At 39.5% G+C, this 72,089-nt stretch overlaps 1 long non-coding RNA gene across 1 annotated transcript; it reads right to left on the bottom strand.

Moving 5' to 3' along the window:
* Positions 1–12,187: 12,187 nt before the first annotated feature.
* LOC122549588 lies at positions 12,188–29,744 on the bottom strand. The gene is made up of 3 exons (XR_006311595.1): positions 29,603–29,744; positions 13,294–13,386; positions 12,188–13,197 (listed from the first exon to the last, which is right to left on the bottom strand). It is a non-coding gene; the product is annotated as an uncharacterized LOC122549588 (long non-coding RNA).
* Positions 29,745–72,089: the final 42,345 nt, after the last annotated feature.

The raw sequence follows: 72,089 nt of genomic DNA, 5'->3' as shown, positions 1-72,089 counted from the left end.
AAACATCTCAATCCATGATTGAATGGCAGAGCATATCTGATGGGCTGAGTAGCTTGAATCTGCTCCTATATCTAATGATCTTATTCACTTGTGCTTTATAGTCCTGTGACATTACTACTACACCAGCTTCTCAACTGTCCTCCATGCTGTAGTCCTGTTTCCCAAACACGCCCTTCTGGTGCCTCTCAAATGTACCATCATTTACCATAAAACACTTGAACGGACAGGAAAAACATGTTCTTGAGGCCATTCCATATTCAAAGCCAGGTTCAGTCGATAAAACCTCAATGTCTAACCCAGCATATCACCCTGCTCTTCTCTCCTTTACCACAGCAAATGGTTGATTCATAATTGGCCTCTGAAATGGCTTAACATGTCACTTACTTGTATATAACTGAAGTTCAAGGAAAGAAATGAAACTGGACAGAACATCAGGCATTAACCCAGACACCAAAAACTAAAGCAGTAAACTTTGCTCCATTAACAATATAAATTCTTCCTTACCAACATCAGGCCCTTGTGCCAAAATTGGGAGAACTGTCTCAGAGACTGCAACACAGGATTACTTGCATGCCAAGGAGCAGAAGCAGCACACAATAGACAAGACAAAGTGATCCCGCAACCAATGTCTCAGATCTGAGTTCTGCAGTCCTGCCACCTTCAACCACAACCAACAGAGGGAGGAGGCACCACAAATATCCCCGTCCCCAACAATGGGGGAGCCCAGCTCACAGTGCAAAAGACAACCTTAAACCAGAAGTAAGAATGATGATCCATCTCAGTCTTGTTCTGAGGTCTCCAGATCACAGATGCCTGTCTTCAACCAGTTCAGTTCACTCTACGTTATATCCAGAAATGGCTGAATGTGCAAGGGTAGGGGAAAAGCAGGAGAATGGTACCACATCATAATGCTCATTTGGAGAGTTGGTGCAGACACTATACTGAAAGGCACTGTAATTCTTATGTGACTCTGTCTAGCACCATTCAAGACTCCTCAGATACTGTACATATGCAATAAGACCTCAAATGTCTCCAAGTTGAGCTGATAAGTGAAATTAACCAGAGTGAATCTAGTCATCTTCCTTGATTTTCAATGCTATTACCATGACTCAATCCTTCACCACCAACATTCTGGGGTTTATCATGGATCAGAAATTGAACTGCACCAGCCATGTAAACACTGTAGTGATAAGACATGATCAGAGACTAGGAATTCTGTGGTGGTGGGTTACTCGCTTCCACCTGCAGGTTCTCCTCCAACACACATACCAAGCTGAATAGGAACTATGTTGACAATCCTCTCCGGTTGCCCGTTCAAAATCCTGGAACTCCCTTCTTTACAGCATTGAGGGTGTTCCTACACCAGATGGACAACAGGAGCTCAAGAAGGCAGCACACCCACAATTTCAGAAGCAGAATTAGGGATGGGCAGTAAATGTCCACCCATGTCAAAGCATCTGAATTTATAAAGCAAAAAAAAAGTAAGATTTCTCTTCCTTCCTAGAGGTATCCAATTTAAAAGAACAATTCAATAGCTGGACTCAACAGGAAAGCAGTGGGATCACAGTACTGAATGATTCATATTATTTTAACTATGTAGACCCTGCTTCCTCCTCATTTCAGTCTTGTGGTAACTGTTAAAATCAGGGACAGAATTTTTATTCCCCCACTTTTGGAAGGAAACTTCAAAATACATTTTGCAAAATGGTTCATGTTCAAACTCAATCCATTTTGAAATTATCAGCATCTTTTGTCTCAAGCTTATTTTTACTTTTATCAAAATTAATTGAATTTCCAGGATAATGATCAATATCATTGTCTTTTATCAAGATCTAAACATTCATCATAATCACCCATTAATTTTACTAGGCAATAACTATTCCATTTTTTTGTCCAATGTATTCCAGTTGCGACAGGTCAGGAACCAATCATTAAATATTCCAGCCAGCTTTCCATTGCAGGGTTAAACAACTAGCAAACAATCTCTTCACAAGAGCCCAGGAGACCCTGACTGAACCATCTGCTGTGATTCTGCAAAACACATGTCACAGCCTTCAGCTGCTTATCTTCAAAAAGGATAGACATGAAGAAAAGACCTCTTCTCTCAGCATTCAAACTTGTTAGCCTTTGGGGTGTTAATTGCCATTTTCAAGGGGCATAGGAGGAAGGATCTGCAACTTGCTTTCCTGAAGGTGTTGATGAATCCTGCCTGTCATGATATGTAAAGAAATTCTGATGGAATAGTTATTGCCTATTAAGTTTACTGGGTGATTATGATGAATGTTTAGCTCTTAATAAAATGCAATGACATTGATCATTATCCCGGAAATCTAGGGGACCATTTGAGCACTTTAGCTTCTGGTGGCACTTCAACATAATAAATGTCACTACTGTTGACCTGTAATCTATAACATAGGATTATCTGGGGCTGAGCACAATCCCCATGTAACATAATGATATGATCTTAGGGTGGAATAAGAGATTTTAGGTACAGTCCTTTAAACATCATAGAATTTTAGCCGCTTGTGCTGAAATGGGCATTATGGTAGTGTTCCTACCCTGGACCAGGACACTCGAGTTCTGTTCCAGGTGCATATAAATACATCGCTGAACAGATTGATTTGAAAAATACATATAAGTCAGAACCATTTTACAAATCTGAGGTTACATTCCTCATATTCACCACTGGTGTGTTCCATGTTAGTGTGTTCAGCTGTCTGATTCTAAAGCACTGTACTTTGTTCCTTAAACCCCTCCACCTCTCTTCTTTTAAGAAGCTCCTTAAAACCCACCACTTTCCTCACTTACTATCTCCTTAATGTGGAGATCCCGGTGTTGGACTGGGGTGGAAATAAACCTGTTGGACTATAACCCGGTGTTCTGTGATTTTTTTTTTACTATCTCCTTATGACCAGTTGAAGTCATATTTTGTTTGGAAATCACTTCTTGAAGTATCTTGAGAGTTTTTTTTTCCAGTGATGCAAGTTTTAGATGAATGCAAGTTGCTGCTGGTCAGATACATAGTTCATCTGAGACTTTCCGTTTTAAAAGCATGTCTTAACATGAAGGAGGCAGACAGCAAGAAGCAAAGCAATCCCAGATCAGGAGAAACAAAAGGGAGGAAGGCCACTTGCTGCCTTATGGGACTAAGTTTTTAAAGAATAAATAATCATCAAATAATCAATGGAAGTTGGCACACTCCATTTCCAGGCTAGGACCCCCCACAGCAAAAAGGAATTTAATAAATGCATTCTGAACTAATCTACACCTGTCCTTTACAAAGGGAACTATTTAAGTTCCATGTGAAAAAGTTGGCCCTGGACCATATCTCTTCCACTCAGCAATCACATTTCAAAGGCTCTCCTGGTACATTAGGACAGAGGTACATTCCTAGGAATACATGGACCCATCATTTCTATGCTGTGCTGTGAAACTGGCCTGGATTCATTGAATATGATGAGACACATGGCTATTCAAGGTAGAGCGTACAGGCTGCATCATTCAGATCAGTACTGTATCTCCCAGAAGTGAAAGTTTTGAATAACCACATAAATTATGTTTCTAAAACTTGTGACTGCACTTAAGTGTCACTTTTTACAATATTCTCTTTCCAAGGCCTAAGCACCATCTCCTCCTCCTCAATCCAATCACTATTATTTCATCTTCCTCTTAGGTATCTGCACTCCTCTATCTCTGGCCTCTGAGCATCTCCTATTTTAATCAGACTAACACTGGGGACCATATATTTAGTTGCCAAGGCTTGAAGCTCTGGAATATTATCCTGGAATTCTCCACCTCTTCATCATGCTTAATTCCTTACAATGATCCCTTAAACCTATTTCTTTGGCCAAGCTTTTGATCATCTGACCTGCCATTTCCTAATCTGGTTCAGTGTTAAACTCTGAGTTATGATGAGCCTGAAGCACTGTGGGATGTTTTGTTATGCTAAAGAAATCATCTATGTCAAAGTTATTGTTGTTTTCACAAATGTTCTGGTTTCCTTTCTGTGGCCTTTTCCTGGGTAAGGATCCTTGGAAGAGTCAGGATTCCCCAAAGAAAAGCCTAGTCTTCGTATCTGTACCCATATAGGAAAGACTGGAAATTCTTCTTTCAATTGCCTGGATAGCCCAGGGGTAAACGAGGACAATGGAACTGTAAAACTTGCAAAATTTCCCTTATGTTTGCTCTTTCATTGACAACCTTTGGCAACCCATTCCAATTGAATACATTCCACAGCAGTGTAAACTTGACATAGTCAATATTCAAGCCTCATTGTGTTTGTCCTGGCTGATGTAACATAAAGAAGACTGACTAGAATCTTACAATAATGTATCAGAGGAGGCCATTCAACATATTGTTCTTGTGATAGAGTTACCACAATTAATCCTAGCCCTTACTCTGCCCCTGAGTCCTGCAAATATTTCCCCAGCAAGTGTTTTTCCAGTTTCCTTATGAAAGTTACAATTGAATCTGCTTCCACCACTCTTTCAGGCAAAGCATCGAACTCACTGCATTCTGAAACAAATCTTCTCATATCCTCCTTAAGTTCTTTTCTCATTCAGCTTAATTTTGCTTTGTTGGGTTATCAAACAATTGTCTAATATAAACACTCTCTCTTAATTTATCAAAATTTCAGAATTCTCAGTTGTTTATCAAATCTCCACTTTACTCTCTGTGCTCTGAAAAGAGATTCGTTATGAAAAGAATACAAAACTTAGATTTTTGTACAATGTTGTTCACAACCACCAGACATCTCAAAGCTTAATGAAGTACTTTTTGAAGTGTAGTCACTGTTGGAGTGTAGGAAGTGTTGCAACTAATTTGTTCTCATCAAGTTCCTACAAACAAGATTTATTAAATGCTGCCAATATGGATACCAATTGTTCACATTGATTTCATTAAGAAATAGTACAGCAAAATATTAGTATTTGTTAAAATGCAGTAATTGAAGTTATTGTTTTGATCACTACATTATAGCTATTGATATTACTGGTCAATAGGTTTGATTTTATTGGCCACAGAGAATGACACATTTTAACGTGGTGATTTATTGTATTCTTTGTGGTTTTTATTGATAAATGCATTTGTGGACAGTCCTTCTTCAGATTAATCGCATGGAGCTGCTGAGTTTTAAATAATACATTTCATCACACCAGTGAAAGAGAATGGAATTGGACTGAGAACAGAGAGGTGGGGGAGGGGTAGTGAGGAAGCTACCTTATGATAAAAAGTTAATTGGTAATCTGCTTTTGTATAAGGCCAACCATTCTCATCATGTCACTTCACACATAAGATGTCAATTCTGGAAGACAGTTAATTAATTTTATACAGTGAAATTGGCTGCTGGATCCATTGAATATGATGAGACAGAGGGCCGTCCAAGGTGGAGCATGCAAGCTGTATCATTCAGATCAGTGCTGTATCTCCCAGAAGTGAAAGCTTCGAATAATCACATACATGCAGTCACAAATTTTAGAAACATAATTCAGGTATTATTATTTACAATAATCTATTTACAAGACCTTAGCACCATCTCCCCCAACTCAATCCAATTACTATAATTTCCTCTTCCTCGAAGGTATCTGCACGCCTCTACCTCTGGCCTCTGAGCATCTCCTATTTTAATCAGACTAACATTGGGGACCATATCTTCAGTTGCCAAGGCTTGAAGCTCTGGAATACACTCCCTACAATTCTGCACCTGGCTTACTTGCATAAAATTATCCCTTAAAACCTATTTCTTTGACCAAGCTTTTGATCATCTGACCTGCCATTTCCTAATCTGGTTCAGTGTCAAACTCTGAATTATGATGAGCCTGAAGCACCTTGGGATGTTTGTTATGCTAAAGATATAATCTATGTAGAAGTTATTGTTGTTTTCACAAATGTTCTGGTTTCCTTTCTGTGGCCTTTTCCTGGGTAGGGATCCCTGGATGAGTCTGGATTCCCCAAACAAATGACCAATCTGTATCCCAGTCGGAAGGAATGAATGTTCCTCTTTCGTTTGCCTGAATGACCGTAGAAAAGAGAGGGGAATGGAACTGTCAGGCCTAGCAAAATTTCCTTTATATTTGCTCTTTCAGTGACAGCCTTTAGCAACCCATTCCATCCCTGTACCATGTAAATGTTACTGCAGAAGTAACATCAAGTTTCCTGTGAGGTTTTTCCAACCTCCACAGTCTTATAATTCCTCCTTGGGATTAATAGATGAAAGATGACAATGGATAAAGTGAAAGAAAGAACTTTCATTTGCTCACGTGTTTCTAACCATTGGATGTCTCACAATACTTCACAGCCAGAAACACTACAGCAAACTAATCTCTTGCAACTCCCACAGCCAGCAATGATCAGATAACCTGGTATTGCGAGCTGGGTAGAGCAATAAATATTGATTGTGTCTCTTGGCATGCTTTAATTTATAAAATATTAAAATTCTCATCCTTTTATATATACATTTTGCCTTGTCCATCTCAATCTTCATAACTTCCTATGATCCTAATGCTTCAAGATCTCTTCAATGTTCAAATTGTTGCTTTGTGTTCATCCCTCATTTTCATCATTCCACTATTGGCAGCTGTACCTTTGACAGCCTAGGCCCTAAACCTCTGAAATCTCTTTCCCACGTGTCTCTATATCTCCACTTCTATCTCTGACTTTAAGCCCTTACCTCTTGGACCACCTGCCCTAAAATCCTCTTATGTGGCTTTACTGTCAGATTCTGGTCGATAATATTCTATGAATCACCTTGAGATGTTTTTATAATGTTAAAGATGGTGTACAAATGAAAATTGTATTCCAACCAGCTAATATGCATGTTAGAAACCTCTGGACAGTAAGAAAAATCTAGTTTGCATGATAAGCAGTGTGAATACTGACAAAGGCTTCAAATTTGCATTTGTGGAAGATTAGATTAGATTACATTACATTACATTACAGTGTGGAAACAGGCCCTTCAGCCCAACAAGTCCACACCGACCCGCCGAAGCGCAACCCAACCATACCCCTACATTTACCCCTTACCTAACACTACGGGCAATTTAGCATGGCCAATTCACCTGACCTGCACATCTTTGGACCGTGAGAGGAAACCAGAGCACCCGGAGGAAACCCATGCAGACACGGGGAGAACGTGCAAACTCCACACAGTCAGTCGCCTGAGGCGGGAATTGAACCCGGGTCTCCGCTGTGAGGTTTCTTTAAATCTGTATTCAAGAATTATAACTATTAGAGGTAGACAACCTTTGGCTCAGTTGGTAAGCTGCCCAGTGTGAAAACAGTCCAGAAAAGATCTGTTTGATCCTTGAGTCTGTGCAGAGTTGTGTTGGAGCTGAGGCACAGGTGTTATAATTGGCTTTACTGCATTTGAGATATTAAAAAGCAGAAATAAGTCAAAGGACCTGCTCCTGAACCCTGTCCAGGACTCCTGCTGGAAGTACATGTGTAGTGATGTTGAACAAGAACAAGATTTAGACCATTCTGTGACTCAATTGTTGAATAGCCTTTTGGCAATCCCCAACAGAACTTCGTTCCCCTGTGCCACACAAGCCCATTCTCCAAATAACCACCAATTGGACTGAATTGCAGATAGCTGGATAATATATGAGACTCATTTGAAATGAGACTGAATCCATTAAACGATTTTGCAGTAGTCTTTATATTTTAGGTAAATATACATTTTATATTAAATTTTACAGCAGACATTTTTGCTATGGCTTCAAGAGCTGAGTTACAATGGGACCATTCTTTGCAAAGTTTCTACCATGAGGGAGGTACCACTAAATTGCCTTCATCCTAAAGAAATGCCATATTCAAAGCTGGATTTCCTCAGGATGCAGAATCCTGTGGTTCAAAATGCTTGCCAGAGGACTTGACTTGTAAAAATTGAATTTGCTTTTCTAAAAGTGTACACTAGCCTCCTGAAACTCTGAAGGAATGGTGACAGCCAGTCGGAATTTTAAGCAGATGGAAACTATTACAGCCAGAGTTTTAATAAACGGGAGCTTCAAAGAATGCTTTTAAAACATTTATTAGACTGATCCTGCAAAATCAAAACATATTTGTATTCTTAACAGAAAGGGTAGTGTTATAGGCTTGTGGAACAGCATTAGCATTTTAACAGTAGCTAACTAGAAGACAGTGACTAGAAATCAGTGTAATTGTTAAAGAAAGTGACCTGAGGCAGAGCAACATTCTTGGAGAAGTCAACACATCTCTATGCTCACGTTCTAAAGCACAATTTGCTGCTTGAATACTCACCACTTTGCATAAAGCAAGTCCTGGAGCAAACCAAACTGGTGGTATGAGTGATAACAGATCACGTGTCTTAATGATGGTATTTGCATTTCCATAATTGTGTAATTTCTGATTGAATGATGCAAGTTTAGAATGTCACTCTGTTTCATATTAAAAGGAGTATCACTGCCGATGTGAAATTGCTGGCAACACTTTTTTGCTTCTCTATAATTGAGTTGTAAGCTTTCTTCATATCATATATCCCCAAACCATTATAGTATCCAAGGTGTCACCTTGCAGCTTGAACCTGATATAGTGGTGACAACCCAATGACGAAAATAATGCAGGCCTTATTTAAACTTTTTCCATCCCTGAAGCAGCAATAATTCTCCTGTTAAACAGCTGCATAATTAATGGTCTTTGGTCTATTGTGAGTCTGTTATCCAAAAGCAAATGTCACGATTTGGCACAAATAAGTATTGCTTCAGATTTGGTAAATGGCATAATTGAGCCAATCGTTAATCAGTTCCATTCACTTTACAGATATTACAGCTTCTAACCATTAACAATTATGTTTGAAACCGCCAATTAGATTACTCAAATAATTTCTTTGCACTGTTATTAGCTGCTATTTTTGTATCTGGGAAAGAAACTTTACAGGAAGAAGTCATATCGTGAAAATTCCTTCACAGGAAGTGACATCACAAGTGGTCATCAAGGAGGAAATGAGACTGACATAAGCTCAAAAAATGTTGACAGACAAAATATTTGTGTTGTTCAAAATAAAATCCCTGAACATACCTATAAAATTAGATATGTAATCTTAGGATACTTACAAGAACTCCTTTCCACATAGATATAGGTGGCTCAGTGGTTAGCACTGTTGCCTCATCGTGCCAGGAAGCTAGGTTTGATTCTAACCTTGGACAACTATCTGTGTGGAGTTTGCACATTCTCCCCATGACTGCATGGGTTTCCTCCCACATTCCAATGATATAAAGGCTAAGCGGATTGGCCATGGAAAAATGCAGGGTTACAGTTATAGGGAGAGGGGTGGATCTGTGTGGGATGCTGTTCAGAAGGTCATGTGGACTCAATAGACCAAATGGCCTGTTTCCATACTGTAGGGATTCTATGATTAACAGTAAACCCCACTAAACTGCATGTGGTATTTGAGTTCTGCTTCATTCCCTCAACTGAACTCTTCACATGGGCATTGGGAGGGAGTACATAATTGGGGCTGTACAGTTCACTTTCCTTCTGCAGTGTCAGAAAGACCAGAATATTCCATGTCAGCGCAAATCATACAAGAACTCAAATAGAAATGTACCTATTATTCTCTGTGCGAAGTTCTTCACTTCCAGTCATGGTTGTTTTCACTCTTCCCAAAATGGTGGCAGTCTTTGAATTATCACAGCACATTATAAACAAATTTCAGCAGTTGAGACATTTGAACAGTAGAACCAAAAGACGAAAATCAAAACACAATAATTAAACCCTACAGAGGATATTGGAACAAAAATTGTGATTGTGAATGAGATTTTGAAGAACTCAAGCAGAATTACTTGCATCATAATCAAGTTCTGTAAATGGCAAGATGTAAACTTTGGCTTTGTTGTTGACTGCTTTATCTATAAGTGCAGGGATATTGAGTTCAACTCCCATTCCATCTATCTTGAGTGTAAACAGCAAGGCTAACCCTCCAACACTGAGGACATGTTGTACTGCCCAAGATGCTCTATTTCAAATGAGACATAAAACTGATGCACCTTAAAGGGATGTAAAAGATTCCCACATGCTTTGAAGAAGAACAGGAGTGTCAACTCCTGTGACCTGGTTAATATAGTGTTACAAAGCCAGTTTTAAAAACGGAGAACTGCAGATGCTGGAAATCAGAAACAAAAACTGAAATTGCTGGAAAGGCTCAGCAGGTCCAGCAGCATTTGTTCATCTGCATTAACATTTCGGGTTCAGAATCCAAAGTGCGAACTCCGATTTCTCTCCACAGATGCAGCCAGAACTGCTGAGCCTTTCCAGCAATTTATGTTTTTGTTTATTTTAATCCATTCATGGGATGAGGGTGTCGCTGGCTAGGCCAGCATTTATTGCCCATCCCCAAGGGTAGTTAAGAGTCAACCACATTGCGATGGGTCTGGAATCACATGTAGTCCAGACCAGGTAAGGATGGCACTTTTCTTCCCTAAAGGACATTGTTGTTGTTTATAAAGCCAGCTTACCTGGTTGTTATCATTTCGCTCTTTGTGAGAGCTCACGGTGTTGAAATTGGCTGCTGCATTGTGACTATACTTTTAGAAAATACATTATTGGCTAAAAAGTGTCATGAAAGGTGTCAAATAATTTTTTAAAAAATTTTTTCATTGTAACTCCTGTTACTGTGCAGCTGTATCAGTCTGATTTGTAAACTGTACAGTAGAGAATATTTCTCTTTTAGTATATGGTATTAATGATGAACAACAAAAGGATTCATTGTAGCACCATTATATCTAAAACCTATATGGAGCTCTCAGCATAATTGAAGGCTCTTAACAGGAACACTTCAATGTTAAGCAGCATGTTCCATTAATCTTTTGGAATGCTAATATCATAGAAATCATAGAATCCCGACAGTGTGGAAACGGGCCAATTGGTTCAACAAGTCCACACCAACCCTCCAAAGAGGACGCCACCCAGACCCAATCCCCTACCACTTTACATTTACCCCTGACTAATGCACCTAACGTACACAACCCTGAACACTATAGGCAATTTAACAATTGCCAATTCACTTAACCTGCACACCTTTGGTTTGAGGGAGGAAACCGAAGCACCTGGAGGAAACCCATGCAGACACGGGGAGAATGTACAAACTCTACACAGAAATTGCCTGAGGCTGGAATTGACCCCCGGTCCCTGGCGCTGTGAGGCAGTGTTAACCACTGGACCACAGGGGTAGAACATGTCAAGAACACCCTGTTAAAATTCCATTTCCATGACTAAGTTTGCTGTTTTGGGGAGTTTCTAAACATCTCTATAATCAATTTGCTAACAATCTAACAGGTACCATTGTTCTGTCCTTGTATTGTGTGGTTCTTGCATATCCCCATAACTGGAAAAGAGTAAACCATTTATTTTTTGCCACAGCATCTGTTACAGGAATGCTGCTGATCTGTGTGCAGTGTTAAGTATTAATTTTTTTTTTAATATTCACAATTTTGAAAGTAGAATGGAGTAGAATGGTTTTAGCATGGCCGGCAGATGAAATGTACAAATTAGGCGTCTTGAATTATTCTACTAAAGTAGCTGCTTGGGAGATTGTCTTCATGTTATCTAATTATATTATTAACTGATTCATTGATTGATATTAACACATTGATACTTTGGTCCATATAATGGCTATGAATATTTCAATTTCATTTCTGTTTTGATAGAAATTTAGAGGAAAAAGCCACCAGTCAAAAACAAATGCGCAAAACAGACACAAAAAATCAACATGCAAAAGGTGAAATTCTATGTTGATGGCCCCAGTGTGTATAAGAAAGAAAAGGAGATCGATAAGGCACTGAAGATGGTAACAGCTGTAAGCAGCCCTTGTACTAGGGCTGTAATCCTGATGAATAATGTTGCTGTCATAACAGCAGGGATAATTTAATGCTGACACTTAGCAGCATGATGAATAGCTTGTCAGACATCGGCAGTGACAGAGTCAAGGGAAACTGCCCATGACAAGTTCTGAAATATTAATCTTCTACTAGACTGTGACTGTGCTAAGGGGATAGGGAAAGAATACTAGGTAAACCAGTTTTTTTAAGAGGTAAAAACTACATTTCCTTTTAAAAACAGAACAAAGAAAGTGCATTGCATGAAATTACAATGGATGAATGCACAACAAAAGTTTTCAATTCTCATGGCCTAAGTGATGCATTTTATTTCCTAAGTACATGATTTTGAGGGGAACTTTGCACATTTTAGATAAGGATTGCTTATCAGGGACAGTCATAAACCCAAACCCAGTTGGTAAATAATGTTCAGAAAGCACCTTATGTGCTTTAGGAATGAGGATGCAATTGAGTCTAAAATTCATTCAAACTTCTAGGGTTTAATATGACCAAACATTGCTGTTGATACATTAGTGTTGATCTCTTGAATTAAAATCTAGGTAAGTTTTACCTTTTCGTATCTATAAAAAAAAACAGAATACCACAGGATCTTTTTCACTCCAGAATTATAAATAACTTGATTAAGCCTTCATCTCACCATCCAAGGACAATTGAGAGACAATGTGTTTTATTTATTTGACATGGAAGTTTTCAGTCATCTATTTAGAATCTTTGGTCATCTCATGCACGAAGACTTCAGTTTGCATTTGGGGAGCAGTCACTGTGGTGAGACCTTTCACCATTCTGAACTATATAATCAGACAGATGGCAGGAATCTGGATACTGGCAATACTGGAAAGGGAGCTGATCCTCAGGAGATTAGTAAAAGTCATTCTTAAAGCGTTAACTTTAGAACTAGAATACAACATTCAGGAGTGATATCAAGAAATTATTCTTTACAAAGAGGGTGTGGATATCTGAGGCATTTCACCTGCTGTCATTTTCCCCCCAAAAAGACAATTATTGAGGCTAGGAGGTTACTTATAATTCCTAAACTAAAATTTTGCTCAGCAAGGCCATTAAGAGCTATAGAACCGATGGATGGAGTTAAGACACAGATCAGCCATGATCTAACTGATTGACAGAGCTCAAGGGAATGAAAGGTCTCCATCTGCTCCTATGTTCCTATCCTGAAGAGGTTGAATAATACAAGCCCCTTTCAAACTGAACACTTCGTGTAACATTGAGATCTATAGATAAAACAAAATTGCAATGAATTCATCCGCTAGATAATTATCCACTTCTGTTATCAGTAGCTTGGTAATAAGTCACTTTCTTCTTTGACTAATTTCATACATTTCCTGTTAGACTAAAACATAGTCACAATTTCAGTTTCATCTTTTCTCAGCAAAATGTAGCAGCAGATTCAATGTAAAATAAGAATGTTTAGTAAAGCAATAATCACCTCCGATTGACTCTCCATTCCAAGATGACTTGAATTTGCATTCAGAATCTTGAATTGATTTTTTTCTCTCCTATTTGACATTTAGATTCCTACCTAAATGTTCAGAAATGGGAAAACTGTGTAATTATATACTTTGGAATTATGTCTCCTGTTGACAAAATTATCCTGGTTAATTATAGATCCTGTCCATCAGGATTATGCAGTTAGCAAAAAAAAAATAATAGGTTACATAAACTCAGACAATGACATACCTGTGCTTGCATTACACTGTTGGTGCTTGACATCAAACAATTTTATTAACCCTATAAATCCAGGCTCATTGGAAATGTTTTATTTTTCTTTCCTCCTGTTTGCTTTTGCACTATATATTTGACCTGATATTTCTTCTTAGGTTGAAGACGGTCAATATTTGATTCAACTTTCATAACACAATCGGGGAACAGACTGTGCTGACTTTTCTCTTCCAGTGGGAATATATCTGATTTTGCCCTGCTGTTTCTTTAAAGTGTCAGCATTCGAGGAAGTATCGCCACATTCTTGCATCCCACCAATTTCTGATGCCCAATTCCATCTTGCTCAACTGGAAATACTGAAATATTTCTTAAATAGATACTATTATCGAATGGTGGAAGCCTTTGGTTGCACATTTCATTGATCAACACGTAAGATTCGAAGAGTATCAACTCTTGCTCATCCATGATGTTTTTAAAGAATCCTTCCTCTTGTATTCAGACAAAGGATTAAAGAATTATTGCATTAAGCATCATGATTTACATGATGGAAAGCCAAAATCAGATAACTATCTCTTTGCCATTGATCCAAAAGTACTTATTCAGGAATCTGGATAGGGCTTTATACGAACACAAGGAAAATCTGATTAATGAAAACCAATGTTAAATCAACATGTCAAATATTAACATTGAAAGAACAATAATATGAATAAAATATTGCATCATAAGATTTAAGTATAATAGTAAATTGCATAAATTGAATTCAAAATAAACCATTTCACATATTTTAGTAAACTCATAGGATGTTTTGCTCAGGATGTGGCCTAATTGCCAAGGCAACCGTTGTCAAATTCTTTCCCATATTCACCCATTTAGTCTCCTTGCCTAGAACAATAAGAACAGAGGAACAAGAGGAGACTACTGAGTTTCTCCAACATGTTTTACCATTCAATAAGACCATGTGGCCTCTTTATATCCAATTTGCTCCGTATCCCTTATCACTTGCAGTTAACAAAGATTTTGCAGTCTGAGTCTTAAGATTAACAACTGATCATGCACTGAATATCATTTTGGAACAGATTCCAAACTTCTACATCTGCACAAAGAAGTATTTTCTGATTCTGATCTTAAAGGACCTGGCTCTGATTCTTAGATTATTTCTACTGTCTTATGCTCCCTAATAAGGGGAAAGGTTTTTCTTAGTTGACACTATTTGTTTCCCTCACTAACTTGAAAGCTTTGATCAAATCATCCCATAATTTTCTAAATTCCAGGGAATATAACCTTTGTTACCTTAATCTTTTCTCGCCTTGTAACAAAAGTACTTCTTACAATGTTCTGATGCCCTTGTCATCAGAGGGAATGTTGATGGAGATGAGTATGTGGAATGAGCTGTCTGCAAAGGTAGGAAATGTGGAAACATTTAAGATAGAATTACGCTGCCATCTAGAAGGAACATGTCCAACTGAGGGGTTTTAGTTTTTGAGACTGGTAGGCATCTTTTCAAGTTTTGTACTCTCCTATACTATTTCAGATTTTTCGGTGTAAATCTAACTTTTTCTGAACTAGAATGCTATGTTCATCATTTTTGAGTCTGACAAAAGTAGATATAATGCATATTTATTTTTAAAGGCTGAGAGTTTGGTGCTGGAAAAACACAGCAGGTCAGGCAGCATTGAAGAAGCAAGAGAATCGACATTTCGGGCATAAGCCTTTCATCTTTCCTGATATAAGAAACATCGATTCTTTTGGTCCTCAAATGCTGCCTGACTTGCTGTGTTTTTCCAGCACCACACTCTTGACTCTCATCTCCAGCATCTGCCCTTCTCACTTTCTCCATATTTATTTTTAAGTAAGCAATATGTTTCAGACTGACTTTATAAATGTGAGTTGTCTAATAAGGCGTAACAGTTGAAGCGAACTATGGGTAAGCTTAAATCAACTTAAATTAATGGAGCATGAGGCTGTTTTGGAGTATAATTTAGACCATTTCATATTTAACATAATCCTGCATTGAAGGCCAAAAATCCTCTTTTCTACAAATATGACTGATGCTGTGACAAGGCTTTCCTTTCAATGTGATGAGTGCCTGAATGGAGCCAATGTAATAAAGGTCGTTATCGGTTATTAGGTTGATGTATGGACTAAGGGATGGGACCATCATCCACTGTGTGTACTATGAAAGCTTTTGATTTTAATGTCTTGAGTTGAGAATGCCTGGTCTTTGACATATTCAGTGGCATAGGAGTTAGAAAGGGTATTGTTGGAAGGTTGAATAGATAGGAGTGAAGTAGCTGATTGATGTGATGTATTATGCCTGAAATGTCAATTCTCCAGCTCCTCGGATGCTGCCTAACCGGTTGTGCTTTTCCAGCATCGCACTCTTTGACTCTGATCTCCAGCATCTGCTGTCCTCACTTTCTCCCTGCATTGGGTAGGACACACCTTTATATCTTGATGATGCTTGAATGCTCTTCCACTTATATTACTAAATTTAATTAGTTTTGTTTTTGTTTGGAGTGTGACCCAATTTATGATCAACACAAAATGCAATCATGCACACCTTTCTCACTTACTTTAGATTCAGGAAAACTGGCATGGAGGAAGAGGAAATTCATGGAATGGCAAATTAAAGTGATTTTTAAAAGTTCAAAAAATACAGAGATAGTCGTGCATGTGCACATATTTGGCCTGTGCTTATCAGAGTACTGTTTAATAGATTGAATAAAAAGGTGATGGAGAGGACTTTATGAGTGTAATCCAATATCAAGTTCAAATGACAGACATAAAGCTCTCAGCTTGGCTTTTATAGTTATGGCATCTTCTCAATCTCCTCAATATGATCATATACTCATTTAACTCCTTTCATGCATGCATTACCATACATGTGGTCTTTTTATATTTCTTATTTATAAGTGTCAATGCATCATAGTTTATGTATCTCATTATCTTTGATTAATATGTATAATATTGATGGACAGGAAACATAATTCATTTTCCCATCAGGGAAACTTGCTTCCAAAATATATTGCCACTGTGTTGAAGACTCGTACTGCAATCAGCTTAAGCCTGCAAACTTCAAAGAGAATTTCAATTCAGGATTCAAAGTGCCCGTCAAAGTGTCTCATAACTAGCTTCACCTGGCTCACATTCAGATATACATAATATTTTGGTAACATCTTCTAGCTGCCCTGTGTAAAGCCACGACACTACATTTGCCTGTTTAGTACTCAAGAAAACTAACCTTGCATACATTCCTATCTGGCAAAGGGATCCATAGCAGAAAATTAGTCCAGTCTCTAGTACTGGGCCTAAGATCTATTTCAGTTGGGCACGCTGGACCATTAAATGGAACTCTAATCAATTTGGTACAAGGTGCACTTTAGCCACAGATGAGGCCAATTTGTCAGCTGATTAACTGGTGATGCCCATCAAAATCCTAGCGATGCTCTCATTTCCATTTAACTCATTTGCACAGATAACAATCTGATATGGCATATGCACCCAGAAATGTACCTATGGCAATTGTTTAAAGCTTCAAATCACCTGGTGTATAGACATCCAGATGTGTGGATTATGTATTTAACATAAATACATATACTTTACATTGCTTTGTGATAGTGGTGTATCAGCAGTGACACAGCTGCTTGTGGGTCAACTGTAGTTCCAGGGATTTAAGCGCATAAATCTTGGCTGACAGGGGAAGTGTGAAACTGTTGGAGGTGCTATCTTTCAGATTGGTAAAAGCAAAGTCTCTATAGTACTAAAGGACTATAGAGCTGCTCTCTTATTAGAGAGAGATGACTGGTGGTGGTTTAACATGAGGGTCACCACACCTCAGGTGAAGGGCGAAATTGAGAAGAAGAGACTTTCGTGGTAACCTCAGCCGATGAGGGGATGGAATCCACATGTTGCCATCATTCTACATTGCAAACCAGCTGTATATCCAACTGAGCTAACCAGACATTAAATCAAGAATGTTCCCTTGGACAGATGTAAATAATTCCAAGACATTATTTTAAACATGAGCAGGGGAATTATCATCAGTGTCTTGGACAACATTTAACCCTCAATCAACATCATCAATTAAAAAGAACAGATTGTCTGATGATTACCACATTACTGCTTTGCACATACTGTTTCCATATTGACTGCTACACTTATACTATAATAGTAACTACCCTTCAAAAGGTGTAGTTGAAGTGATGTCATTGGGACATCCAGAGATTGAGAAAGGTTCTTTTTAAATGCTACCTTTCATTTATACATCATTTATTTGGAAGAAATTAATGTGTACACCTAGTTACACTGCTATTTAATACACTTTCGCATTAGCAAAAAATTTTTTACTTTTCACTAAATTTACATGGTATAAACAAATTATCACAGAAGGGGCAAGGTAACTTGCATCAAGAATTGGTACGACATTTGATAATCAACACAGAGAATTCAACTATTGGGATTGTAGAAGAATGAACGTTCAGCTTTGCATCTTCTGCCAAGTTATACTGGCATTTCTCAATGCTGGCATGAGATGGTATAATTTGTGGCTCATTAATCATCGTATTAATCAAACCAAATATATTGCATCCAACCTAACCTCCCTCATGCAGCATATTGGGATTGCAATATACAGCAGTCCAACATGAACATAACTATGTGCTAATTAATTATTTTGGCAAAATACAATTGTACCAGAAGGTTTGGATACCCCTCGACCTGCGAATTCTGAAGGGGAGATGGAAATCATCTTCCTGATGACTGACAGTAGTTGTCAATTCAGTTAGGTCTGGCACAACTTCAATTCAGTGTTCAGCAGACATGTGACCTGAATGCCGAAACTGCCTTTTAATTTGACCCTGTTTGGCTTTCTAGTTCAGGAAGTATTGTGTCGAGTTTAAGGATTGGGAAATGCAGATTAGCAAACTTTTATCTGTGGGGACCTTCTTATGCAGAGGTAAATGTTTGCAGATAGGAACCAATGTAGAATGCAGAAATGTGTTGATGGTCAGTGTGTATCACTCAATCAACAAAAAAAAGAGATTCACTGGCCATTTAACTCATTGCGTTTTGTGGAACCTTACTATGTGCAATTGGTGTTTTCTTACCCAGTGGTGAATACACTTCAGAAGTAATTAATTGGTTGTGAAGTACTTTTGGACATCTTGAGGGCGTGAGAAATGTAGTATAAAGGCTATGTTTTTTTCTTGCTTTCATGTGTTAAACAGAAATGATTGATTCTATCCCTGGTGTGAAGGCTGAATTTGTTTGTTTTTTCCCTAGTGCCATAATCCCTCACCTTGACAAATACAAACATGTGAAAGCACAGCATACTATTAATTTATTTGTCATGAACACCAAATAAAATTGCACTTTGTTGGTTTTTACACAAAAAAAGTCTGGTTGGTGCCATGGAAGTTTCATATGAACAAAGAGCAGGAGCTGGCCATTCAGCCTCTCAAGTCTGTTTCATTATCTCATGAGATCATGACTGATTGGATTGTAACCCTCCAGCCAAAATTACTACTCGCCCCCAATAGCTTTTCACCCCTTGTTTACCAAAAATTCATCAGACTTTGCTTTAAAAATATTCAGAGTGTCTGCTTCCACCACCTTTTCAGGAAGAGAATTCCAAAGACTCTTAACTCTCTGTGAGAAAATAATGTTAAAAATCACACAACAACCAGGGCACACAACCACCTGATGAAAGAGCGACACCGTGAAAGCTAGTGCTTCCAATTAAACCTATTGGACTATAACCAGGTGCTGTGTGATTTTTAACTTTGTCCACCCCAGTTCAACACCAGCACCTTCAAGTCATGAGAAAACAATGTTAGTCTTCTCTGTGTTTAAATTAGTGACTCTTTTACTTTGTTAGGTAACCCTAGTTCTAGATTCTCTCATAAGAAGTAATATCCTGTCTACATCTATCCTGGCAAGACCCCATAAAAGGTTTTTCAATTCATGATAGCCTTGTGGTAGAGTCTTTTTCTTTCTACAAGGAACTGTATTGGTGCAGAATATTATCTAATTCTCATCTTAGCTCTTGTGGTCAACAAAGAAGTCAATAAATTTGGTTTCGGAGGTCTGTTATTAATTTCCCCCTTGTCAGAAACATCCATATCAGACTAGCAACTGGATACACTGGTGTTCTGTTTTTAGTCTTCGCTTAAAGCTTCCCACTGCCAACTTTGCAAATATTTGAGTATTTGGGCCTTATGTGGCCCAAAACATACAGAATACCTAATTTTGCACCCTTGGAATACATATCGGTAGCAATGAAACACTGAGAGCTCAAACAAATAGACCTACATAAATTAATTGTATTAATTTCCAATGCATACAATATAGCCATTGTCAGTTGCAGCTGGAAGGTGGGGTAACCTGATTCTACTGTCAGATGTCCAGGTTGTTAATCCACACTGAAAATTAAACAGCCATAAGAACTCAAAGTATGTGAAATATAATGAACAAACTGCCAGATTAAGCAAAGAAAACAAACATTTACATTGTACCTTTCACAACTTTAGAAAGTCTGAAAACACTTTACGGCCATTGGTGTGCTTTTTGAATTGTTGTCACTATTGTGTTGTATGGAAGATAAAGAGCCAACAATGAAAGGTCAGCACCAGGAAAACATGAATAAGTTATAAAGAATATCTTAAAGAAGGAATGAGAGATGGAAAGACTTACCATCCCCAGAGAGATTTCCAAAGTTTAGGTGTCTAAAACTGTGGCCACTAATAGTAGAGTGATTAAAATTGAGAGTGCACTAGGAGCCAGAATTAGATCCATACAAATATATTCAAGGGTTCTGGCTCTAGACAGTATAACAGAGGTAGGGAGCAATGAGGCCATGGAGCACTTGAAAATCAGGATAAAAATGTTAAAATCGAAATATCATTTGACTAGGAAGAAATATATGCCAGCAAGCAATGTGGTGATGGATGAACAGTACTTGGCATATGCAAGAACAACGGTGGCAGAGTTTTAATTTGACATACATTTTCAGAGCACAGAAGAAAGGAGGCCAGCCTTGCATTGGAATAGTCAAGTCTAGCGATAGGAAAGCCAAAAATGAAAGTTTCTAGGAAAATCTTAGATTGAATAGTGTAATATCCAACAGCCAAAGGAAGAGCACTGTTACAGAACATGCATGAACGTTCCTGCCATGTTTGGCAAATCTAGTCCAGTGAGATTAAAAATTGGTAGCGAAAGCTGTGGCAGTTCCACACAGGGACATGATCTTCTAACGTCGAGTATTGAAGGTTCTGCTAGTGTGAAGTGAAATTCATGACAACAATTTTAATCTTTTACAAAATTATGTAGCTGAAGGGGAATGAACTCTATCTTCATCATACCTCTACCTCTACCACATACAAGGGTAACAGATACATAAGAACAATTCTATTTGAAAGTACCCCTCCAAGTCACACATCATCCTGATTTGGAAATATAATTCTGTACTGTAGCTCACTCAAAATCCTGGAATTCTCTTCCAAACAGCACTGTAGGTGTACCTGCACCACATATATTGCGGTTGTTGAAGAAGGTAGTTTATCACCACTTTCTCAAAGACAACGAGGCATGCACAATTAATGCTTGCTTCCTTAGTGACTCTCATTTCCCATGAACAGAAGAAAAGTATATTATGTTGAACCTGAATTGGATAATGCCTTCTTTTAATAAAAACAATGTTTTAAGTGTATGAATTCATGCCACTCTGGAGGTTCACTGAGCTACTAAACTTTAAATTGACATTTGCTATGACTTATCATACTTTACACATATGGTTGTTTGAATAAATATTTGTATTTTCTCTTGTCAAGCTCTATCATGCCTCAAAGGGAATTGACCTGCATATTTCTTTCCCTCTATTTGCCTGTCAGTAAATAATAGGCCAGGTCTTGTTAAGTGAGGCTGCCACTACTCTCAAAGCTGAGGGGCACAATTGTGTATTAATACATTGCATTTATTGATAGCAAGGCTCAATATTTAACTAGACAGATAATGCAAACACACAATCACTTTAATGCAGCATCTGCTAAATATAATAAGGTTCCATAATGCATTTTTAACTTTCCTTAATTGCCTCAGTCATTTCATTATTATAAATATTAGGCATTTGAAACAAGGAACAGTAATTTTTTACACTCGGCGACAGTCTTCCAGCATGGGTGCAGGCATGCTAATCTAATTATAAAAGTGGTGAAGCATAACGGCTGCATTTTCTCATACTTAGCATTCACAAGTCAAGTCCCAACAGATGTGCTGTGAAATTAATTTCCTCTGGTGTAACCAGAAACTCTCTGTTATGCAATTTCCATTTCACAGATGATAACCTATTATCACTTTATTCAAGGAAAATGTGTTAATAGCCACAAGGAAGATTGAATTATTCATAAATGCTCATTTCTATTCCACACCTTACCCCACTCTTTTCATGCATTGGGAGAGGGCTAATGTAAACATGACCAGATCCTTGTAAATTAGCTTGTAGAGGAGGCAGTTAGCATACTGCCTGGGGACTGATCCTGGATTGTGCTAATGGCTGATAGCTGTAAAATACATACACACACACACACACACACAGTCACGTGCGCGCGCGCGCACACACACACACCTCATCTATCTGTCCAATACACATGAATATGTACGCCTTTACTTGTATCACAACCCACGACCTATCACACACAAATGCAGCAGGTCAATATGAGCCGGCAATGTGATCTAACTAAAGTGCAATTAAGAATTATAGATGTTTATACAAGTTTTTTTGTCAAAGACTAACATGAACTACATGAGCAGCTGATGACAGTTATATGATGTGTGGGAATTTGGGACCAATTTTGCCCCACTTGAAACTTAAGAGTTTGTGTTCCATGACTGACACAAGGAACGGTGCCACAAAAAAAAAGTCAGGAACTGATAATTTATTACATATTGTACATGCTAAACTATAATACATTCACAATTATTTTAATAAGTCCTGGTGGTTTACTAAGTACCATTATAAAAAGAGCATGATAAATGTGGGTTTACATGGTGCTTTTTCTATACATGGTTAAATCTAAATTAATAAGTGCAGATATATACAACGGAAAAGTGTGAGGCCACAACAAGCAGATAATGGAAACATTACTGGAGCCACAAGCTCTGGAAAACTAATGACCAACAAATGGAAAAATTTCACCTTACGTATTGACTCAAAAAAGCATGGACAAATGGTCCAATGATTTGAGACCTTGCACCTTCCACATTTAGTTCTACTCTTATCCAGATGAATTGTAAATAAAACATGCCACATTCTGTATAGTTACCTTAATTATAAAATAGAATAGATGATGTGGGGGCCAAACAATATCTGAACACAGGAATATTCCATTTGGTCCAGAAATCCCACCTAAAATATCAAATCCATTCATGTCCCAGAATTTCATTATGCAGGTTTAAACTGGTTGTTCTCAATTTGTTGTAGAACTATATGATGTAACATGGTAACTCCTACCGCCAACTGGAAGGGAGTCACAAATAGGTATTTGTGCGCACTGCCACGAACACTGCCTGTGCAACTGCTCCTGCCTTTGTTTTCTGCAGTTTGAATCTTATTTAAAATATTCAGTTACGCTATATCAGGCTTAAACTATGCACCTAATATGAACATCACTGATTTTAAATCCTTGTTGTGGGTCCTACTGATCAACCTAGAGAGACAATGAAATGGAAATTAAAGTCCCCTGCAGCCCCACTTAGGCCAGATCCAGTGTTGCTTTCTGGTCAATATGATAGTTCTTGTTGTCTCTTAAATGACTCCAATGTAGTCCAGGTATATTTTACCAATGACTTTCTACATACAGACTAACACTACTTACAGTCATTGATCTACACCAGCTCAGAATCTCTCCCCCATAACATCTCTCTCCAGCATTCTTGCCTTGTCATGTGATGTTATGTCAGCGTTACATCATCTCCTCTTAAACTCATGGAGTTTAACCATTAATCCAAAGATCTAAAAATGGCTAACTTGAATTGTGTCAGTGTGCGTCAAGCCAACCTGTTTGTTTTAATGCTGATATCTTACGTTCTGACACAAAGAGTGGAAACTTAGAGGAGTCTGAGCTATATGGACTATGGTAAGATGTTCCACAGAATTAGCTGACAAGCACAGAGAGGCTCATCTTGACATCAAGAGCAACTTGCATCATTTATGATGCTTTTCCAAACTGATGTGGACGGGTCTGGCTATGCTTACATCCCGGGAATGACTAAAAGAAAGATTCTCGCTTGACAGAGGCGATTTCCCAGCTGATGGTGATTATTGATTATTAAACACCTTGTTAACGAACACAATTCACTTCCTTGGTGTTCAGCCTCCCTTCTTACCAAGCGGAACGTTGGGAAACCTCGACAAGGAACCCAGAATGCGCCCCAGGCAGATCCAGCTTAAAGCTCGGTCAGAGCGAGCAGCATGTTGGAAACTGGGCACTAACATCTGACGGCATGTGCCATCAGCACCGATCACATGCACGACATGTCAATGGACATTGGCATCCCAGCATGTGCTAGCATCTAAAAGCATTCATAGTCCAGCTAAGATCCATTTGCAGTTTGTTTCTGCATAGGCAACTATTATTATAATACTGAAGCAAGAACACTGTGCACTCAGGAATATGCACCCAGCTCATGGGATGGACTGGGCTGCACCTCCATCCTCTTCCCTTGCTATCACAGTGCCCACTCACTCTGAGCGTACCTGGATGCTCACAGCATCCCTGCCTTACATTGCCTTGCCTTGCTTTTTTGCACTTTGGCCTCTCAGGTAGAGAGGTACCTCGGTAACTGGTATTTTACTGCTGTCCTGACATGCAGTTTATGCAGGTGCTAAGACCAGAAGTTTGTTCTAGTTGTCAGCAAGCCTCTATCAAGTTGAGGCAGATTCTAATTTTTTTATAACTAATAATTAAAAATGTTCAAAGGAATTGGAAACAATATGTCATATTTTTAAAATGCCTTGTTTCTTTTTCTCCTGCTTGCAACAGTGTCCAGGATACTATGCTTCAATTCTGAGACACACTCCTGGAAGGTTGGCAAACATTCCAAACTTACATCCTCTGCCACCGAAAAGGACAGGGCCACACATACATGTGGATACCAACACCATCCAGATTTGGAAATATATTACCATTCCTTCATTCCCACTGGGCCAAAATCCTGGAACTCCCTCCTTAAAAAACACTAAGTGTACTTATTCATGTAGCTTATGAAGGTGGTTAATCATAATTTCACCATACAAGTGACTAAGCTCGATTTTACAAAGCGCTGTGGTCTCCACTCATGCTGAGCTAAAAAAAAAAAGCTATGTTCCTGACAGCATCCCAATGGCTGCCTCTAAATGGTCTGAATGAAGTGCAATGGATACCCTCAAGCATGGTGTGGGCCTCCTCCACACAGAGGGAATGGGACGAGGCCCTACAGTGGCCATTAATTGGCTATGTAATGGCTCCAATAGCCTGAGTGGGGTGGGTTTAAGGCTATTCCTGATGAAGGGCTTTTGCCCGAAGTGTCAATTTTCCTGATCCTCGGATGTTGCCTGACCTGCTGTGCTTTTCCAGCACCACACTCTTTGACTCTGATCTCCAGCATCTGCAGTCCTCACTTTCGCCTGCTTAAGGTTACTTCTTCTTGCTCCTTGTAAAATGTTTTCAGGTTGGAGTGGGCCCACACCCACTCAACACCTGTCTTCAAATCCACCCATATGGGAGCATTAAGTCCATTCCATTGCCTGTGGCTTAAATAAACAATGGGCCAATTTTTGTAGATCATTAATAATTGTTACAATCTAAAAGGTCACAATACAACAAATCACCCAAGAATACTTTGGCAGTACCTTCAAAACTTGGAATATTTATGAAGTAGAAGGACAAAGGGAGTAGGGGGCTTGGTAAGAGACGCACCAGCAGGTTCTTCTCTAAATCACACATCATCCTGACTTGAAAGTGTACCATTCCTTTTTTGTTGCTGGATGTATTTGTGACACACACAGCAGCAGTTCAAAAAGGTAGTTAAACCTCACTTTCTCAAAGGTGATGAGGAATGGCTATAAATGCTGACCTTTCCAGCAATGATCCCATTCCTTGACTGGAAGAGAGAAAAACATAGTTTCCTTTTTTGCAAAGAAAAACTCAAAATAATTCATTTTCCAGAGCATATGTTACACAGAGGCTTTGCAAAGGCTTTTCACTTCTTCTATAATTTTGGTTGTAAAATGTAACATGCTGTCTTGTGCAAGGTGGAATTCAAGCCAGGAGATCTTACTTGCTGACTGGAGAACCAGTCAGAGGCCCATATCAGCCCGTTTGGTTAGACCCGCCATATTAACAAAATAGATTATAAGAGTTGAGGTGAGAATGATTGACCTTGACCTGTTTGACTGTGTGTGGCAGCAAGGAGCACTAGTAATATTTGGAATCAATGAGGATTGTGGAAAACTCTCTGCTGGTTGGAGTCATACTTAGGACATAAGAAGATAGCTATAGTTGTTGGAGGTCAGTCATCTCAGTTCTAGGACATCTTTGTTGGAGTTCCTCAGGGCAGTGTCCTCATCCCAAACATCTTCAGCAATTTCGTTCATGACCTTCCTCCCATCACAACATCAGAAGTGAAAATTTATACTGATGATTGCACAATGTTAAATACCATTCGTGACTCCTCAGATACGTGTCCAAATGTAGTAAGTCCTGGAGAACATCCAGATTTGGGCTGACAAGTGGCAAGTAACATTCATGCCTTACAGTGCCACACAATGACCATCTACAACAAGACAGAATCAAACCATTGCCCATTGATATTCAATGGCATAACCCTCACTGAATCCTCTATTATCAATATCCTGGGGGTTACAATTAACCAAAAGTTGAACTAGACTAGTTTTCTGTATAAATACAGTGACTACGAAAGCAGGTCAGAGGTTAGCATTCTGTAGCAGGCAAATTATCCCTGACTCTCCAAAGCCCATCCACCATTTACAAGGCAGAAGTCAAGAGTGTGATGGAATGCTCCCCACTTGGCTGTAGCTTGGGTGTAGCTCCAACAACCCTCAAGAAGCTTGACACCATCCAGGACAAAGCAGCCTGGATTGTCCACATCTACAAACAATCACTCCCTCCAACAACGATGGTCAGTAACAACAATGGATACCATCTACAGGATGCACCACAGAAATTCTTCGAGGCGCTTTAGAAAGCTTCTTTCAAACCCGTGACCACTACCATCAAAAGGACAAGGGCAACAGATACATAGGGAAACCATCACCTGCAAGTTACCCTCTAAGCCATCTACCATTCTGGCTTGGAAATATCACTGTTTCTTTAGTGTTGCTGGGTCAAAATCCTGGAACTCTGTCCCTATGGCATTGTGGTTCTAGATACACCAAATGGGATGTAGTGGTTCAAGATGAGGTTTGTAAGTGAGCTGTTGAGATAAATAAGTGCCCCTTTAAGAACCTCCACTGGCATCAGGGCAGCATGTCCATCCTAATTCCCTTCAAGCCTTTGATAAAGTTCCACAAGGCAGGCTGTTGGAGAAAATGCAGAGGCATGGGATTGAGGGTGATTTAGCAGTTTGGATTAGAAATTGGCTTTCTGAAAGAAGGCAGCAAGTGGTGGTTGATGGAAAATATTCAGCCTGGAGACCGGTTACTAGTGATGTGCCACAAGGATCTGTTTTGGGACCATTGCTGTTTGTCATGTTTATAAATGACTTAAATGCAGGCATAGGTGGATGGATTAGTAAATTTGCAGATGACACTAAAATCGCTGGAGTAGTGGAAGTCGGTAGAGTAGTGGACAGTTTGGAAGAATGTTACAGGTAGTAGGGGACTTGGATAAACTGCAGAATTATGCTGAGAGGTGGCAAATGGAGTTCAATGCAGCTAAATGTGAGGTGATGCACTTTGGGAATAAAAACAAGAAGGCAGAGTACTTGATAGTGGATTTGCAGATGGATCTTGGAGTCCATGTACATAGATCCTTGAAAGTTGTCACCCAGGTTGATAGTACTGTTAAGAAGGCATATGGTGTGTTAGGTTTCATTGGTAGAGGGATTGAGTTCCGGAGCTGTAATATCATGCTGCAAATATACAAAACGCTAGTGCAGCCACACTTGGAATATTGTGTACAGTTCTGGTCGCCATATTTAGTGAAGGATGTGGAAGCATTGGAAAAGATGCAGAGGAGATTTACTAGGATGTTGCTGGTCTGGAGGGAATGTCTTAAGAGGAAAGGCTGAGATACTTGGGTCTGTTCTCATTGGAAAGAAGAAGGCTAAGAGGGGATTTGATAGAGACATACAAGATGATCATAGGGCAGGCAGTGAAAGTCTTTTTCCTAGGTTGATAATGTTAGCATAACGACAAACTGAGGGGTGATAGATTTAAGACAGATGTCAGAGGCAGGTTCTTTACTCAGAGAGTGGTAAGGGCATGGAATGCCCTACCTGCCATTGTAGTTAAGTCAGCCACATTAGGGAGATTTAAACAATCCTTGGATAAGCACATGGATGATGAATGGATAGTGTAGGGGACGAGCTGAGAATAGTTCACAAATCGGCGCAACATCGAGGGCCAAAGGGCCTGTTCTGCACTGTATTGTTCTATGTTCTATGTTGTAAGACAGTCTGTTAAACTTTGCTTACTTTATACCTTACTTCTCTTCAACACAATCTGTGTCTACTCCAGTAGCTGAGGCCTCTTATACCATTTAAGGCATTTGGTTTTGCAAAGCCTGTGAAAAGGATTCTCTTTCAGAAGAGATTTAGTTATGGCAAGTCATTTGTTATCACTCAGAAACTGACATCTTCACCATGTCCTTGATCCATTGACACCCATATTGATCTGCTCGGGAATGCTAAGTATCAGAATGTATAGGATTTGCCATGGGACTTCTTGCAGAGTGAAATTGACTAACACATGGTGCATTGTGTACTGTGTGCAGCAGTGAGATTTGAAATTAAAAGTATGGAGAAGAAATAGATAAGCAGCAGAAACATTCATTGTGATTGCATTTGACTTGCTTGATCTGTTTCTGATTGTGCCCAACAGGATACAGCTATGATGAATTGGCCTGCAGTAGCACCTCGCTTCAGATACAAAGTCGATATTCTTCCAATGACAAAGGTGTCATGGTATTTGGGCAGATGATCTAACTTAGCATCTGAACTTGGGAAACTGTTTATTTACTGACTGATTGGTGCTGTGCTGCACAATTGGATATCTATTACATTGCACACAGTATTTATTTGCTGTCTGCAATCAGGAATTAATGTCCTCTGAACACTGTTAGAATATTGCTTTTATAAATGCTTTGATTTTGTTTCATATAAAAAAAATTGTTACCCTGTTGTCATCTGTGTGCATTTGCTCAAGCAGCAAATAAGGACTCAGTACATCTGTCTCTTTAGCAGTTTGCATTCTATCTGTGCTGAGATCTGTACACATTTAATGTCGATATCATGAAACTTTGATAAAGTAAGCATAGAGAAAATGCTCCCACCTTTGAGGTGGTAGTGGGGTGAGAAACCAAAACTAAGGCTCACAATTATAGGAGTGCCATTATAAATTGCAGTGGGGAATTCAGCATTAATATCTTCACCCAGAGAGTAGTGAGCATGTGGAGTCTGCTACCACAAGGCAATACCACTTAAGGAGGTCTAAGATATACTCATGTGGCAGAAAGAGTATGTTGGTAGGGTGAGAAGAAGAGGAATGGGAGAAGGGTCGAACTGAGCATAAACATCAGTATAGACCAGTTGGTCCAACTGATCAGTTCCCGTGCTGTAAATTCTAAGTAGTTCTATATGAACACTAGCAGGAATGGGCTCAAATTTTTAAATGCATTAGCTGTTAAATTAAAACTAATAAAAGTGTAATCATTGACTAGCTTTGGTGTTCAGCTGTAAGAAGAAAGAAGTTCTAATTAGCTTAAACATGAGGCCTCATTCTGCATTGGCACTTAATAGTTTGCTGTTTGTCTAATGATTGCCTATTGTTTATTCAAAGTTTTTCTCTCACCCTCCAGCTTTACCTTGATGCATTGTCTCTTGTCAGTGTATGTTTCCACAGCTGTTTGTATTGGACATCCATCTTGTGTGAGTGTTGACCCTGGTATTTCTCCTCTCTGATTGAGAAGGGTGTGGCTTCAGCTCCGTCAAGAGGCCTGAGTGCAAAATCTAAATTAATATAGAAAGTAGGAGCAGGAGTCAGCCATTTGGCACTTCGAGCCTGCTTCACCATTCAAATTTTTCAGAGCTGATTCTCTATCTCAAAGTCATATTCCCACTTTTGCACCATATCACTTGATGCCTTTAATCTGTAAAAATGTATTGATGTCTTTCTTGAACATATTCAGTGACCCTGCCTCCACAGCCTTCTGTGATAGCGATTTCCACAGGCTGCTCTACCTCTGAGTGAAGAAACGTTTCCTCATTCCTGTCTTAACTGGCCTGCTCCATTTCCTGATATTGTAACTCCTGGTTCAAGGCACCCCCAACCAGCATCTAGACTGGCAAGCCTTGTTAGAATTTTATTTGTTTCAATCAGATCCCCTCTCATTATCCTAAACTCTAGTGAATACAGGCCTGTCAAATCAATCTCTTCTCATAGGACAATTCCAACCATCTCCAGTATCAGCCCATTGAACACCTGCTGCACTCCTTCTACAGTAAGTATATTCCCTCTTAGGTAAGGAGACAAAAACTGCACACAATAGTCTAGATGCGGGCTCACCAAGGCTCTGTCTAACTGTAGATTCCTGAAGAAGGGCTTATGCCCGAAACGTCGATTCTCCTGTTTCTCAGATGGTGCCAGGCCTGCTGCACTTTTCCAGCACCAGACTTTTCAACTCTGGTCTCCAGCATCTGCAGTCCTCACTTTCTCCTCTCTCTCTCTAACTGTAGTAAATCATGCATATGTGTGGACTCAAATTGTTCTACAGTGAAGGCCAATATACCATTTGCTTTTCTACCTGCTTGCTATTTCTGCCTATTTACTTTCATTGACTTATATACACAAATACCCAAATGTGGTCACCTACATTTCCCAATATGTTATTTAAATAATACCCTGCCTTTCTGTTTTGTTTTACACTAAGCTGTACAACTTCATGTTTATCCATCTAAAATACAACTCTTGCAATCATCTTTCATATTGCTGGCTAGCTTACATTCATAATTCATAATTCATCTCCTTCCCCCTATTGCTTTTTTAGTTATCATCTGCAGATTTTTAAAAACTTCCCAATCCTCTGGCATTGTATGCCTTTTCTTTTGTTTTTATGCTATCCCGAACTTCCATTGTCAGTGTTGGTTGCCTCATCCACCCCTGAGTTGCCTCATCCACCCCTCAATTACCCCCAGAAGCTCCTGCCATTGCTGCTCTACCATCATCCCTGCTGGACTCCTCTTCCAATCAACTCTGGCCAGCTTGTCCCTCATATCTTTGCAGCTCCCATTACTTAATTGTAATGCCGTTACATCCGATTCCAGCTTCTCTCTTTCAAGGTGTGGGGTAAATTTTATTGTATTATGCTCACTGCTCCCTAGGGATTCCCTCACCTTAAGGTCCCTGATCCCGTCTGCCTCGTTATGTGTCCTGATGAAGGCTGCTACCTGAAACATCAACTTGCCTGCTATTCAGGTGCTGTCTAACCTGCTGTGCTTTTTCCAGTGTTACGTTTTATGAACTGACTCTCCAGCATCTGCAGTCCTCACTATCCCCTCGCTATACGTCAGCAAATCCAGAAATGCCTGCCCTCCTACTGCGCTATACCTCAAGCTACACAAGATAGACTTCATTTGGATGAGATATTGAACAGAATTTTGCAGATGGCCATAAAACATTGCAAAATACAATATCAAAGAACAGCTAAGAGAGATTAGTGCTACTTGCCTGGTCTTTAACTCAAAATCATTGGGTTTTTTTAAAGTGTTGGCAGACTCAATGGTGTTGTTGTTCTGTTTGAATTCTCACACGTCTTTTCACTCCACTGTTGGTGACTCTATCATCAGCTGCCTCGGTTTTAAGGCTTGGAATTTTCTCTCTAAACATTTGCCTCTCTATAGCTGCCTCCTCCTTTCAGATACCCCTTTAATGTTATCTCTAATCAGATGTTGGTTACTTATCTGAATATCTTCTTGAGTAGCTTGGTGTCAAAGCTTGTCTAGAACTGGTTGTTTGAAGAATCTTGAGCTTTTTTAAACTGCATTAAATTTGCTATATAAGTGTGAGTTGCTGCAGATGTATTTAGTTTTGAGGGAACACTGCCAATTTTGCTGTCACAAGATATATTTTGTAGTCATTAACTAGGCACAGACTGGATTGGAGGAAGGATTTGGTGGTTAGGTTTGCTCAATGAGGCATTAAGATCAGTCTGGAGCACATTACTGGTCTGGTACTGCACCTGCACATTTCGTCAATCATTAATGAGAAATAATTATGCAGACAAGGTGTTAATAAACTGCTTCACAGACCAGATCTATTGTGGACAAAAACGTCTGGATCCAAAATCCCAGTAATCAGTCAGTAGACACAATGGTGCCCATTTTAATAGCACATTTTAATGAAGAAGGAAGGAGAAATTGCATCTTTCACAATCTCAGGCTTTCCTAAAACATTTAAGACAATAAAGGAACTACATGAGTAGTTACTGCTGGAATATGATGACTAATTTGTACAATGCTAGCTCCCACAAACAGCAATGTGCTAATGATGAGTTCGTCTTTCTTTTAAGTCATGAATGAGGAATAATTATTGGCCAAGATATCATAACAAACTGCTGTTAGAACCAACATCAGATGTTCTGGGCAAATCAATATAAATATCACTGGAAAACCATATGCTCTTTGTCATTTGTTGGACGTAGGCATTGCTGGCTGGGCCAGCATTTCTTGCCCATCCATAATTGCCCTTGAGATGGTGGTGGTGAGCTGCCTTCTTGAACTGCTGAAGTCTTTGGGACATCCTGCAATGCTGTTTGTAAATGAGTTCCATGGTTTTGACTCTGTGACAGTGAAGGAACAATGATATAGTTTCAAGTCAGGATGATGTGTGGTTTGGAGGAAAACTTGCAAGTGACCTTTCTATGCATCTGTTGGACCTATCCTTCTGTGTGGCAGAATCCTTTGAAAAGACTTTATGTTTTTATTTTTCTGTATTTTTAATTGTGGGCTGAAATGGGAAAAGGACTGTCTTTCTTCAGACTTGAGGCAGAGGAAAATCAAAAAGCAACACCACAAAAGCAAGAATCTTCCTTCACTAATTTTTAGTGTTTAGTTAAAGTGAGCTATGTTTTGTTTACTTGTTCTACAATATAATGCAATGTACCTTTTCAAATAAAATTACTAGTAAAGAAATCTGTAAATTGCTGATCCTTTTAAAAATTATTTTAGTGCAGAAAAGAATGACAGCTCCTTCCTTTTCAGATCTCTAATGGCTTCTGACCAAACATTCACACCCTCAAGATGTTCAGACACCTGGGAGCCAATCAGGCAGATAACTGTTGGCAGGCAGAAGGCCTTTGTCGCTGATAACTGATCACCAATTATCTACTTGTAGCTGGCTGACGCTCCCTTCGTACACTTACCCTGGCTCCAGCTCTTCTATATTAACTTCCTCTACTAGTTCAACGAACAGCAGTGTAAACAGCACTTACAATGCTTATCATTTAACTTGCTTTTAAAAGAAAGTGCAGTAATTCTTTGCACAGCCTTTAGTTTTTAAAATACTCCTTTTCCAATTTCAGCTCAGGGTCAAAAATACAGAAAATAAAAAGATAGTCATTACAAACGATAATGCAGCTGTGTTGTTTACATAGACAAATTGGTTTTGTTCAGTCAAATCTGGGAAGAACAGTTAGCACACTTGAATGAATTGTTTGATTGGTTATGAAGAGACAGCTTGGTGAGAAATTCTGCTAAAAGTGAATTTGCCAAAGTTGCATATTTAGATTACACTGAGGGACAAGATAAAGCAGACAAGATACTGAAGCAAAAATAAGGGCTATCTTGGATTTCCTGTGCCTAAAGCAAAATATAAATTTCTGCAATATATTGGCGCGAATGGATTCATCAGACATTCTTTCTGAATTTCAGCATTATAGAGGCTCCTTTGACAAGCTTGTTAAAGAATAGTAAGAAATTTGAATGGCTAAGGAGCTCTGATGAGATTAAGAAACAAAATATACCAGGATTTTCTATAAACACAAGAAAGAAGCTGAATATTTGCATACCTATTGTCTGTTGCCAACTGTGTACTGTCTTTACCTGTTACTCCTTCTATTTTGCTACTGTTGTATGGTCTGTCTGCACCCATCCAGCCAGTCATTAGCTATCCACTGCCTTATTTAATTTCTTCTGTGTGCAGTAAACACATTGGGAGTGAAATTGGTCCATATTAGCAGTGATTTGGCATCATGTTTTACACTATGCCTGATTGCCTTTTCTATTGACCTTAATGTTAGCATATAGCCTGAGGTAGGCTTATGGCTTCCCTTAACCACAGGAAGACTGCTTTGACACATTTTAAATGGGAGATTTCATTTTACTATGAAGTGAAGAAAGTTTTTGAGGTTCCTGACCCTATTCCTGATTGCAGCAAGTCCTGCAAATATTTTCCATTTCCACCTCAACACCTCCATTTCTTCATAACAAAATGCTATCCCCTGATCTGTGTACATTCAAATGATTAAATTCATTGTTTTTAAATGTTGTATAAGAAAAATGAACAATGGCCCCAGCGAATATCTAAAATAGTTGTGAGAACCTATTGTTTAACTAAAAAAGGATCAGCAATTTACAGATTTCTTCACTAGCAATTTTCTTTTAAAAGGCACATTGCATTATGTTATAGAACAAGTAAACAGAATGTAGCTCACTTTAACTAATCACTAAAAATTAATGAAGGAAGATTCTTGTTTTTGTGGTGTTGTTGTTTTGTACACAGAATGGTATGCTGAAGTAAGTTATCTTTAAAAGAATTGTGTCATCTGGATATATTTGTAACCAATATGATCATTTGATGCATTTCTTTATTACATCAGGTGTGACTATTCTGAGGGGCAAACGCAATATTATGTAGATTGTTACTTCCAAGTAAAACCAGCTCTTCAGTGGTTTGAGATTAATCAGTGCTATTTGTTGTATTTGTGTTATACTAAATAAGTTTTGAAATCTTTTGTTTCCTTGTTTAAATATAGCACATGTCAGCAAAATATTGCCAGATAAGAATATAATTGTGTTGCAAACACTCTTTAATTTCAATGTCTTTAAGAAGAGAAATTGCCAAAATATTGTTACTAGAAACTACTTAAAAACAAAGATCGATTTAAAAACATGAAATCTGAGTTTAAAACCAGTCAGGAGAGATCAAGTGAAGATTTCCCCATCTTCCAGAATGTATATCAATGGCTGCAAAGCACCTTATGAATATTCTGAGGTTGTGAAAGGCCCCAAATAAGTGTAAATCTTTTTATCTTTTCTTTTAAGAGGAACAAATCTGTCTTCCTTCCATTCTTTATCTTACCAGCCATTGACATGATTTACTGGGTGAGCAAAGAACTGGGAATGCAACAGAATAAAGATTCTTTAACAATTGCAATTGCAAAATTAAAAGATTCTTTAACAATTTTCACTGACTAAATTTTGTTTCAAGTGTTCTTGACCAGAAAAAGATCTCAAACCTGAGCATTCGTGAGTGTTGAATTAAACTGTTTCTCTAAGCCATCTCAAATTCTTGTTCTCAATATTTACACACAGCAGTATCCTACTGGTGGCTGATCAATTTTCCGGTTGCTTTTTATAATTACACAGAGTGACAGCAGGACTGCATGTAATTTTGTACACAGGCAACATAGTGTCTTAATACCAAAAGTCCTTGAACCAATTTGATCACTTTGGGTATGTATATGTTGGAAGTAACCCATAAATAGGACAAGGAAGTAAAAGTCATGAAGTTGTCTAATGTTAATGTTGTTGATGCTATGCCACAGTTTATGAAATTACTCAACTGCAAAGGGAGGATGCTTTTGGAGACTTGGAAAATCACATTGAAGGAGTCATCATAAGAAGTGGGAGTTATGTTGAAGCCAAGACATTTGAACTGTAATTGTATTAATATTTTATGATTGATGCTTACAGAAGTCATTTCTAGTTTACTTCCTTCATGTTGATGTCTAACATTATTAAAGTTTCAATTTGCTCAAGAACTTTATAAATGCCCCGTCTGAGGCCATGTGTCGATTAATACCAATTCTGATGAAAGTTTATTGACCTGACATATTAGGCTGTATTCTACACTAAAAAAGGGCTCCACGGATCTCAGTGTAAAGACTATTTCTGCTAACAGGCTCACTTTTTGGATGATCTCCCTTTAATTAGTATGAAGTAGATCTCCAGGAGGACATCCCACCTTCCAGAGTTGAAGGTCTTTTGCCCGAAACGTCGATTTTTCTGCTCCTTGGATGCTGCCTGACCTGCTGTACTTCTCCAGCACAACACTAATCTTGATTCTAATCTCTAGCATCTGCAATTCCCACTTCCGCCTGCACATTAACAGAGTCAGCAGGAATGCTGGTTTTCTAAAAGAATGATTCATGGGTTATGGCCTTCACTGGCTGGATCAACATTAATTAGCCATCCCCAATTGCCTTGGAAAGGTGGTCGACACTGAACCAATAGCAATATATTTCCAAGTCAGGATGGTGAGTGACTTGAAGGGGAACCTGCTGGTGGTGGTGTTGCCAATGTATCTGCTCCCCTTGTTCTTCAAGATGAAAGTGGTCATGGGTTTGGAAGGTGCTGTATGAGGTTCCTTGGTGAATTTCTGCAGTGCATCTTGGAGATGTTACTGCTTCACTGATGGTTGGTGGTGGCAGGATTGAACGTTTATGGATGTGGCATCAGTCAAGTGGGTTGCTTTGTCCTTGGTGGTGTCAAGCTTCTTGAATATTGTCGGAGCTGTACCCATCCAGGCAAGTGGGGAGTATTCCATCACACTCCTTTTGTGCTTCATAGGCATGTGGACAGGAATTGGGGAGTCAGGAGGTGAGTTACTCACTGCCAAATTCATAGTCACTGACCTGCTCTTGTAGCCACAGTATTTGAATGGCTAGTTCAGTTCAGCTTTTGGTCATTGGTAATCTTTCAGGATGTTGATAGTCAGGATTCAGTGATGGCAGTGCTATTGGCTGTCAAGAGATGATGATTAGATTCTCGTTTGTTTGAGATGTTTATTGCCTGGCACTTGTGATTTGCAATTTTTATTTCCCACTTTTCATTCCAAGCAGAGCTATTGTCTAGGTCTTGCTGCATTTGCACGTGGACTGCTTCAGTCTCTGAGGAGGCATGAATGGTGCTGAACAATCATCAGTGAACATCTTACTTCTGACCTTATGATGGAGGGGAGGTCATCGATGAAGAAGTCGAAGATATTTGGGCCAAGAACACTACCCTGAAGAGCTCCTGCAACTTGGAGCTGAAATGACTGAACTCCAATAGCAACAACTATCTTCCTATGTGCCAGGTATGACTCCAATCAGCGGAGAGTACTTCACCCCCCCGATTTAGTCTAATTTTGTTAGGCCTCTTGATGTCACACTCAGTCGACTGCAGCCTTGATGTCAAGGGTAGTCACTCTCACCATCCCTTTTTTGGAATTCAGCTTCCTTCTCCATGTTTTAACCACGATAATAATGTGTTTAGGGGCTAAGTGGCTCTGGAGTTACCCAAACCATGTTTGCTATTCCATTGGTGCCACGTAAGTGGATTGTAAGAGCCCAAACTGTGGGCAACTGATTTCAATTGGCTCCAGTGGGCCGAATGGGAGACATGCTCCCTTTAACTGGCCATCATTCCACAGGGATAAACCTGTCAGGCTTGCAGTTTGAGTACTGATCTCTCCCTAGCCTGTAAAGCAGAGCTGTTGTGGGATTAGATCCTCAATTCAACATTTGTTTCTCATTTAAGCACTTCAATTTAGCCATTGAGAGGGGATGGCCCATCTGATGCCTCCTCCACCATTTGTACAATTGCAGTGTAACTGGGTGGCCAGGCAGATTGCTAGCCGGTGCCCATTTTTAGAAGTTAACCTGTCACTTGCCCTCCCACCCACAAGTTGGGCTACATCTGATGGGACAAAAGGTCTCCTCTTGTGCTTTAAGATCTTATGAACTAGAACATCAAGTGAGAGAACAGATATTATGGCATAAGGGATGGCATCCTGTCTCTGATCTAGAAGCTCTGGGTCTATGTCTGACCCCAAGACCTGGGAGTCAAGGAAGGTGCATTCATAACATCCTCAGATAGGCTGAATACCAATCTGCAAATCTTTCCAACCCTCCAAAGGCAGGCTGTAAGAATGGGAGAAATTGCTGGTCAACCACATGTTAAAAAGGAAATTGGAGCCATCACTATCTATAGCTTCAGAGTACAGCTTTCATGTCAAAGTGCACACTGCCACAGCAATTCAAATTCTTTGAGTGAACTTTAATGCCCCATCACCACAGAATCAGAGGAAATTAGCAGGTACCTTGTATGCAAGGCCAATTGTACACAAATTGTATTCATTGATATGTTGGGCAAAACAACAACCTGTGACATAATTTTACTGAATGATGCTCCTTTTTGTTGTTTCCTTCTATATGGATGCAATGTTATTCTTTGGTGGGACTCTATGGGGCAGCACTGTTGAAATGGATTTGATTCAGCAACTTAATACTGAGACTCTTGTATTTCTATGAGTGTTAAATATGGTGTTAAGAAAACAAGGTTGATTACCATGATCTAAGAAAAGCATATTTTTAAGATGACTTTCGCTCATTTACGTTTGTTAATCTGTGGAATACACTGGCACTTACTGCAATGAATGTAGATTCAGTTGAAGCTTTAATAAAGGAAGTACAGATTTCTAGTTTAGAAGCATTAAGACTTGTTGGCAATGTAGTAAGAAGATGAAAATTCTCTTTTTGGTTTCTGAATGACCACTTCAATAATCTGGTTGTGAGGTTGAACTGAAAGCCGTTTGTTCATTCATGAATTGCATGTAACCATTTTAGATCATATTGTGAAGTGTTCATTAATTATATCAGACTTTTAGGCTCCGATTCTAAGTGGGTGAGAAAGGATGCTATATAAATGCAAGTTTTTCTTTCTTCAGGAGATTGTATAACTTTACATTTCTTTGAGATTGCTCAGATTTCTGACAGAAACCAAACTAAATTCAAGTTTTACCATTCAACCTTTTAATGTTGTTGGTATTTTTTCTGCTCTGATTCAGTACACAAATATCTGAGCAAGGAGCCCAGCAATCACTTCCCTAGCTTCCAGCAGGGTACTAGGATACACCTGATTGGGTGCTAGGGATTTATCCACCTTTATGCATTTTAAGATATCCAGCACTACCTCCTCTGTAATATGGACATTTTGCACGACTTAGAAAGTGAGGACTGCAGATGCTGGAGATCAGAGTCGAGAGTGTGGTGCTGGAAAAGCACAGAAGGTCAGGCAGCATTCAAGGAACAGGAGAATCAACATTTTGGGCATAAGCCCTTCTTCAGGAAGTTTTCAAGATGTCACCATTTATTTCCCCACATTCTAAATCTTCCATGACCTCCTCCACACTAAACACTGATGCAAAAAACTCATTTAGTATCTCTCCCATCTCCTGCCATTCCATATACTTGCTAATCTTTGAGGGGCCATATTCTCTCGCTCATTACCCTTTTGGCCTTAATAATATTTATAACATCCCTTTGGATTCTCCTTAATCCTATTTGCCAAAGCTATCTCATGACCCCTTTTTGATTTCTCTCTGAAGTATAGACTTTATTGACTTCTAAGGATTCACTTGATATCTGCTGTCTATACCTGACATATGCTTTCTTCTTTCTCTTGACCAAAACCTCAATTTCTCTAGTTATCCAGCATTCCCGACAACTACCAGCCTTGCCTTTCACCCTAATAGGAATGTATTGTCTCTGGAGTCTCGTTATTTCACTTTTGAAGGTTTTCCATTTTCCAGACATCCCTTTACCTGCGAACATTCGCCCCCAATTAGTCTTTGAAAGTTCCTGTCTAATACCATCAACATTAGCCTTCCTCCAATTTAAAACTTTAACTTTCATATCCAGACCCATGTTCCTAACCTAACCCTGAGTTCATCTACCTTCCCTGTTAGGCCTCTTGTATTGAAATAAATGCAATTTAATTTATTAGTCCTATTTCATTCTCTGTTCCTGCCTGCCCTGACTGTTTGACTTGCTCCTTTTCCCAACTGTACCAGTGTTAGACTGATCTCTTTCCTCACTCGCTCCCTGGGTCCCACCCTCAACCTTACTAGTTTAAATCCTCCCCAGCAGCTCTAGAAAATCTCCCTGCCAATATATTAGTCCCCTTCCAATTCAGGTGAAATCCACCCTTCTTATACAGGTAAACCTCTATGCCAAAAGAGATTCCAATGATCCAAAAATGTGAACCTTTCTCCCCTGAATCAGCTCCTCAGCTATGCATTCATTGGCTCTATCTTCCTATACCTACCCTCAGTAGCTCATCGCACCGGGAGTAATCCAGATATTACTACTCTTGAAGACCTCCTTTCTAAACTCGTGCCTAACTCTCTATATTCTCCCTTCAGAATCTCATCCTTTTCCCTTCCTATGAAAGGCATGGATAGGATAAATAAACAAAGTCTTTGCCAAGGGGTGGGGAGTCCAGAACTAGAGGGCATAGGTTTAGGGTGAGAGGGGAAAGATATAAAAGAGACCTAAGGGGCAACTTTTTCACGTAGAGGGTGGTACGTGTATGGAATGATCCACCAGAGGAAGTGGTGGAGGCTGGTACAATTGCAACATTTAAAAGGCATTTGGATGGGTATACGAATAGGAAAGGTTTGGACGGTTATGGGCCAGGTGCTGGCAGGTGTGACTAGATTGGGTTGAGATATCTGGTCATCATGGACGAGTTGGACCGAAGGTCTGTTTCCGTGCTGTACATCTCTATGACTCTATGACTCTAAGTAATAATCTCAGTTACTGTTCTGAATATTGTGAGACTGTAATGATCCCTCTCTCAGGTAAGCAATCTCCTGAGACTTGCTTTAGTTCAAGAAATGAAATTCAGTTCCTGTGAAATAATCTCCATTCATTTAACAGTATTAGAACTCAATGTTGTCTCTAATCCTTGTAGCTGCTCTGAGATTCTGAGCATACCAATCATTAGCTGATGCATTTGCATCTGCTTCCAAAATTTGCCAGAGACAAAACTTGGCAGGTCTTCCAAAAAACATCCGATGAGTGGAATGGAAGAGAAGGAATTTATGGACGAGATGTAATGTGTGAAGTGATTAATTTAGATAGGAAGAACAATGACACGCAATTCAAAATTAAGGCTACAATTCTAATGCGAATGCAGGAGCAAGAGACTGAGGAGGCATGAGTACAAATCTGTGAAAGAGGGAGGAAAACTTGTGAATGAGAATAAAAATGCACATACAGAATCCTAAGTTTCATAAATCAGAACATAGAGTATCAAAGCACAGGAGTGATGACGAACCTGTACAAAACATTAATTTGACTTCAAGTAAATTCTAGTATTCAGTTCCAGGCAACAAAGTTTAAGAAGGATGTTCTGGTACTGGACGGAGTGCACAAAAAAATGTTTCCAGGGATGAGAAGCCTCGGACTGAAAGAACTTGAGCTGCTCTTGGAGAAGATTGAGAAGAGTATTCAAACCATGAATACATAGACAGAGTTGAAGCTTTTTCTGTCTTTTTGTTATTCATCTATCTAATGTGACTATTGATGGCTGGGCCAGCATTTATTGCCCATCCTTAGTTATACTTAAGAAGGGAGTGATGAACTGGCATCTTGGACCCTTGCAATCCACAATGAGTGGGTGACAGAATGGTGGGGAAGGAATGATAAGGGTGAGGGTGGACATTACACCAGCAGTGCTGCTATAAAGGGAATTTAAGGACTTTGAGCCAGTGGAAGTGACAGAATGGCAACATAGTTCCTAGTAAGGATGATGTAAGACTCAAGGGGAAAATACAAGTAGTGATGATCCTCATATCTGCTGCATTATCCTTCTAGATGAGGTCATGACTTGGAAGGTGCAATGACACCACGTTGGTGAGTTGTTGCAGTGTGTTTGGAAGTAGTATACTGAGGTGGACTGAGTAAAAGTTGAATGTCATAGACTGGGTGCCAATGAAGTGGATTGCTTTGTCTTGGATGGCACTGAATTCTTGAACATTGTTGAAGTTGCACCCTTCCAGGCAAGTGGACACTCTTGACTTGTGCCATGGAGATGATGGACAGGCTTTGGGGAGTCAGGAGGTGAGTTGTGCACCTCAGCACTGAAACCTTCTGATCTGTTCTTATAGCCACAGTATTTATATAAATGACCCAACTTAGTTTCCAGTCAAATGTAACTCCCATGATGATGATATTCAAAGGACGATAGTTAGACCATAATACTAAAAGCTGTAGAATCAGAAGTAGTCCATTCATCCCATTGAGTCTGCTCCTCCATTTAATGTGATCATGACTTATCTGATATTCCTCAACTCCACTTTCCTGCCTTTACCCTATAATCCTCGATTCCCTTACTGATTATAAATATACTTTAGACTTAATATAATCAATTATCTAGCCTCTACAGCCTTCTGAAGTAAGCAATTCCATAGATTCTCCATTCTCTGAGAGAAGAAGTACCTCATCAGTGTCTTAACTGGGTGACCTTGTTCAGATTATGCCCTCTGGTCCCAGACTGCCCTACAAGTGGAAACAACCTCTTAGCATCCACCCAGTCAAGCCTCCTGCGAATCCTATGTGTTTCAGCAAGGTCTTCTTTCATTCTTTTAAATTCCAACGAGTATTCAATCTCTACTTATCAGAAACCCCTTGCCTGGGATCAACCTCGTGAATCTTCTCTGGACAGCCTCCACAGAGAATCTTTCCTTAAGAAAGGAAAACAAAGCTGTTTCCATATATACTGAATATGGTCTGACTCGTGCCAGGTATTGTTTTAGCAAGACTTCCCGACTTTTCCACTGTTGTCTTTATAATACCAGGCAACATTCCATATGCCTTCCCTATTACCCACTGAATTTGTAAGCTAGCTTTTTGTGACACTTAAATTTCTTTTTGTTCCAGCTTTCTGCAGTCTTTCTCTATTTCAATGATTTTCTGCTCCTCTATTCTTCTTGCCAAAGTATATAAACTCATATTTTCTCACATTATATTCCATCTTCAATTTTTGCCCACTCACTTAATCTATCTATATCCCTCTGCAGACTCTTTGTGTCATTCTCACAATTTGCCTTCTCACTTACTTTGACATCATTCCAAAGCTTGGCTTGAATACGTTCACTCCCCTTCTCCAAACAATTAGTATACATTGTAAATATTTGTGGCCCAGCACTGATCTGGCATTCCACTAGTTTTAGGTTGCCATCCTGAATATCACAACTTATCCCCTTAACCCAACTTATGGGCAGCACGGTGGCACAGTGGTTAGCACTGCTGCCTCACAGCGCCAGAGACCCGGGTTCAATTCCTGCCTCAGGCAATTGTCTGTGTGGAGTTTGCACATTCTCCCAGTGTCTGCGTGGATTTCCTCCGGGTGCTCCAGTTTCCTCCCACAGTCCAAAAATGTGCAGGTTAGGTGAATTGGCCATTCTAAATTGCCTGTAATGTTAGGTGAAGGGGTAAATGTAGGGGAATGGGTCTGGGTGGGTTGCTCTTTGAAGGGTTGGTGTGGACCTGTTGGGCCGAAGGGCCTGTTTCCACACTGTAAGTAATCTAAAAAAAAACTCTCTACTCTCTCTTAGTTAGTTAATCTATTCGAGATGCTATTGTCTGGCCCTTGTATGGCAAAAATATTACCAAGCAGTTATCAGCCCAAGCCTGGACGTCGTTCAGATCTTGCTGCATTTGGACATAGACTCCTTCAGAGTATGAGGACACAGACTACTTCAGAGCATGAGGAGCCATGAATGGTGCTGAACAATCAACAGCAAATCACCCTCACTTTTTTGACCTTATGATTGAAAGAAGATCATGGATGAAGCAGCAGAAGATGATTGGACCTAGGACAGTATCCTGAGGAACTTCGACTCTTGTGGTGCAGTGGTAATGTTCCTACCTCTAACCCAGAACTCTCTCTCTGCACCTTCTCTGTGGCTGTGACACTGTATTCTGCACTCTGTTCTGCTACCTGATGCACTTTGTATGGTATGGTCTGCCTGTAGAGACAAGATGGGCTGAATGGATTTCTTCTGGGTTAGACAATCCAGATCCAATTCAATCGACTGTTTTTCACATGCATTCACTATTATAGAGTCATAGAGATGTACAACATGGAAACAGACCCTTCAGTCCAATTCGTCCATGACGACCAGATATCCAAATTCAATCTAGTCCCACCTGCCAGCACCCAGCCCATATCCCTCCAAACCCTTCCTATTCATATACCCATCCAGATGCCTTTTAAATGTTGCAATTGTACCAGCCTCCACCACTTCCTCTGGCAGCTCATTCCATACAAGTACTACCTTCTGCATGAAAGAGTTACCCCTTAGGTCTCTTTTATATCTTTCCCCTCTCACCCTAAACCTATGCCCTCTAGTTCTCCAGGGAAGAGACTTTGTATATTTATCCTATCCATGTCTTTCATGATTATATAGACCTCTATAAGTCACCCCTTAGCTCCAGAGAAAACAGCCCTAGCCTATTCAACCTCTTCCTGTAGCTCAGATCCTCCAACTCTGGCAACATCCTTGTAAATCTTTTCGAAACCCTTTCAGGTTTCACACTGTTGTAATACAGAAAATACAATTTCAAACGTTCACACACTAGATAATAACCAGTCAATCTATTGATTGAGGGATAATTCTTGGCCAGAATATCCCACTTGCCTTTCAATAGTGCTCAAGGATCATATGCATCCACCTTGAGGGCAAATAGAGCTAAGACTTAATGTCTCAACCTTAAGCCAGTACTTCAGATACTGCTGCTCTTCCTCAGTGCAGTACTGGAATGTCAGCCTTGTGTTTTGTGCACAAGTTCTGGTGTGGGAATTGAACATTCTGGCTCTGAGAGTAGAGTGCTATCAACTAAATACAGCTGACACTTCTGTGATGTAACATAATAGTATAATTTAGTATTAACAGCTGCAACTAGCTTAATAATTTGTTGTATCTCCCTGAACATTTTCACCTGCATGGTCTAGCCGCTTTGTGATCCTTACTCATTATTAGTCCATTTAAGCACAAGCTTGAAAAAACCTATAAGATTTACTGCAGCAGATTTTGTCAACTTTACCACCATTACCTTTCCAGAATGCACTTAAAATAAAATATAGTCAACTTTGTAATACAGATAAGTATTACTGCTACATCCTAGAAGTCTTGCGTTCCATTTGTCTTACTGAATCTATTCCAGAAGAGCAAACTTGCTCCTATGTTCACACATTGGCCTTGCCAGACAGAATCAGAGAACTGTTGCCATTGTTACAATGTGGCAAGATTTAAGACTGAAATAAGAGGATTGGATTTTCAAAGTGGTAGGTTTGGATGATGACACATGGCAATTTTGTGCTATCAGCTCGTCTGCTGTATGTTTCCCAATTCTGGTCCATTTTCTGTGGGGCTATTTGTTTTTTTTTGCCAACACCAGGTAGCCATTAAGGTCAATTAAAATACACATTGAGGGCATTTATCCAACAAAGCACAACAGATAATTTGAGGCTGCCTTCTTAATACAGTGGCTGGCTGCAGGGCCAATGACATATTCTTATACCCTGAATCTGTAGGCTTCCTCATCACAGTAAATCCTTGTAACTGTGGTCACATTTTACTTTTAAACTTCCTAAAGTCTTCAAGGCTCACCTTAAATTGAGGTCTCCTTTATTTCACCCACTTCCAGCAACAGCCTTCTGGTTGCACTGCCAGATGCTCAGGTTCTCCGACACTCCCATCAATCCATCATGCTGCAGAGCCAACTACCATCCTTACTCAGATACTGGACCTGGAACCAAGCACACACTTAATTGCCTGCGTCCTTGAAAATTATTCCCTGCTATGCATGATAGTCAAATTGGAAAAAATCCTCTTAAAATAAGCATCCATGGTTTCTGGTTGGTGGTAAGAAGATTGAATGCCATGTAAAGGATACCGCAAATTATTTTAGCATAAGATTCTAAGGGGCCTTAAGGGGGAGTGAGGGAACATTGCTGTTCACCCAATAGGACACCCCTTCCTTCCTACCCACCTGTTCTCCAATTGTTTTCCTGCCTACCCTTCCCACCTCCTCCCTAATCTGGCCAAACATTTCCTGCCCACTACCTCGACGTACCTTGATTCAAGATTCACTTCTTCCTTCTTCCTCCACTTGCCTTCAGTAGACAGCACCCACGACTCAGCTCTTGGCACTGCCAGTCAATCAGATTGGTGGTGGTATATCCTATTCTGCGTTAACACCACCCACACTGTAATATTGCTGCGAGCTGAAATATTCCTTCCATAGTTGGTTTCTGATTGAAGTCTTTACTACTGACACAAGCATTTCTTCCTCCAACCCCCCATAATGTTCCACTGTTTCTTATGGAGGAAATCTACAACTGGGGGCCACAGCTTCAAAGTATGGGTTCTCCCATTTAGGATGGAGATGAAGAAGAATTTCTTCTTTTAAAACATCATCAGTGTTTGGAGTTCTCTTCCCCAGTGAGCAGAACACAAGGATTATTGAAGAAGAGGTCGCAGACAGGAATGGGAAGTTAAGGTCATAAGTTCAGCTATGATCTTACTGAACGGCAAAGTTGGTTTGGGTGGGCTGTGTGACCCACTCCTGCTCCTACTTCTTATGTTCTTAACGTAAAGGCTCATTCACCCATTTGTTACGCTAGTTGCTCAGCTGTGGAAGTTTTTTTTCTCGTTCAATGTCGTGAATGCAAGGATAACAGGGTTGGCATGATTTCAAATTCCCATTAATGTGAAACGTCTACTTGTTTGAGGCAGGTACTTTCACCACCATGACTGCAATAAAAATTCTTTGGCAGACTGTGTTTGCAAGGTTTCTTGGCAGAGAAGGATCTACACCACTTACCATTCCCAGCTGCACAAATACCCTCTGAAACTTGGCAGCAAGATGAGGAAAATCTAGGCTTAAAGTTTTTGCAGGTCGGTCTAACCCTACCTTGCTTCTCCTCTGAATTACCTCCAGTGCTTGGGTGTGACCAGCACCGGATACGATATTAAAATAGGTTCCAAATTCAAGTCTGTGGCTGTCCGACTGCAAAGTCTGCAAATTAGGAGGTCATGAGCTGTTCATTTCTGGTCGCCATAGCAGCAGGGAAACATCTGACTCCTGGATTTGAATCAAGGAAAGTTATTGAGGCTTCTGTCAAGAGAACTCAAATACTTTCTGCAGATCAAAATAGTGGGCCGCTGAAGTGACAAAATAGGGGTAATTTCGTGATATAAGGTTCAAAGCACATTATTTCAGCAGCTTGGGGAAGTCTCTCTTCATGAGTATCTATAGATCCACGAGATTGTATAAGAATATTATGTCCAGCAAAGGAAGCATAATTTTAGGAACAATTTATGGCAATTCCCAAAGCTCTAGTTTGGTGTAAAATAACCAGAATAAGTGAGTGAATGGAAACTTTCTCAATATAGCAGATCAAAGTTTATGTGCAGGACATACTGAGACTTTGAGGTTCAGCAAGTAAACCAACTGGACTCGAAATGTAGCCTTATTGAAGTGTTTGCGTTGCATTGAAACTATCAGTGGATGGTTGTGTGCAGTGCATGGTTCTGATTGGTTAGCTGCTGGTTATTCATTCCTGGAAGCCTTTGGCACCTTTTCAGAGCAAATTGAAAATTCCTGTCAGCAACCTCATCAAGCAGCACAGAAACTAACATTGTAACAGCAAACTCGACATTCCTAGCTGTCAGCAGGGAAAAGAAAACAATATTTTTCAGACTTAGCATCAAGGTGAAAATGGTCTACTGTGTGCCTTTAGTAGATACCCATGGTGCCTGAAAGAGTGCACTCCACTCTGAGGCAGCAGACTTGGGCATACTCTTCAATTGCTTCAGTCTTCTTGTGTTCACCTCAGTTCATGTTTTATGAAGGCAAAACCCCACTCCGTTGTACAGTGTAGCCTTAGCAAGAGTCTGTTACTTTAAGCAGCAAACTGGCCTCTTCATGTTTCTCTTTATGATTATTTTTTATTGCCGCCTTTTCTCAGCAAGCATTACCCCCCTGAAGTTGGAAGAGATTTTCATCACAGCTTTTTGACGATGAGTAGAATAAGAGAGTATGGAATATGTAATTACTGTCTTCATTGTGACCCATCATATGAATGGGAAATAATTATCTACTAGTCAAACTGAATCTTATGAATATTCAACAACCCAAATGTGACATTGTGTACATCCAGACACAACAATTAGCAGATTAAAAATCAAGACTTTTAAATTGGTGGAAAACTAAAAATTGTCCAATATGTCTCTCACATTTGTTGTCATTATTCAAATGCTGATCACTCAGTAACATGTTGTTGGCAACACCAGAAAACAACGGACTGCATTCATAGAGCACCTTTAGTGTATTAGAATGTCCCAGGGTGTTTCACAAATAAACAAACCAAATCAAATGAAATAGGAGAAAAGGGGTCAAGCTCTGGATTAATGAGGCAAGTTATAGGAGTGTCTTAAAGTAGTATAGAGAACCTGAGAGGTTTTAAGGAGGGAATTTCAGAGGTTAGAGTTTTGGCATTGGAAGACATGGCCATAAATGATAGTGTGATTAAAATAGGGAATATGTAACAGACCATAATTAAAGGAATACAGAGATCTCACAGTTATAGGGCAGAATGAGATTGCCGAGATAGGACTATCATTCAAAATTTAGTAAATGTATGTCTGTTCATGCTTAGAAAGAAAGTTGTACAGTTCCAAAGGCTGTCAAAGTGAATTTTGAAATTAAGTTTATAGATGTGGTAAATCATTCACGAACCTTAGCCCGAGAGCAGATCCAGACTTTGGTTACTCAAATGCTTTAAAAAATGTAATAATGATCAAATCTAACATATTTGAGAATTTTTAGATTGTTTTGTACTAAAATGTTATTAATCTAAGAACTAGGAGCTATAAGGTGGTGTACCAATGAGAAAATGAGCAGGAATTTCAATTAATTGCTTTGCTTTAATTACATGTCATATTATCTGACCACCGAAAAGCAAAGCTTTAGGTCGCTTTCAGTTACACTCAACACTGAGGCCTCAGTTTTCCTAATCTTAGCCTAAACAGGCAACTTCCCCATATACTTGAGGTGGTAAAAAGTTTCAGAGCTTACTAGGTTGGGCTCTTATGCTGAAAGACTGGTCTAGTCTGTGTTTGGCAGAAAATGTCATCTGGAAAGGGAGTTGGTTAAAGTACAAGGCATTGGTGAGGCCACGCTTCATGTTCTATGCACAGTTTTGCTTTCCTTATGAAGGATGCACTTATACTAGAAAGCATGTAACAAAGGTTCACTAGACTGGTCGCTGGGATGAAGAGATTACCCAGTGAAGAGTGATTGAGTAGACTGTGCATTGATTTCTTAGAGTTTAGAAGAATGAGATGTGATCTATTTGAGACATAAACGTTTTAAGGGATTTGACAGAGCATGCGTTGAGAAAATGTTCCCCCTGAATGGGGAATTATGAACTGGGCAGTCTCAGGTTAAACAATCATGTTCAGTCAATATACTTAAAAGTTAGATTTGTAAATACTAAAGGAATTAAGGGATATGGTGATAGAAGTGGATGTAAAAGGTCGGCGATGATTTTGTTGCAGCTCCTATTTCATTTGTTCCAGTGTTCTTACATGCTTGAGCTGAGAATGGTCATTCAGGGATGCATTATAGCAGCTGGACCACTTGCAATGTCTGCAGACATTAAAATGTCTGCTAGTGCTTTCTTAAAAAGGCTGGAAGGCATTTATGCAGATAATGCTTTACCTAACCACTTATCCTAACAGTTTTTGAATACTTTGAATGATACTTACAGGTAAACTACTGCTAACCATTCACTGGCTGTTGGAGGCTTGAAGGAAGACTTCTGAAACACCTGAGTGGACTTTTTGGGACACATTGCTAGGACTTCAGCAACAACGGACCAGCATTAATCCTGGAAACTCTCTGAGGACTTCACCTAAAGGAGTGTGGACTGTGCTACTCCACCCTATAGGAGTGATTATCAGGAAGGGACCACTTACTGATCAGCATTTTCCTAGGTGTCACCTTATCTGTTGGAGGAATGGGAGGAACACCTGAGGCTAAAAAAAGGAGAAGAATGTTTTCTCCCCTACAGAGCCAAAATATCCTCCCTCTCTGGACAGCCTCCATCAGGACCTCCAGTGCTGTGTCCAGAAATTCGTATCCCCCTACATTTGATTCCTGAGCCACAGCATCACCAGGGGGATGAGTGGAATCCATGTTTGATACGTGGTGAAAATTACATTTATTCAATATGTAAGTGCTGATTCTACAGATGTTTCTATTGAGTCATTAATACCAGAATTGTTTGCTTAAACCAGACTTGTGAAGAGTTGTGTCTTATTAGCACAGTGCTTATTTAGAGCCTGGTTGTAGCCTTTCATCAAAGTAACCCCCTGAGGATTTCTTTTATTCATTCATGGGATGTGGGCATCACTGGCGAGACCAGCATTTATTACCTATCCTTAATTGCCCAGAGGGCAATTAAGAGTCAACACATTGCTGTGGGTATAGATTGATGTGCAGTCCAGATCAATTAAAGATGGCAGATTTCCTTTCTCAAAGCATTTTAGTGAACTAGATTGGCTTTTCCCCTAACAATCAGCAATGGTCATCATTAGAATCTTATCTACAGATTATAGTTGAATTCAAACTCCACCTTCTGCCATTCCGGGGTTCAAACCCAGGTCCCCAGAAAGTTACTGGAGTTTCTGGATTAATAGTCGAGTTTCTGGATTAATAGCAGAAAAGCACAGCAGGTCAGGCAGCATCTGAGGAGCAGGAGAATTGACATTCAGGCATAAGCCCTTCATTAGGAATGAGCCAAGATTAATAATCTAGGAATAATACCACTAGGCCATTGCCGATCTGGTCTGTGTACTAGGATGAAGTTTCCTGTCCATTATGAGCATGTGAAGAGAGAGGTCTCAGACAAAACATTGGAGAATTGCATATGATGACATAGTATGTACAGCTGTAAATGAAAAGTGCTACAATACATGTGGAGTTGAAGACCCTTACTTAGAGATAAGGACCAAGCAGCCTGAGGTCAATGTGCAGACATTCAGCCCAAGATACCCCAGATTGATATTTCAGTGTGAAAGTAGTAGTTTTGGCTTAAGGCATAAGAAAAAAGCAGTTTGCACATGCGGGAGTTAGCAATAGCTGCCATAGATGTCTGACTTGTGCATAATGACACCAGATTGTTGACTTCTCTCGTTGCCAATAAGGAAGTGGCAGAAGATCTTTGTGTGTATGGAATGTGGAAAAACCTTGGGGGAGCATGTTCTTCTTTTATCCAAAGGAGATGGCTATCATGAGCAAGGTAACAGTTTACTGCTGATACCCTTAAGATACAACTGAATGTATTGGTCAGCTAGTTCACAGGCAGTTAAGAGACAACCACATTGCTGTGGGTGTGGAATAACAAATCAGGTCAACTAGGGATGACAGGCTTCCTTCCTAAAAGATAAAAATAAACTCAGATGGATCTTTACAATAGTCCAGCATTTGCCAGGATAGGCACCATTACTGATACAAGCTTCTTATTATTGATTTTTAAAAATTAACTACATTTAAATTTCCAAGCTGTCATGATGAAATTGAAATTATTTCTTTGAAATGTTACTCGCGCTTTAGGATTGCTCATCCAATAACCACAATCGCTATTGTACCATCAATATTTATGGTACAAATCTTCGTATGTGTGTTTCATAGTGTGGGCAAGAAGCAATACCCATTGAAGAAAAGTAAAAGAACTGTGCGCAACTTGTTTAGAGAAAATTAGAAAGGTGCTTAATTTTTAATTATTTGTTCCGAGGAATTAAAATCTTTGTGCAATCTACTAGCAATGTCTGCCTGTTGTTTAACATTGGGAAAATGAAAGGTTTCATACACATACATGAGAATACAATACATCTAGATTAACATTGGACACAACCTCTCCATATTGTCTGAGATTAGAATTTACACAACATGCATAAACAAATCTGAATCTTATACAAAACCTCCTGATCTACTTACTCAGAAATGGCTGCATATCTGGAACTATTCACTTTTCAAGAATAACTATATCTTTTAGTTCAAGGGAGAATTTGGAAAGAACAACAAAGGAAATGTAATATTTGGCTCACATTGTGCAGTACCACTGATGATCACTGATCTAAAGAAGGTTTGTGTCAAATGCTAATATCTAAATTATTTTGGTGTGTATTTTTTTTGTTGTCTTATTCTCATTTACTATTTTCTTTTCTGAAGGTACTTTATGGCATCTGGACATTTCAAATTCATTTCAAAATTACTGTTCAGTATCTGTATCCTAAGGCTTCTTTCCAATTTTCAGTCATGACAGATAATCGATCATAAACTTAACCTAGTGTGAATAATGACAGTGTATATTTACCAGATAATGGATAATGCCAATCTATAGATTAGATTCCCCTAGAGTGTGGAAACAGGCCCTTCGGCTCAACAACTCCACACGTCTGAAGAGTAACCCACCCAGACTCATTTCCCTCTGACTAATGCACCTAACACTATGGGCAATTTAGCATGGCCAATTCACCTGGCCTGTACCTCTTTGGACCAGAGCACCCAGAGGAAACCCACACAGACGCAGGGAGAATGTGCAAACTCCACACAGAGAGTTGCTGGAGGCTGGAATTGAACCTGGGTTCCTGGCCCTGTGAGGCAGCAGTGCTAACCACTGAGCCACCCCTATGTTTGCCCTATTATATCTAAGCATTACCACAATATAACTGCACCCTCCAAGTGCAGCAAGAAGCATGGACACAAACTGTCTTGCTTGCCACTGCCTGACATTGGTGGATAAATAGGAAAATCATCGCTCTGTGTAATGTACTTTAATTAATCGCAGTGCAAACTACTGATATCCCTTGTCCAGCATGTTTGGAGGAGTCTGTGACATTTAAAAGTATAATTGTACATTTCTCACAATTGAGACATCTATTTCTGACTGAGATGGAGATCGTTTAGGAAGACTGAGCCATGTTAGATATTGGGGTTTTCTTCAGTTTTTTTGTGAACACTTGACATTCAATTAATAGGGATTAAAAAGTTGAAATTATTATTTCCAATGCTGAAATTATTATTTGAAATGCTGAAGATTTGTCAGTAACATAGGAACATTGTGACAGATCATTTTTTTCCTGTTCTAATATTCAATGGGATTGTGGCTGATCTGCAATTTAACTCCATATAGCCACCTTTACTCAATCCCTTAGTATGTTTAAGTAACAAAATTCTGTTCACCTCAGTTTCAAAATTACGTATTGACATAGTATTAGTTACTGTTTGTGGAAGAGAATTCCACAAACTTTTATCATTCGTTTTTTTTCGTAATTTCACTCCTGAAAAGTCTGGCAGTAATTTGTAGAGTATGCCCTCTAGCCTTAGACTACCCAACTGACGGAAATAGTTTCTCCCAATCTACCTTATCTTTTCCCTTTAATATCTTGAAAACTTTGATCAAATTACTCCCTACCCTTTCAAATACCAGAAGGAAAAAGCTCTACTTTATAGAAAATTTCTTCATAATTTAACCCCTAGAGTCCAAATACTACCTGTTAAATCCACACCACGGTATGGTATGTTTGTAAAACATGTAGTAGCTGAGATTGAAGAATATGGAAAAAACATAGGGTGGAATTTTCCCTTCTCTGAGGTGGGTAGAATAATGGTGAAAAATATGAGTTAATCGGGACGGAATCAAAGGATCTGATTCTCAAAAGTCAAGAAAATCTCACTTGATTCTGCCCTCAAATCTTAGATGCTCTCAGAATCTTGCTGTCAGGTGGCAAGAAGTACAATTCCATGAATTTGCATCTCATTAACATTAACTCATAATAATAGCATCGTAATTCTGTAGCAGGAAAACCCGGCTGATAAAACAAAGTGGCTACCTGGTGACTTTTCTTGTGAATGTCCATTGCACCTCACAGAATAACTGCATCAGATATCTAGCTTTTCTTTACGTGGAACAACTTAGTTTGAACAAGTTGCTTCCATGACCAATAACCATACTTTTATGAGACACTTCACCTACAAAATGCAAAATTGACACAGCCCCAGCCTCATGACATCATTATGTTTTGTCCTGGGCCAAATCAGCCACCACTTCAGGTCTTCAAGTACCTACTTTGGAGTTGAAGGAGAGACAGGGCTGATATGCCTCTGGGCTTTTGCCCGAAACATCAATTTCGCTGCTCTTTGGATGCTGCCTGAACTGCTGTGCTCTTCCAGCACCACTAATCCAGACTCTGGCAAGTCATGTTTATCCTGGGGCATCTTATGCATCTGTGCAGAATTGTAGCACTGACATAGAGCCATACAGCATCTGTGTCTTAGCACAGAGGTCATGAGCTCTTACATAGAGGCAGGCATCTTCTGTGGTTTAGTTTGTTTTAGCTCAAAAGACCTATAGCACTATTTTACGGGCTGGCAGCTTCTGTGTTTTGGCCTATGTTTTTGTACAGAAGGAGAAGCTGTTGGTGCTGAGGAACACTATAAAGTAAATGTTTCAATCAGAGAGAGGGTGGAAATATCGCTCTATGGCTTGCTCCAACTTCAAAGCCAGGGCTGCAGCATGCCTGCAGCTTATGTGAAACATATGCATGCGTTTAAAGAAAATAGTGGTGTGAAACTGAAAGGGAGATGAGGCTGGGGACCAGTTCTCAGGGGTGCCACTATAATCAGTCTAGTGGCTGATCCAATTTGAGTCTGGTTAGGCACTTGGTCCTGCCAGAGTCCAGGGATCCATGCCAGATCAAGTGCAGCCAGTCTAAAGATTCCAGGTTGGTCATTCAAAGAGCTCTGGGGACATTAATCTGTGGGCTGGACCATACTTAGTCAGGATTGTTTTGCCTCTGGAGATAGTGTGCTGGAAATCAAACCCCACTGTTGCCCAAATCATTACAAATGTGAAACTTTGATTCTGCCAGCAGATTACCAAATTCAACCTAACTGTCTAATTCTGGTTAAGAGAATATGTATAGCAGGATTTTCCCGTGAATCCATATTTTTCCATTAAAAAGCTCTTTTTTTGTTATTTAATTTAAAAGTTTTAACTAAAACTAAACATCAAAAAGTATATCAGATGAATTGCTATTCTATAACTGTGTAACTTAAAAGAGAAAAGGACAGGATTTCAGATTTATGTAACTGAAACTCCATCCTTTTTAAAACTGTCTCACACACACATGGGCGCACAAAGAAAATCAGGCATAATCGTTAGAGGAACATAGTTCAAACTTTCAAATCTAGGTAGATTGGTTCCACAGTCCTTTCTCTTTCTCTAATGATGCCTCAATCAGTCTTCAGTTACTTGGTTGGACCCAGGGAACTTGCTTTTCCTGTGGGCTTTAATATTCTTTTAGCTTTTCCCTGCTCTTTTGACAGAGTGTTGGAGGGGCAATTTTTCCAGGCCGAAGGCATATGTGCTCACACACACTTGAAAAACCAATCAAAGACTGTGCTGTGTATAATTGCTCTGAATGCACACATGTGGTGTCACTTTGTCTGAACTTCTCCATCAGTGCTCTAATGCAGCAACTTGCAATGTGCTCCAGTAACATGTTTTTTAAAGCTGAAAACACTTTCTTACACAACTTCCTTGGTTCAAAGTAAAAGCATTTCACATTGTTAGTCTCCAATTGTAATAAAAAAACACGTGGTCATATATGTCTGCACCTAAAAATAAATAAAATGCTTTTTCAAAAAATGTGTTTCATCACAAAAATTATTTCACCACAAGATGACTCATAGACAGTAACACTTGAAACTTGCTTCCATTCATCCTTATTCATCCCTTTTACAACTCTTCCTCAAGCTTTTATCATCTTTCTCTTAAGTTCCTACCTTATTTAATCAGTTTTACATCCTGGTCAATGATTCTACTATCAAATTAACTTTTTCAAGCAAAATACATTGAGTGTTTGAATCGATAAACTCCATTCTAAATAAGTTCAATTTTGGGTTTTAAACGCTCTAATATTGGTGTGTTATGGTCAATGTACTGGTGTTTCATTGCAGCAATGTTGAATATGGACTTCGACATGTTCAAAAGCCGATCATAATCCCAAAGTTTCCTTTACGGACTGTAGAGTGCTTCCTCTGCTATTGATTTAATTTCTTAGAAAAGTACACCGCTGACTTCTCTATTCCTAACACTTCATTTTGCAATAAGACTGCACCTATCTCCAACTCACCAGAAGTAATTGCTATTTTAAAAGGTATGATAAAGTCAAGGGTGGTCAACACTGGTTCTTTTATTAATATTGTCTTCAACTTCTCAAAGGTTGTACGGCATATTAGATTTAGATTAGATTACATTACAGTGTGGAAATAGGCCCTTCGGCCCAACAGGTCCACACCGACCCGCCGAAGCGCAACCCACCCATACCCCTACATTTAACCCTTATCTAACACTACGGGCAATTTAGCATGGCCAATTCACCTGACCTGCACATCTTTGGACTGTGGGAGGAAACCAGAGCACCTGGAGGAAACCCATGCAGAGAACGTGCAAACTCCACACAGTCAGTCGCCTGAGGCGGGAATTGAACCTGGGTCTCCAGCGCTGTGAGGCAGCTGTGCTAACCACTGTGCCACCGTGCCGCCCACTATTGTTGACCATACTATTTTTGTCTGTTTTCATAATATACCTATTAAAGGTATAGCTATCGTGTAGAAGGTAGGTACAAGTTTCCAATAAAAGCCACACATTCTTAAAAATCTCACAATATTCTTTTTAGTTTTAATGGGGAATTTGATCAGAGACTGCATTAACCTGCAGATGCACCTGCACTTGGGCCAAGATATGTCTTAGGTAAGTTACCCTTGTCTTTGTGAGTTAACTTTTGGCCAGATTTATTACTAAGCCAGCAAACTGGAATTGTTTAAATTGGCCCTTTAACTGCTTTGCATGTTCTTCCAATGTATTGCTGTAGATTATGACATTGCCTAAAGAAATGACATAGTACAGTACTTCAGTTGACACTTCCTTCATAAATCTTTAGAATGTAGCCATTTTGAAGCCAAATGGCATGTCCCAATGTTGATATAACCTGTCTGGTGTGACAAAGTTGAATGGCTCTTTAACCTTTGATGTTGACAGCACTTGCCAGAATTCTTTTGAGAGATCAGACTTACAAAAAGGTGAGGCACTGCCACCCCTATCAATATAACCATCTAACTGAGAAGTTAAGTATGAACCTGATATTGTTACTGCATTTAATTTTTTGTAGTCTATGCAGAATCTAATTGATCAATAAGGCTTAGGACCTCTGGTGGTAAATTCCAGCTGTTTTGGCTAACTATTTTCCAGCATGTATTAAATTTCTATCTCCATCTCCATTGTTTGTCTGGGCTCAACTGATGGGCTTTTGCCCGAAACGTTGATTTTTCTGCTCCTCGGATACTGCCTGACTTGCTCTGCTTTTCCAGCACCACTCTAATCTAGACTCTGGTTTCCAGCATCTGCAGTCCTTGTTTTTACCTAGATAACTGTGAACTGTCTAGTTGCCCTTCCACCTCAGTCTTCCTGTCTCCACAACTCTCACCACCTGATGCAATTTCTTTCCTTTACCGTCTTCCTTTCAATGATTTAGTTTCAACATGTTTATGTGACCTATCCGATTTTCTTACCTGTGATCAGAAACATCTATCAGATAAATCAGATAACTAACTCTCCAAACCACCTTGTAGGGACCACGATATTTAGCTTCTAGAGGTTCATCTTGTAAAGGCAGTCATACCAATACTTTGTCCCCTGCTTCAAATGTTCTACTTTTGGCATGTTTGTCTGCATGTTTGGTCATTTTTGTTTGTGAGGTTCTTGATTGCTCTCCTGCAAATTACATGCTATTGTAAGTTTATCTAGAAAAAAGGATATCTAATTCAACATTGAGAATTCATCATTTTGTTTTCCTACATAAGCTGAAATTGTACTCAAAGGAATACCTTGTTGTATCCATAACTGTAAAGATATACTTGTGTCCTGCTTTTGTTTCAGGTTCTGGACTTACACAATCTACGAACACTCAACTGAATGAGTAGTTCTTCAAATATTGGTGTGGGTATAAAAGATGCTGGTTGGATTCTTATTAACGTTTTACTGTTCCTGACATGTTTTACGGTATTAAACAACATGTTTACGAAGTCTTGGCCTGGTAAAATGCCAGCTTATAGCTGCTTAGGCTTTTCATATTCCCACATGTCCTGCAATAAGAATTTCATGTGCCACTCAATATACCTCCTTACTATATCTGGGTGGTACCGCCATCTGATGAACAACTGTCAAGTCCTCAATAGCAGGTATGTCTCCACTTCCTCATTAGGATTCTGTGTTTTAAATGGAATTACACTCCACAAACCCTTCAAAGTCAGTGTCAGTGTAAGCTGTCTGCACTAACCTATTTATCTCTGGGTCTGCTTCTTGAGCCTCAATTAGTGAAAACATGTCAAATACTTCCCTTTAATTATCCCCATCTTCCAATAAAGTTTTAGTAACTCTAACATCTGCTTGTGGTCTGACTTTGACCTCTGGTGGTAGACTTTGTTTAGCCATTACTGTGGTAACCACGCACAACTAAAACAAACATGGAACTTGTTCCTGTAACTGCTTTGTCTCTTTAAACCCCTTCAGACTTTCCATGATCATTGGTGAAGCTTAGATGTGAACTTTATTCCAGACATAATTCCCTCCATTCCCTCAGAGTAAATCAACCCCATCTAAGATAACTTTTTAACTGCATCTACAACTATTACAGGTAACAAGTTACACTCCATTTGCACTTGTACAATGGAACTGGGATATACTCTCCACTTATCCCATTTATTAACACTTTGGCTTTCATTCCATTCTTTGAAAGGAAATTAAGATTCTTCTCCAGCAAACAGTATCAATAGTTTGTGTATCTCTTAATACGTAGCGTTTAGCTGCGTAATTTGAAGAAAACAGTTAACTTCCTATTTGACAAAAACTCTTTCTGCTTCTCATCTACCTTGTTCACCTCATAATGGTTTTACCACCAGTTTGCTGGTTGTAGTTAAACCTACAATTTGAACTGTGGTATTTTTCTTTTGCATTCCATAAACAGACTCACTCTGACTATGGACACCCCTTGCAACTCAAGCAGTCTGATGTCCCATTTTATCACAGTGGAAACATTCAGGCCTAGATTTTCACCTCCACTCTCCACACCTTCCTTTATGACCTTAGGATAGAGTCTTGGGATATTCCCAGCTGTCCTTTCTTTACCCTGGCTACTTATCTTCCTTTCATTTTCGCTTCCTGAAGTCTTCTTGGGTTTTAGGGTGACAGAAAAAATGTTTAGTTTTATGGAATAGATCATAATTGTCAGCCATTATGGCTGCCTGTCAAGCAGGTGAAACCCTTTTGTCCTCAACATGGACTCTTGTTGCAAAAGACTGAGTTCTTAAATTCTTCCAAGAGAACAATCTCTCAGAGCTTTATATGAGATTTCAACTTCTAATACTTGTATCTGCCTGTCAAAATTACTTTCCTTAGCCTTATCAAATTCAATGTAGATTTACCCAGGCTGTTTAGTTAAAATTTTAAACTTTTGCCTCTACGTTTTAGGAACTAACTAACATGCATCCATAACAGTGTCATAATCCATAGAAACCTTGTCTGGCAATAAAGCATCCATTTCTTATGCTCTACCTGTCAACTTGGTCTGCATGGGTAGTGTCCAGTTTTCCTTCAGTTGTTTCACCTGCTTTGTTATTTTCTCAAATGACAAAAAGAATGCCTCAAATTCTTTTCCTCAATTTTTACAGGGATTATACAAATTTAAACATTTTGTTACTGGACTTTTGACTCTGGTTCAGTTTTCTCATCAGAGCACATTGCAGTGTTTGAGGTCACCTTTTTTGAATGCATTGTTCTCAGCTTAAATTCTATCCCCCCCTCTTATTTCTCCTATATCTCTCTTTCTTTCTCTCACATCTCTCTCAGCTCGAGTTCCAGCCATCTCTTTTCCAATCTATTTAATTCCAATTCTCTTTCCCTGCCCTTTATTGCTTTACAGTTTGCTAAAACTACTTTAATTGTGACTCAATGTGAACCAATTCTAATGTCTCACAACTTGCAATACCAACTCTCTCCTGCATCTCTATTAAGCTGAAATACTGTGTGAGTCCTTTAATTATATCTGTCTTCTTAGCATGGGAAGGCAATTCCACTTTTAATTTACTTGCCAATTCAATTACCTTAACTTTTATGATCCCTTGCAAGTTTGTTAGGGACATCTCTTTAATCTACATGAATGCTTTAGCAGCTTTTAGTGTCTTTTTTATATAATGCAAACCTTTATATTTAATTATTTTTATTCTTTATCACTTACTTTAACTTTTAAAGAACCAACAAACTTTGACACAATGAGGATGGTGCACTGTAAATGAACACTATTATTTCCAGAGTGGTCACAAATGTGAAATTTGAAAACTATTGCATAAATGCCGCCCCCTCCACACCTCATGTCAGCCCTGATGAAACGTTAGCTTGCTCTCTCTCCATGGATGCTGCCTGACCCGCTGTGATTTCCAGCAATTTTTGTTTTCAGTGAATATTTGATAAACCACTTCTAACTAAGTATTTAATTTAGGTTAAAAAGAATATGCACACAGGTTTTTCCCAGTAACAAGGGAATAACTATTTACTGTTCCTAAAATTATTTGTAACTAATGGCAGAAGTAATTGTGCCACACATATGCCAGACAGTTAACCATCTCCAATAAGAGATAACCTAATCACGGCCCCTACATATCAAATGCATTGCCATCACTGAATTCCTCCACTATCAACAACCTGGAGGTTACACTTCATCAGAAACTGAACTGGACTCACCATATAAACAAAGTGTCTACAAGACTAGGTCAGATTTTAGGAATACTGCAGTGAGTAACTTACCTCATCTTCTCAAAGCTTGTCCATCATCTACAGGAGTGCGATGGAATACTCCTCACTTGCCTGGATGAGTGTAGCTCCAACAATACTCAAGAAGCTTGACACCATCCAAGACAAAACAGCCAGTTTGATTGGCACCACTTGTACAAACATCCACTTCCTCCACCACTGACGTTCAGCAGCAGCAGTGTGTACTATTTCCAAAATGCACTGCAGGACTTCACCAAAGATCCTTAAACAGCACCCTCCAAATCCATGAACACTTTCATCTAGAAGGACAAGCACAGCAAATACAGGAGAACACCACCACTTGCAACTTCTCATCCAGGCCCCTCACCATCCTGACCTGGCAATATATTGCCATTCCTTCAGGGTCACTGGGTCAAAGTCCTGGAACTCCCTCCCTAGCAGGATTGTGGGTTAATCATATCATATGGACTGCAGTGGTTTAAGAAGGCAGCTCACTGCCACCAACTAAGGAGGAGCCCAATCAGCAACACCCACACCTCACAATGTAATAAATGTGAAGTAGACAAGATGAATTTCTAATCTTTAACTATTTATCTTAAAACAAGAAAATTAAATGGATGGTATTTTTAATTAATTTAAATGGATCATACACACACACACACACGCACACACACACAAAGTAAAACAGGCAAATATTGAGAGTGGAGAGGAAAATTGCAAACATCGTCTTGAGGTAGTTTATTTGGTTTGAAGAGTATCTTAGTCCAGTTTGACAAAAATGAAAGTGGTCTTTACACCAGGGGTTGGGCTATAGTCACTTATGGAGGGTCAGTTACTAATAGACAATGGGGTTCTTAGGGGTGAGTCCATACAGTCCTGAGTAAAGGAGTAAAGCAGATAGCTCGAGTCTGAGGATAGGCTTCATTGCATCGGGTAATGCAATAATGACATTCAAAGACAGCAGTTGCCAATAGTATGGGAAACTGGGAGCTTTCCAGGGTGGGATGGAGGGCACGTTCAAGCAAATTGCAGATACTTCAGACCCTAATGTGGACAGTATATGGTCAGCAAAGAACTAGGTTCCTCTAGAGTCATGAGGTCTGGATTAAATTGGGCACAATAATAGTGATGTGAAGGGATTGAATCAAAATGGGGGTGAGGGGAAGAGTTTGAAGGATCAATGGGGCCTCAGGGTCAACAACACAAAAAGGAACATGAAGAGTAGGGGAAATTGATGGGCCACAGGCAGAACTTTGCAAGTCACTTGGTGCAAACACAAAATTGGAATCTTGCCATTTTACATCTAAACTCAAATGCATAATAAATTAACAGAATTGCTGGGATCACATGAAAAATGGGACAAATAAGTTATTTTGTTTCTGTGGGGTAGAGTTTGTTGCACTCTTTTGTCTCTTCAACGTCAATCGCAGTAATCATGCCTTCACTGATTAAGCAATCTGCCTTCAATTCTGTCTTCATCTGGAGGTCAGTAATTGCCAATTATTGAAGATAACAAGTTATAGCCTCAAGTAATCCTGAATGTTACATTGTTCCCACTGATTGCCTGCCTACCTTGTATGGTCAACAAATCTTTCTGTGACAAGAAACTTAAATGTGGAAACTAAAGTTTCCATTTGGCAATGTAATCCATAGCAAGCTGTGGAAGACAACACAAGTCAGATGCCTTATCCTCAAACAGAAAAGTAAGTCTACAAGTATCTGGGCTGTGAAGTGAAAGGAGTATTTATTAGGACAGAGGGATGTTCCATGATGGCTTACTAGTAGAACCCTATTCCCAGTGGAACACAGACACTTGGGTTGTCCACCATACATTTAATAAGGTCAAATACCAGAGAATGTCTAACTGAGGCATGACATGACCTCCTAGGAAAGTCTCAGTGCGAGTGGACAGAACATTCAGCTCAATTGTGAAGGCTCAACTATCTCTTCAACAACACTGTGTTATCTTTCTAACTTTCCCTACGGAAATATCGGAGGCCTTGCCTTGTTTTTTTGTGCTCTTACTGAGAAGATACTGGAGAGGGAGACAGCAGTTACAAGACCTTCAGCAACCATTAGTGGTTGTTGCAGCATCTCCAAAGGGGGAAGCAGCAGATTAAAATCCACCAAGAAGGTGCAAAGGAATGGTGAGAACCAGGGTCGAGAGGCTTCTCTGTAGTTATCTGCAAATATCTAAGCAGGAGAGGAGTTGGGTTATCACCAGTGGGTGAGTGGGAAGTAGTTAGTAGTTGTAGAGAAAGATCAGGCGTGACTGTTATAGACCAAACCAGACCCCCTGAAAATATATTAAGCAGCTAGTCTAGACCCTAATGTTTTCTTATTTTAACGGTAAATGTGAAGCGCTGTATTCCAGACAATTCGATTGGTCAAATACTTGACATTAAGCAAAACACAATTTATTGAAACACTATAGTTAAAGTACAATGAAAGAAAGACGGAACTGGAATAACGTTACTCCATGGGAAAATATAACAGAACAATAGGTGCAGTCGCTATTGCTAATGAACTGTTCCAATATAGTGATATTCCATAAACACAACTTTGGCAAAAGGCAAATTCAGATCACAGTTTGTCTCACATGCAACTCCCATAGTTGGCAGAGAACCCCCTGCTTGCGGCTGTAATCCAGAGAGGGAAAGAATAGCTTTCGCTTCTTCAAGATTCCAACAGCAACTCCTGAACGCTAAAACTAAAATCCCTGGTTCTGTGGCTAGGAGCGTAACCACAGCCATTCGGGCAGCTACTATTGTTCCAACTTTAAAACAAAATACCCAAGGCTTCACAAGTTGTTTACCTCCTCATAGACCACTTTTCACCTGGCAGAGAGATGTACTATGTGCCATTGAGGAGTACAAAGGATTATTGACCTTCTTTCTGCGCTGTTGAGTGTATGCTTTCACAATGAAACATTGACCCATGCTGCTGTCTCTGTCTAAGCTAGTTGGATCTAGTAGCGTGCCCTCTTGTTATGGTCATGAGGGAGGAGGAGTGACCTTTTCTTCATCACCAGTGTCTCAAGATCTTTCTCCAGATAGCGAGACAGTTGGGTTTTAAATATGACACCAGAGCATTGAAAGCTGGAAGGTTCTGGCAGCAGTAAGCAATTCCATCTTGCTTGCCATGGGATTTGTCAAGAATTATGTCCGATGTCTTGCTTCCATAATTATTGAGGTGAGAAGCACATAACTGCAGGAGATAACTGACCCTGGGCCATAGCAGAAATATTGTCATGGGACTTGCTTGACACCATTCTTTAATTTCAAATTGATTGTAATGCCCTATTCAGGAATGGGTAGTTTTCCTTTTTAAACAGTTGGGGAGAATATGCCATTTTTATTATCATAGGCTTGTTAATCATATTTGAGATTATTATACAAACTGGCTTTTTATATACTCTCTCTAGAACAGGTTCCCTCAAATCTACAGAACTGATATCACTAACCTTTTTGTGACCAAGAGCATTATTTAGTTCAAGCTGTACTCTGGATGGCAAAGGGTGAAACATTTTCAATTTCAAATGACATAGGTTGCCAGAGGCCATGTTTTATTGTTTCCATGTTGCACTTTTGTCTGAAGGGTCACACAATATGATGCAAATTAAATCAAAGTACATAGTCATGCCACTTGTGAGAGCCATAACCCCGATTAACATGGCATCCAGCTGTAATGGATTTTTATCACTTCATCAATAATAAAGTATTGCCAAATAATACTATTTTATGAAACTTGGCTCCTTTGAAATATTCACTTCCTGACTTGTTTTCTTTCTCCTAAAATACACTACATTTCAGAAAAAGATGACTTGTCTGAACTCGGAAATGGTTTTCTATAAGGGAATTCAGGAGCTGAGGAGATTGTTGAATTTTTGTAAAACAGATTGTTCGGTGATTAACGTGAAGGACCATTTGATGAAATTTAAAGTAACTTGCAGACAATCACAAAATATTTGCAACAGACAAAGGCCATTCAGCCAAAAATGATACATTCCAGTCTTAATACTCTACCTGCAATTGACTAACTCACATTAAATATGATTTTGCACAGTGTCAAGTTATGGAATCCAGATATGATTCTGCATTGTTTCATATTCAGATGGAGGAAAGTTTAAGATTTTATCAAGATATTTCTGGAAACCAGCAGATTAATTTAACTGAATCAAATGCTTGGTACAAATTATTACAATTTTGCTGCAAGGTATCCAAGTTTTACCTGGTCACAAATAGGCACTATATGATGGCGAGTTGTTTTTCCTCTTCCTTCATTCTTAATGTCAATTTTAATGATTCACAATCTTTTGATGCTATTTTGGTTTGATTGGAAAGTGTTGCCCCGAACATATATATAAATTGTGTAAAGTTTAGATTGTGCAGAGTAGCCATGACCTTATGGGCTAGCAATTTTGGTCTGTATTCTCAAAAAGGGATGATTAGCAGGCATTTAAAACACTAACTTTTACTTGTCAGAGAACTTGCCTTTGATTCCATAAGGAGTGGGGAATAATTCCTGTCAGCTGGAATTAGGAGCCTCATGAACAAATGAAAATTGGGGTTTGCTTGGCACGGTTATGAAACAACTATAATTTCCCAATGTTAACACCTGACTTGCTCCATTTCCTGCATCTGCCACATACCACACACAGTCATGTAAGGTGCTTTTTAAAGGGACACTCCACTAGTTTCAAGAACATGACAAAGCAATAGAATAGAATCCCTACAGTGTAGAAACAGGCCCTTCAGCCCAACACGTCCACGCTGACACTCCGAAGAGTAACCCATCCCTCTACCCTATATTTACCCCTGATTAATGCACCTAACTTACACATTCCTAAACACTATGGGACAATTTAGCATGGCCAATTCACCTAACCTGCACATTTTTGGATTGTGGGAGGAAACCGGAGTGCCCAGAGGCACGCAAACCCACGCAAACACGGGGACAATGTGCAAACTCCACACAGACAGTCGCCCGAAGCTGGAATTGAACCCGGGTCCCTGCCGCTGTGAGGCAGCAGAGCTAACTACTGAGCCATCGTGCCACCCCTTAGTTAAAAGCAAGCAGCCATTCAGTCCCATGAGCCTGCTCTGCCATTCCATAGGATCATGGCTAATCTGATTTGGCCTCAAATATACTGTTCTGTCAGGTGCCTTCAACCCTTTGTTCCTCTGTCAATTAAAAGTCTATCTAATTCAGTGCTGAATAAATTCAATCGCCCAGCTTTGACTGGTCTCTGGAGAAATGAGTTCGACAGACTAATGACCATCAGAGAGAAAAAGATTCACTTCATCTCCCTTTCAAATAGGAGTTGCCAAATTTTAAAATTGTTTCCCCTAGTTCTGGACTCCCCACAAGGGGAAATATCCTCTCAGTATTCAACCTGTGAAGTTCCTTCATGATCTTAAATGTTTCAAAAAGATGACTTCTCGTTCTTCTAAATTCCAATATGTACGGGCACAAATTACTCAAACTTTCCTCATAAAGAATGTTCTCTCCAGCTGTGCAGCAGTGTGGAGGATCACACGATGGCAGGAACACTTAGAGGAAACATAGGTCATAAGATAAACCCAGGAATCAGTTGAATGAACCATCTCTGACTGCTTCTAATGAAATTATTTCCTTCTTTAATGAGACCAAAACTGAACATACGACTGGTCATTCGGCTATAACACATGTTTCCACAGCACAAATTGGCTTTACTGCGATTGGTGAAATGTGGACACTTTTTGGATAACGCAAACTTTTCACTGAACAGGTATAGCGATCTGTATTAGCGAACTTCGACAGTACCATTTTCTGTAATGTGAGGTTGCCAAGGAACACAACTGTTGTGTTATAGCAGAATGACCTGTACTCCAGGTGCATCTTACTATTGTCCAGTACAGTTTTGTAATAGTTGTCTACCTTCCACTATTGCTATAATTCAATTTGATATTTCTGAAGCTTTAGGAAACATTTGGTGTTTGTAATCCTCTTGGATATTTTTACCTTTGATGTTATTAAGAGTTCTTTTGGTTGCTAAACATTCAATTCTGAACTATAAATGGACTTCTGGATTAGATTCCCTACAGTGTGAAAACAGGCCCTTCAGCCCAACAAGTTCAGACCGACCCTCCAAAGAGCAACCCACCCAGGCCCATTCCCATTCCCCTACATTTACCCCTGACAAATGCACCTGACACTACAGGCCATTTTTAGCATGGCCAATTCACCTAACCTGCACATCTTTGGACTGTGGGAGGAAACCGGAGCACCCAGAGGAAACCCACACAGACATGGAGAGAATGTGCAAACTCCACACAGACAGTTACCCGAGGCGGAATTGATTCCGGGTCCCTGGCACTGTGAGGCAGTCGTGCTAACCACTGAGCCACCATGCCGCCCCTTAATTAAAAGCAAACAGCCATTCAGTCCCACGAGCCTGCTCTGCCATTCCATAGGATCATGGCTAATCTGATTTGGCCTCAAATATACTGTTCTGTCAGGTGCCTTCAACCCTTTGTTCCTCTGTCAATTAAAAGTCTATCTAATTCAGTGCTGAATAAATTCAATCGCCCAGCTTTGACTGGTCTCTGGAGAAATGAGTTCGACAGACTAATGACCATCAGAGAGAAAAAGATTCACTTCATCACCCTTTCAAATAGGAGCTGCCTAATTTTAAAATTGTTTCCCCTAGTTCCGGACTCCCCACAAGGGGAAAGAATTGCATGTCTTGCTCCATGGATATATTGCTGAGAATTCAGTGTTGGGTGGGGCCTAGTGAGAAGGCCCAAACAAGAAAATAGTTGTGGAGAAAATATAGAAATTCTAATCCTCCCATGGAGCTTCCAGATTTATAATGCATTTGTTTCTCCTTCAGGGATATAGTGGGGGAACTCTGGAATATCCTGCCAGAACATGGGAAGAACCTCTTTGCAATCAGCCTGCTGTAAGGGAGATTGGCTATATTAGTCTTAGAGTTTTTAACAGCATGGAAGGAGGCTCTTCAGCCTATACTGCCTGCGCCAGTCATCAAAAATCCATTTGTACTAATCCCATTTTCCAACACTTGGCCTGTTACCTTTATGCTGTTGTAATTCAAGTGTTCTAAATTTTTCTTAAATGCCCGAGGACTGTCATTTCTATAATTTATTTAGGGAGCAGCCTCCAAACACCATAACCCTCTGGGTGAAAAGAAAATCCCTCAAATCTCCTTTAAACTACCTTCTCCTTATCTTAAAACTTACTAAGGGCAAACGTTGCTCCCTAACTACCCTATCTACGCCACTCAAAAACTTTGTGCTCCAGAGTCGGATGGCCCTTCAGCTTTCTCTGTTCTACTTATCTAGGCTGTCATCAGAGTTGAACTGCTCCAGCTCAGGCAATGTTTTGCTGAATCTCATTTTGAAATCCCCGCATGGATTAAACAGCTGTCAGATCCTGGTTTTGAAAAATGGAAATACATTAACTTGAAATGTTGCTGATCTTCACAGTTTGTGCTACCTTGCTCAATACATATGCACCAATTCACAATGGTGCAGTTCAAAGGCTTCTGTCCTCTCCCTGACTTATAAACACCGACATTTCCATGCCTGCACCAAAAGCTTTGGGATGGAGGTTCTCTTTTTTTTGGGCAGTTCTGAACAAAATCCCCTTTTGGGGTGCCGGAGGAACCTTAGGATCTTACATCAGTGTCCCATTTCCTGCTTTGCTTCTGGTTATGAGAGTGTGTTTCATACAAACAACTGAGCTTTTTCTTTCAGTAACTCATTCATGGGACAAGAACATTGCTGGCTGGGTCAATATTTATTGCGTTTCCCTAATTGTCCAGAGGGCAGGTAAAGTCAGCTACATTGCTGTGGTTCTAGAGTCACATGTAGGCCAGACTAGATAAGGATGGCAGTTTCCTTCCCTGAAAGGACATGAGTGAACCAGATGGGTTTTTCGAGCATTCGACAATGGATTTGTGGTCATCATTAGAGTCTTAATTCCATGAATGCCACATGAATGAGAGATAACCCAAAAATTGGAATGTGTCCACCAGAGACTCTTTTGGGTTAATGTGGTTCTCATTGCATGCACCTTCCCCTGGTTTCATGTTTAGGAGAATAAAATTGACTGAGCAATGTGTAGACTCTTGTTTGCACCATGGCTTAAATTTGACTATTCTAATTTTAATTCCTTTTTTTTCTTGGTTGGGGGTTGGGGTAGGGGTTTGCTGGGGTCAAAAATATGTGGAAGCACACAACAGGCTCAAGGTTTATAACTGGTGTGTCATACCAAGGTGAGAAGGTGAGGAATTCTCAGAAAGAAGCCCCACTTTGTGTAGACTTATAAAGTCATAGAGTCACAGAGATGTAGAACATGGAAACACACCCTTTGTTATAACTCGTCCATGCCAACCAGATATCCTAAATTAATCTAGTCCCATTTGCCAGTATTTGGCCCATATCCCCTTAAACTCTTCCTATTCATGTACACATCCAGATGTCTTTTAAATTGTACTCGCTTCCACCACTTCCTCTGGAGCTCATTCCATACATGCACCACACTCTGGGTGAAAAAGTTGTCCCTCAGGTCCCTTTTAAATCTTTCTCCTCTCACCTTAAATCTATGCCCTCTAGTTCTGGACTCCCCAACCCCTGGGGAACAAAACTTGGCTATTCACCCTATCTATGCCCCTTATGATTTTATAAACCTCTATGAGCCACATGCAGAGATTTGGCATATGTGAACATTCATCACTGTGCATGTCTGAAAGATGGGAAATCCACTCATGATGCAGCCTGCTTTCACATGCACAGAATCAGTCTATGCATGTGCAATGATCGAGGATTGTATCTCTGGGATGAGAACACACTTAGCATGTATAACAAAGAGGCACACAATTGTTGAACAACTGTTGAACTAGCCTGCCTGTCTGGGTGTATTTCCATGTTAGCATGGATTTTAATGTGAATATTTTTCAGAATTTCGTTTAGTTATGCCACTGATCTCAGTTTTACAATAGATTCTAAGAAGAAATGGAGAAGTTTCTTGTCAAAACAGGTGATTCCTCTGCTAATTCAACCAAGCATATGAACCCAAAGGTGAAAAAGCAAATTCTGTTCAGAGACAGTATGACGACAGCTCTCTGGCCTTTAGATTTTCATGGACAGGAGATACCACTTGTGCCTCATCAGCAGACAGAAGTTGGCAAACACTACAGCGGTACAATAGGATGCCATTTATAGATGAAACGATAGATCCATCCCTATTAGTAAACTAATAGCTGAGCATGTGGTGAAATTTAAAAAAAGCCCCAATGCAGAAAGCTTGATTGTGTTTGACGGTAAAACAAATTGAAGGTTTGATGTCAGGAGCTGAATGTTGCAAAGAGATTGATGAAATTCCACTCTCTGATAGTACAGTTTGACAATGTCAACTGATAACGAGGAAGTTCTGCAAAAGAAGTGTGCTGCTAGTGGGAAGTTAACTTTGCAGACTGATGAGTCCACCAACATAATTGGACACTGCCAGCTGCAGGCCAGCGTTCAGGCAGGCCGAGGTTTCCCACCAACTGGTACACTGCAATTTACTCCACATTCTGTTATGCTCTGATCCATTGTTCATAAATAGTTATTAATAGCTGAGTTGAGCAGATTTTGCATATACTCGCAGTGGAAGACTGCATTTTTGGTGTCGAATTTGATACATTAATGCTTGAGGTTATTGTATGCACTACATTGCAAACGTCTCTAGTAAGATTATAACCATAGTAAAAGCATGCAAATGCATTAAATGAAAAAGTGAGGTGATATGGAATTTGTTGTCTCATTGTATTGTGCCTTAACAGTAACAAGGTTGGAAATCACTGCCAAAGGCAGGTAGTTGCTGATTTGAGGAAGGTCTGTTCTGAGATAGCATCAAAACATCCCTTTACAGAAGGGACAAAAGCAATCAAAGACAAAATGAGCCCAGCCTCCCCTGTATTTGACCAAGAAGGCAGAAGATTCATGGAAATAGTTTTACCTCTTCTCTCTATGAGGATGAAGATACGTGATGATGGTACAAGACAATTAGAGAACATTTCTCATAAGACTGAGAAGAAGAAGATGAATTAACTAAAAGAAAGCTTTCTCCAGCATTTATAAGTCAGTATGTTTTCAGATTAAAAGGATATGAAGACCATTGTCGAGAGATGGGCACTAAACCAGCAACAAACCATAAAGTCTCAGTGCTAAATCTAAAATCTAGGGTTTGATTATGATTAGTGAATACGATTTGCACACAGAAAGCTGACGAGACTGAATGTATTGGAAGCCTGGAGCCCAGGTTTTGCAATGGAAATTATCATATCCAAGTGAAACAAGTGTTAGTCTCAAGGCTTTTTATGTTTAACAGAGACCAGGCACAGGAAAGGTCAGGTAGCTCATTTTCTCCCAGTCACAGCCAATAAAAACTGATACAAGTGCCGTACTCTTAAATAAACATCCATGGTAAACTTTGCATAAATGCTGAGTGACACTGAAATTGAGATAAAATTATCCTGCATCTTTTTGAATATCCTCTGTGTCAGGGTAATAGATTCCCCAGATAATGTGAAAGATTCTTGTGGAAACATCCAAATTTTCTTTCTTTAAGGACCTACTGAGTGAGAATAGCTTTCACTGTTGGCTCATGTACTCTGCATTAAACAAAATCTAAAAGAAAGTCAGATCCGCAGGAATTGTGTGTTCACATGACATTCAGCAAGCTACTAGTGAAGCCTATTGCCCTAATAGCCTGTAAGCTCAAAGCCATGATAAAACAATAAGTAAGAGAGTGATGAGTAGCCCTTTTCTGAACAAATTCTCCTTATAACGCTAAATGAAAAAGAAAAAGAACTGCAGGTTCTGGAAATCAGAAACAAAAACAGAAATTGCTGGAAAATCTCAGCAAGTTTGGCAGCACTTGTGGAGAGAAATCAAAGTTAACATTTCGGGTCCAGTGACTGAATGGTCTATTTGTCTTGCTCCTTAACTCCACTAGGCTTCAGATATTTCCATTTAAAATGCATTACTAAACTGGGCAGAATCATTTGTTTAAAGGATGAAATACAGGCAACTGTGCATGTGCATAAGAACAGTCGCAGGTCCAAAAGGAAATTCTACTATGCAATTAGATCTGTAACTTAACAATTACCTACTCAGTTTAGTCCCATAATCCTTAATACGCCTGTCAAACAGAAAATCTATCCTAACTATTCAAAGCACGTTTTTGTCTTCATTTTTGATTTCCAGTATCCGCATGATTTTGATTTTGTAAAAGTTTAACAGCCAGTTTTTGAAATCTTAAATTGACACCATTCCCTCCCACCGACTTTCC

The sequence above is a fragment of the Chiloscyllium plagiosum genome, chromosome 4 (assembly GCF_004010195.1).
Source record: "Chiloscyllium plagiosum isolate BGI_BamShark_2017 chromosome 4, ASM401019v2, whole genome shotgun sequence".
Taxonomy (NCBI): Eukaryota; Metazoa; Chordata; class Chondrichthyes; order Orectolobiformes; family Hemiscylliidae; genus Chiloscyllium; species Chiloscyllium plagiosum.
This window is presented reverse-complemented; position numbering and strand designations above follow the sequence as displayed.